The 69,873-nt window shown below is 37.5% G+C and overlaps 9 protein-coding genes across 11 annotated transcripts; 8 read left to right on the top strand and 1 right to left on the bottom strand.

Moving 5' to 3' along the window:
* The first annotated feature begins 3,921 nt into the window (after positions 1-3,921).
* LOC118455291 (uncharacterized) lies at positions 3,922-5,749 on the top strand. The gene is made up of 6 exons (XM_087852265.1): positions 3,922-3,964; positions 4,089-4,418; positions 4,668-5,000; positions 5,082-5,207; positions 5,477-5,532; positions 5,624-5,749. The coding sequence occupies exons 1-6, from the start codon at positions 3,922-3,924 to the stop codon at positions 5,747-5,749; spliced, it is 1,014 nt and encodes a 337-aa protein (XP_087708391.1).
* Positions 5,750-9,473: 3,724 nt separating this feature from the next.
* Positions 9,474-11,343, top strand: LOC102798822 (uncharacterized). The gene is made up of 6 exons (XM_087830186.1): positions 9,474-9,516; positions 9,645-9,965; positions 10,044-10,403; positions 10,721-10,837; positions 11,096-11,145; positions 11,227-11,343. The coding sequence occupies exons 1-6, from the start codon at positions 9,474-9,476 to the stop codon at positions 11,341-11,343; spliced, it is 1,008 nt and encodes a 335-aa protein (XP_087686312.1).
* Positions 11,344-15,642: 4,299 nt separating this feature from the next.
* Positions 15,643-18,169, top strand: LOC148106041 (signal-regulatory protein beta-2-like). Its single transcript, XM_087830180.1, has 5 exons — positions 15,643-15,685; positions 15,832-16,152; positions 16,231-16,590; positions 16,785-16,924; positions 18,023-18,169. Exons 1-5 carry the CDS (start codon positions 15,643-15,645, stop codon positions 18,167-18,169), a joined length of 1,011 nt encoding a protein of 336 aa, XP_087686306.1.
* Positions 18,170-25,378: 7,209 nt separating this feature from the next.
* On the top strand, positions 25,379-26,951 carry LOC118455845 (uncharacterized). Of its 2 annotated transcripts, none has more exons than XM_087852258.1 (6): positions 25,379-25,421; positions 25,523-25,852; positions 25,972-26,325; positions 26,454-26,585; positions 26,687-26,724; positions 26,826-26,951. In XM_087852258.1, exons 1-6 carry the CDS (start codon positions 25,379-25,381, stop codon positions 26,949-26,951), a joined length of 1,023 nt encoding a protein of 340 aa, XP_087708384.1. The 2 variants fall into 2 exon arrangements, with proteins under 2 accessions (XP_087708384.1, XP_087708379.1); XM_087852253.1 differs by having other exon boundaries at positions 26,817-26,951.
* Positions 26,952-35,575: 8,624 nt separating this feature from the next.
* LOC118455288 (signal-regulatory protein beta-2-like) lies at positions 35,576-37,372 on the top strand. Its single transcript, XM_035913764.2, has 6 exons — positions 35,576-35,618; positions 35,751-36,083; positions 36,335-36,688; positions 36,766-36,891; positions 37,097-37,152; positions 37,241-37,372. The coding sequence occupies exons 1-6, from the start codon at positions 35,576-35,578 to the stop codon at positions 37,370-37,372; spliced, it is 1,044 nt and encodes a 347-aa protein (XP_035769657.2).
* A 5,698-nt stretch (positions 37,373-43,070) lies between these two features.
* Positions 43,071-43,990, top strand: LOC118455843 (signal-regulatory protein beta-2-like). Its single transcript, XM_035915829.2, has 3 exons — positions 43,071-43,113; positions 43,204-43,527; positions 43,620-43,990. Exons 1-3 carry the CDS (start codon positions 43,071-43,073, stop codon positions 43,988-43,990), a joined length of 738 nt encoding a protein of 245 aa, XP_035771722.2.
* A 3,765-nt stretch (positions 43,991-47,755) lies between these two features.
* LOC148106040 (uncharacterized) lies at positions 47,756-50,891 on the bottom strand. The gene is made up of 6 exons (XM_087852240.1): positions 50,849-50,891; positions 50,356-50,688; positions 49,907-50,245; positions 49,006-49,122; positions 48,572-48,636; positions 47,756-47,893 (listed from the first exon to the last, which is right to left on the bottom strand). The coding sequence occupies exons 1-6, from the start codon at positions 50,889-50,891 to the stop codon at positions 47,756-47,758; spliced, it is 1,035 nt and encodes a 344-aa protein (XP_087708366.1).
* Positions 50,892-61,646: 10,755 nt separating this feature from the next.
* Positions 61,647-63,343, top strand: LOC148106039 (uncharacterized). 2 transcript variants are annotated; one of them, XM_087852205.1, is made up of 6 exons: positions 61,647-61,689; positions 61,828-62,136; positions 62,343-62,678; positions 62,850-62,990; positions 63,087-63,136; positions 63,215-63,343. In XM_087852205.1, exons 1-6 carry the CDS (start codon positions 61,647-61,649, stop codon positions 63,341-63,343), a joined length of 1,008 nt encoding a protein of 335 aa, XP_087708331.1. The 2 variants fall into 2 exon arrangements, with proteins under 2 accessions (XP_087708331.1, XP_087708327.1); XM_087852201.1 differs by having other exon boundaries at positions 63,081-63,136.
* A 4,212-nt stretch (positions 63,344-67,555) lies between these two features.
* LOC102780645 (uncharacterized) lies at positions 67,556-69,149 on the top strand. The gene is made up of 6 exons (XM_087852196.1): positions 67,556-67,598; positions 67,732-68,052; positions 68,130-68,489; positions 68,614-68,733; positions 68,823-68,866; positions 68,960-69,149. Exons 1-6 carry the CDS (start codon positions 67,556-67,558, stop codon positions 69,089-69,091), a joined length of 1,020 nt encoding a protein of 339 aa, XP_087708322.1. The 3' UTR covers positions 69,092-69,149.
* The last annotated feature ends 724 nt before the right edge of the window (positions 69,150-69,873 follow it).

Raw genomic sequence — 69,873 nt, 5'->3', positions numbered from 1 at the left:
CCTGGCAGACGAATGTGTTTGGGCCACCACAACTTTGCACACATGAGATATTTTTGAGTTTGATATTTAATGTGGTTAAAAAAGTTAATGTCATTGTTTAGAAATGTTTAAAAATATAAAATCAAATGAATAACATTTATTATCTATCTAAAAGCACTTTCTAAAGGCCCTCTGCATTGTTGTCTTGACAAGAAAACAAAACAAGCAAAGCCACATGCAACAACTACACTGACAGACAAAGGCTTTGGTGGGCCATTTCTCCACTCTTTGACCACCACTGAAGCTGTTTACTGAGAACAGAGCTCACTGTGCCCTTTAACAGGATATGATATGACAAAGCAGCTACAACACTCTTTTTATATAGACAAACCAAAAAGATTTAGTTTTACTTTAATGCCATGCAGAGCACAAATATTGTTTATTTTTTGTGATTTTAAGCAACAAGCATTTACAACCAACTATCACCAACTATACAAGTGAGGTGTGTAGGAAAATAAGACTTCAGAAGTATGGTTAATAATATAGCAAACATTTGAAGACATTGCCATGGATACCAGGAAGGGATAAATGATTAGCACCTCCCCTCTTCTGCCAGCAACTAAGAAAAACCACAGAAAAGGAAAAACTGTCACAGTGTGATGTGCACTTCCTGTTCCACAGCTCTTATAAGCTGTTCAGTTATACATATTATTACAACATTATATAGTTTTATTCCACTTGCCTCTTTAAAGTAGATAAAAAAAGTACTGCAAGACCAACTTCCTGATAATAAAGGAGAGAGTGAAACAGAAACAAAGCAGCTACAGTGGGATGCAAAAGTTTGGGAAACCTTTTTAATAGTCATTATTTTCCTGTTTAAATCGTTGGTTGTTACAATAAAAAATGTCAGTTAAATATATCATATAGGAGACACACACAGTGATTTTTGAGAAGTGAAATGAAGTTTATTGGATTTACAGAAAGTGTGCAATAATTGTTTAAACAAAATCAGGCAGGTTACTTAGTTTTTCTAAGTTAAGAAAACTCAAATAAATTGAGTTCATCAGCGTTTTTGCATAAAAAGTACTGGTAACTTATTTAAATCTAGTTCTAATAACAAATGGATAAAAATTGAGTTCAGCCTATTTAATATTTTTAATTAACCTCGTAAGACCCGAACTTTTCCACGGCATGCAATTTAATTTCTCTTTGATATTTGGGCCCGATGAATGCAAAAACAAAGAATTACCAGATTTTTTTTTTTTTTTACCTTATCTTTGTTTTTAAGAAAAATAAGAGCCATATATCAGGATATTTGTTTAAAATTTCAATAGAACAGTAGCAGTATAATGTCCTTGTAAGTGGATATCAAGCCATTTTACAGTGTGGAGAGATCTTAAACTTGCTGTTGGGAGAAGGCACCCTTCAAATCTGAGAGACCTTGAGTAGTTTGCAAAAAAGAATGGTCGAAAATTCCAGTTGAGACACGGAGCTTGTTGATGGTTATTGGAAGTGATTGATTGCAGTTATTTTTTTCCAAAGACCACCCAACCAAATATTAAGTTGAGGGTGCCAATAATTTTGTCCAGCCCAGTTTTTTAGTTTGTGTGTGAAATTGTGTTGATACACTGCACATAAAAGAAATAAAAATGTATATACGAAGACATTTGTAATTGTAACGATTTTCTGGCAGTAAAGGTGCATTTTCTAGAAAAATTCCTGGGTGTTGACAGTTTCAGCTATGACTAAATATCTGTGAGTACAATTATTTTACCAATCAGTAAAACTTCCTGTGGGGATCTTGCTGGCTTTCCCCATCATCATAGGCGTGCACCAAGGAACAGCCTGATTTTACCTACAGTTCTTTCTGCACATCAGTACAGCAATGGCTGACCTGCAGGTGCCCCACCCTTGTACTCTATAGTACTCTGATTACTTGCCATAAAAGTCATCACAAGGATGGATTATGTGAAGTTTGACAACCACACAAATGGTATGGTTTTTATGGACAGAATTTCTAGACGCAGCCAAGCGGCAGAAGGCTTTCACTTGGGTGGTCTCAGAATCTCATCTCTGCTTTTCCGGATGCTGTGATGATGGCTTCATCGGGTGATGGCCTCCAGCTCACCTTGGAACGGTTCGCAGCTGAGCGTGAAGGAATGAGAATCAGCACCTCCAAATCTGAGGCCATGGTCCTCAGCCGGATAAGGGTGGAGTGCTCACTCCGGGTTGGGGATGAGTTCTTGCCCCAAGTGGAGGAGTTTAAGCATCTTGGGGTCTTGTTCACGAGTGACGGGAGAAGAGAGTCGGAGATGGACAGACAGATTGGTGCTGTGGCTGCCATCATGCCGACGCTGTACTGGTCTGTTGTAGTGAAGAGAGAGCTGAGAGTAAAAGCAAAGCTCTCAATTTACCCTCCCTACCGTCACCCATCGTCACGAGCTGTGGGTAGTAAAAGAACGAGATCGCGGATAGAAGCAGCGGAAATGGGCTTCCTCCGAAGGGTGGCTGGCCTCCCCCTTAGAAATAGGGTGAGAAGTTCAGCCATCCGGGAGGGGCTCAGAGTAGAGCCACTGCTCCTCCACATCAAAAGGAGCCAGTTAAGGTGGTTCGGGCATCTGACAAGGATGCCTCCTGGGCGCCTCCTAGGTGAGGTGTTCTGGGCATGTCCCACCGGGAGGAGGTCCCGGGGGACATGCTGGAAAGATTATAACTCTCAGCTGGCCTGGAAACGCTTTGGTGTTCCCCCATTTTCTGTCCAGTTTATGGGTTATCAGTTCTGAGATGTGCATTTGTGACTTATACCAGTCAGGCTCTTCTGAATTGAGGTTCCCTTTTTTTCATAAAACCCACAGTTTCCAGAGTCCAATGTATCACAGAATCCAGGTTGATACACAAAAGTGCAAATCCAGACTCTGATGGTACAGACACGTGACAGTTAAAGAACTATAAGAAGCTGGAAGAACTGAAAATATAAGACTGGCTGAGAGGAAGTTGAAACGTGATTTTTTTTTAATCATTGGTTGAAAAGTTAAAACTTCTTTCAACAAAAAAAATTCAGACAAATTTAGTACAAATGTGACACAGCAAAAACCAAGCTAAATTCACAAAAGTTACATTTGTAACTTTATGTTTCCTAAAATGTTAAAGCATTTAGACTTACATGCAAGTATAATTTATTTTATTTATCTTTGCAAATGTAGTATAGAGATAGGGTGAGAAGTTCGGCCATCCGGGAGGGGCTCAGAGTAGAGCCGCTGCTGCTCCACATCGAAAGGAGCCAGTTGAGGTGGTTCAGGTATCTGACAAGGACGCCTCCTGGGCACCTCCTGGGTGAGGTGTTCCGGGCATGTCCCACCGGGAGGAGGCCCCGGGGCAGACCCAGGACACCTTGGGAATGCCTTCGTGTTCCCCCGGATAAGCTGGAGGAGGTGGCTGGGGAGAGGGAGGTCTGGGCCTCTTTGCTTAGGCTGCTAAGTTAATGCCCTCTCATGCCATTGTAAATATACATTGGGTCTTTGCTTTGAGATGGTGCAGGATGTGGAACACCTAATGACCTAGAAAGTGGAACTTTGTAAAATGTGTTTAAAGCATAAAATTTGTTTCAAAGACTCAAACTCCCATCCCTGGTGTAGTTATACATGTTTGTGCCACCATCCTACATTCACTTTCTAAAGTAAACATTTTTGCTCAATCTGGAAATTCAGGAGCATTTTAATGAATTGTTTCCAATAATGAAGAAGAAATGGGCGATGCATCAGCTTAGTTTGAGGACTTGTTGTGCAAGATCATTGTCACAGGAAGTGGCCTTCTGAGTCTATGTTTTGTGATAACCAATCAGATGTATGTGACAGTATGACATGGAGGGTCCATGTTACCTCCTCCACCTCCTACACACTCAATGAAATACTTATTAGATCCCTAACAGAGGACACTGTCAAAATGTTTTTGTTCTGGGTTACACTGATTCTTCTTCATCGAGTATGTAAGTGCTTTCTTACTCTATCAAGTATTTTTCTATATATGTAGGTTGGTCTTACATTTCTTTTTTCATTTTTTTTTTATTGTTATTGACTGTTTTAGATTTTATATTTTTTGTTTCATTTTAGCTGCACTCATTCCAATAACTACAGCTCAACTTGGGGGACCTGTCACCTTTACATGTGTTCTGCCCAAAATTGAGACCGGCCGAAGAGATATCCACTGGTACCATCAGAGAGCTGGTGACACACTGAAAATTATCTGGACACTGAAAGAATCTGCAACACCTAAGTTTGGACCTGCATTTGATAACTCAAGATGGGAAGCTAATTATGATAAAAATGTCAGCAACCTGACGATTCTGAGAACAAATCATGACGACGAGGGAATCTATCACTGTGGGTTTACAGAGTGGCTCCAAGATACTACATGGAGCGGAACATATTTGTTAGTAAAAGGTAATATTGTGATTTTTTTTCTCAGTACCTAAAACTCTCATGTAAATGTGAAAAAAAAAACAATTAAAATGTCAATAAGCATTTTTGGAAAACCTACTAAACTTTCAATTTATATTTAAGATGTTTGCAGTGATCTTAATGATTGTTTTAAGTGAAATATATTCTTAAGAATTTTATGACTAGCATGCATTACACCCATTTTTCTCAGGCTTTCAAAAGGTGCTTTATTGTCACATTTGTATTAAACAGGAAACACGCAGACAGCAAACTACACTGTTGTTCAGGAGAAGACAGTCCATGCAGGAAATTCAGTGACTCTTCACTGTTCACTATTTTCTGACGCTGAAAATAAGACATGTCCAGGAGGTCACCACGTGTTCTGGTTCAGAGAAGCATCTCATCCTGATATCATTTACACTGAAGGAAACAAACATCATGAATGTGAGAAAAAAACCGAGGCTCAGCGGAGCTGTGTTTTTCGCTCTTCTAAAAATGTCAGCTCCTCTAACGCTGCGACTTACTATTGTGCTGTGGCCACATGTGGGCTGATATTATTTGGAAATGGCACTAAACAAGAAATGGGTATGACTATGAAATATATCATATCAGATAAATATTAATCTCTTTTAGAATCACTGCTAAGATGTTTTCTTTGTTTTGCAGTGCAAACAGCAGGTTCTGCATTTATTGCACTGGTGATAGCAATAATCTGCTTGGTTATTTCTCTGATTCTTAATGTTATTTTCATCTGTTGCCGAACTCCAGGAGCACCATGTCAACAAATTAAAAGTAAGTCGTTTAAAATAAATGAAAAATCATAATAATGTCGCTCTTCTTAACATTAAAAGTAACTTTCAAAGAAATAGGATTAGTAAAAGTAAATTTACATATCTTGCTATACATTTTTATTATTAATATTGCTGACATCATGCACATCTCATTATATGTGACTCCATCAAGGTCAATAAGTTATTATTGACTTAGCCTGGTTAGAAACCTAATTTTATAAAATAAAAATCAAGAAGATAATATTCCGCTTTCATCACCGTTATGCACAGAAAACAGCTCGTCACAAGCAAGGCGAGATGACTTGAGCCAAGCTGTGGATGACAGTGTAAGTAATAATGTGGCATCATATTTTTTACTTCACTAAAATGATTTCTAACAACTTGATGTAATTATAAGAATTTTATGATTTCGCATAGATTGAAGGTGAACTGAACTATGCTGCACTGCAATTCTCTGGAAGGAAAACGACAAGAGGAAAGAAGAAGAAGGGTGAACTGGAAACTGAAGAAAGTGTGTACTCTCAAGTAAAATGCAGAATGTGAACGTGTGTCGGTTGGGTTGTAGTACTGATCTTTTATATTGAAAATAAACAAATACAAAGAATTTGTTAGTAATTTTACTAAAAACATGATGATTTACATTCATTGTACCTATTGTGTTTTCCTGTTCTTGCTTTCCAGGTTATTTATTTATAATATGATGAATTAAATCAAATGAATAGTAATACATTGTATTACATACATAGTATACATGAGAGGTGGGTCGAGTATCGAAAAATTGTACTCAAGTAAGAGTAGCATTACTTTAAAATATTATTACTCAAGTAAAAGTGAAATGTAGTCGTCAAAAAAGTTACTCAAGTAAGAGTAAAAAAGTACTTGGTGAAAAGACTACTCAAGTAGTGAGTAGCTGTTTGAAATGTCCAATTTATTTTTTAAATAAATGCTATCAGACAAACAAAAATAAATAAATGTACAAATTTTAGTATTTTCAACAGATATGTAAAAACATCAACAAAATAAGGCACAACAATCCTAATTTCCAGATTTCAGTTTTTCACAACATAAAGCTTTTTTCACCAAAACCTACAGTAAATAATATAAATATATAAACAGTGCAAACAATTTCCAGTGACAAGATATGCTGTAAACTTTATATTCATTTTTGCTCCAAATGGCACAGCAGCCTCAGAGAAAACATTAGAACGAGGCATCTTCAACACATGTACATAAGTTGTATGGGTGTGCATCTATTTCTGCATATTTAGCAAAAATGTGCCATTTCTTCACTCAGTGAGGTGATGGTTCAGCTTCAGCAGCAGTTTGCTCTCAAGGTTCTTTCTGTGAAGCTGTAACTGTTCAGCAGTGAACAGGAGTCCTGCATGACTGAGAAGTCCTTCACAAGCTCCAGATGCAGGAAGAGCTGTATTGACTTTGATCGACAGCTTCTTGATGTGAGGAACGCCATGCAATAGATCCACACCTCCAGTGAATGGACATGAAAGGTACCTCTCCAGCTCCCCTGCTTCCGGCTTTCCTGACCCCATGGATCCATCATCTTCATCGAATAGGCCGCTGTTTATGCCTCATCCAGCTCTGTGTCTAGGTGATGTCTGATGAAGTTGAGACCTATGTATGGTTTATATGATGTATGGTTTTCAAAAAAATTAGGTCTGGTCATTATAGTGCTGTTTACACTGCTAAGCTGCAAATGTTTGTTTGGAGCTGGCCTCCAAAAGCTGGGCATACACTGTGCGCTTTTTGGCCCATTTTGAGACGATTTTTCAGTCGCGCATGCATCGTGTAGTATACATGGGGTAACGAGCAGTTAACACCTCACGGCCAGCTCCCAATCATCAATCGTATGGTCGCAAGATAATCAAACCTGTTTGAAATCCTGTCGCCCCTCAACGCAGCCTCTCACACTGCGCACGCACAAACACAGAAATGAAAGAGAAAAGGTGGAGCAGCACGGCAGTGCAGCGTGTGATCTGGACACAAGAGATGGAGGCAGGATGAGGCAAGCTCATCCGAGTACGGAAGCACAGAGCTGCCACCCAGGCAAAAGAAAAATAGAGTTATATCACGTTATAACGTGAAAAGTTTATTGTTCTAACAATATACTTTTCACGTTTGAACAATAAAATATTTATATACATCTCTCATTATGTATATTGTACTAACATGATAGTATATTGTACAAACATTAAAAGTTTATTGTTAGACTCGTCACCAGGTACGTTTTTACACATGTTTTGGGACTGTCCTGTTGTATCCAATTTTTGGGTCTGGGGTGAACTCTGTTTTATCTGAGGTAATGGAAGTTTTTTATGTTCCCAATCCTGGTCTTTGTCTCCTTAATGATACCTCTGAAATCCCCTTAAAACAAATACAATGCAAAATGTTGTTCGCTGGATTCACATCCGCAAAGAAGACTATTACAAAGCCCTGGTTCAGTCCTGACATTTGTATGGAATCATTCTGGAGACGATGTCTTATCTGTGTTATTAATTTTGAACATACAACATACAAGTTGTTGTTTTGGCTCTCACTGAAGACACAGACGCTGAAGACATAGCTGTTCTTTTGTGCTGCTTTTAAGCAAAACATTCTTAGTATATGAGTCCGAGGGTGTTCATCCTCTTCAGCTCTAGCTGCCATGTTTTCATGTGTTTCTTCTTTCCGTGTGGTCGCTACTTTAAAACGCTTGGGCCGCTCTGCCCGCCAAAGTTTCAAACTGGTCATGCACTGCATGACCACATCTGATTGGTAAAAAGGTTACCGGAAACTGGCGGCATGTTATCTAATGTGTTAAACTAATTATTTTTTTAAAAAGTAACAAATCGAATTTTGCAAATGTAGCGGAGTAAAAGTACAGTTTCTTCTTCACAAATCTACTCAAGTAAAAGTAAAAAGTATCGTGCAAAAAATGTACTTTAAAAGTAATTTTTTTTTCAAAAACTTACTGAAGTAAATGTAACTCGTTCCTACCCACCTCTGGTATACATAGTATTACAGTAGTGCAATATTATCATGATGGTTTCATCACATGATTCAGTGATTTCAGCCAAATAGTTCAATCAGTCCCCCCACCTCAGCATTCGAATGCCTATAACATAGACTATAACAAGCCTGCCGTCTGCCTCGTGGATTTCAGCACCAATGTGGCGTAACTGTGACACGGCGGGACCACAGACTCGGTGTTAGAGCAATTTTATTTATTCTGGCTCCAGCTCTCAGCTGTTAGCCGCACCACAAAACTAACTCACAACAACCCCAATTCCCCTTATGTAGGTCGGCAGCGGCGATTGTGGACCACCACGCCTAAAGGGGGGCTACCAAGTGTGGGTGTTATGGAGAACAGTTTAAGAGTTTGATCTTTATTGCCTCACTAAAATGTGTTTGTCCTTTTGTGGCCACTGTGGCTTTGATTATGCACTTGAAATCATAGGAGTAAGAAAACAACATTCAATTCACTGCAGTCTATTGACATCTAGCGGTGAGATATTACACACTCTGCTTAAACGGCATTTCTCTTTTCTTTGTATTTAGAAATCTGAAAACAAAATTTCAATCTTTCATTTCACTGTGACTCAGATTTTAAAACGATGCATCAAATTTTTCAACAAGTCAGATAAAGAAGGCCTGTCTTGACCATTAAATATCCCCATTATCCCTGATTGGGATTTTAGGTTTTGCCAAGCTAGCGGATGCAAAGAAAGAATGTCTATTTCTAATTAGAAAGCAAATCGTGGCTAAAATTTTGTAGTTCGCCATCATTCTGGATTTACCTCTGGCTCCACGATGGAGTTGACATGTGTGATTTCTATTAACATATCTTATTAATGCTGATTAAATTTGCTACATAAAAATACCCATATTAATTCATTCTGATCTTCTTTGGGTAAGGGGCATTGGTTCAAGATGCTTTTGAGCTCTACAGGAGACAAAATGTAGAGTTCTGACTCTGAAATGCAAATTATGATGTATTTGAAGTATTAGTAACATAAGAGCCAATATAAAATCTTTTTTATTGACATAAATTGAGTGAAAAGTAAAAATTGAACAATCAATTGCAATAGAAGATGAAAGAGAGGTAATACATTTTACAAAGCACCGGAGGAGTTAAATGTGACAGGAAGTGTACATCTGAATGTGTTCTGGCTTAACCAATCAGAAACAATTTTCCATCTGACCTGAATCAATCATCTCACCTCCTTCACTCACAGAAATACCAGTAAGGTCCACGACAAGAAGCAGTGTCAGGATGATCGTCTTCTGGGTTACATTCTTTTGTCTTCATGAAGGATGTAAGTGTTTTTTTTTTAAATTTTATCTAAAAATTTATCTGTTAACAATTTACACACCAATAGATTTGCGATTGACAGTTACCATGTAAAGAAAAGTTTTACTTTTCCATCTCTTTTCCTTATTTCAGATTCTCTGGTTCCAGTTAAAACTGTTCAGCTTGGTGAACCAGCAACCTTAACATGTGCTATTCCCAAAGAGCTCAGCATTAGAGGAGTCAACTGGTACAAGCAGAGTGTCGGGGATACTCTTAAATTAATAGTTACACTGTATAAATCTAAAGCTGTTTACGGTCCTGGATTTTCGAGCTCAAGATTTGGAGTATACGATGGTAAGAATTTTACCAGCTTGACCATTTTAAAGACAGTTCAAGAGGATGAGGGACTCTATCACTGTGCAAACACAGAATGGATTGGAACTACGTGGAGTGGGACGTATTTGTTAGTAAAAGGTGAGAAGCCAACCTACCTTTACAAACTTTGAAAATTTGTCCAAGCATGTTTTGAAGAATGTCTTTGTAATTGCACAGGAAACACTCAGAGGACATCAAACTATACAGTCAGTCAGTTGCTGATAGAATCAAATCCAGTCCGTCCAGGAGACACAATGACGCTCCAGTGTTCAGTCTTCTCTGACTCTGACAACAAGACGTGTCCAGGAGGTCTTAATGTTCTCTGGTTCAGAGATGGATCAGATAAATCTCAACCAAACATCATCTACACTGACAGAGACAGAAGTAATGAATGTGAGAAAAGATCTGACAATCAGAAGACATGTGTTTATCGCTTCTCTAAGAACGTCAGCTCCTCTGATGCTGGGACTTACTACTGTGCTGTGGCCACATGTGGGGAGATATTATTTGGAAGTGGAGCTAAACTAGATATTCAAGGTAGCTCTATCAATCAATCCTAATTAACTATTACCAATTTTTAGTGAACGTTCACAGCAATGTCATTATTGGGTGACATTGCTGTTGAGTATTGGAAGTTATATGCCAAATATGTTGATAATGTAATGTGTAAATAATTGATAATGTTTTGTTAATTTTTGACACTTAGGAGATTTGTTTATTGTATATATTTTAAATTTTTCATTATTAGTTTATTCTTTGTATGTTTTGTTTATATTCTCTGTTAATAGTGTTTATTTGTCCCCTTTGTGTTCTGAAAATTGGCTGAAAATTATTTTTCTGTTTGTTTTTTGTAGTGTTCCCCACACAGTCAGCATTTATTCAGCTGACAATATTAACAGTATTTTTGGCAATTTCTGTCATTGGAAACGTGTTCCTCATCTGCAACCGAAGAGTATGTAAACAACTTCAAAGTAAGTGTTACGAGAAACTGAAAATATTTAAAAGATGAAACTTGTGCATTTTATATTTAAAAGATGAAAAGACTGATCCATTTTATATACAGAATCATGTAAAATATACTGTAAAAGGCCCGAGCAGTGCTTAAGTTCTGCAAATAACTTATTTCTTTAAGTTAGATTTTTATCAAAGACAAAAGGTTCTCAGGGACATGCAATAGTAAGTTAATTTCACTAATATATATATATATTTATTATTTTGTTTATCCTTAGGAAAAGAAAGTGCTCTAGCATCTGCACAAACTGACACCTCATGCCAACCAGTAAGTGATGAAAATTAGTGTTATTCACTTCAAATATGTCAGAAAATGTTCATAGATAACATGTTTTATGTTACCACACAGACTGTCGTTAATGAAGAACTAAACTACGCTGCGCTGAATTTCTCTGAAAGAAAAACAAGAGGAAGAAGGAAGCGAGAGTGTGCTGAAGACAGTGTCTACTCTCATGTTAAATGCTGATGTTAATAACAATGTTTAGCATCTCCAGAAATTAAAATTGATCCTGACATCTTGTTTTTGTTTGTTTTTTTATTAATATTTAAAGGTTGAAAGTTAATTTTCAATCTTGCTGAAAATACTTGGACTGCCAAAACCTGGACTGCATTTCTGGCATTCTTGAGTTTTAATTGTGTGAACTGTTTTGTAGTCATGGTTTCTGGAATAAATAAATATACATTTGCCTCAAAAGTGTATTTTATTTTTAAAGCAAGACAATGCAGGCAAAAAAGAACCCTAAAAGAATGTCATGATCCAAGCAGCCAGGAACACACAGGCACAAATGTCATCTTACAAAAAAAAGGGTTTTATTATACCCCCAAAAAGGACAAGAACAAAAATAAAGTTTTTAAGAACCAAGTGGGCCCATAAAAGAGGTTAACTTAACAGAAAGCTACTCAAAAGTCACTTAACAAAAACATAACCCAACAAACTGACCCCCCAAATGAGAAACAGCTCCAGTTATATAGCAAATGAATAAACCATTATATACACCAAAGGTGAAAACTAAAGAGATAACAGCTAACCATCATTCAAGAAGAACCCCATTCCCCCTGCATGATCACAATAGATGGTCCAGTCCACTTTATTGGCTTCTGCATTTAAACCAGCTGCACCCTCAGCCTCCTCTTTCAGCCAAACCAGGAAGGACTGGAGCGGAGGTCAGGTAACTCAGAAAGAGCAGAAATATAATCAATATAACATATACCTATATAAAATAACAAGAATAAAAAAAAATAAAAAAATAAAATAACAATAAGACAAAAGACCAAATGAATATTACCTAAGTATCTCAGTTGTGTGGTTGCATGCATCCATCACAAAGAACAAAAACAATCATTTCAGTACTCAGTATAAGTGGACAGGTTTAGCAGATACATGGAGTCATGAACATCCACTGCAGTGATGAAATGGAACCATTGGTTTGTAGGGCAAAGCCTCCAGTTCAGTTTTTGTCTGTCTTCTTTACTTGTTTTTTTTTTTTTTTTGGCTTCTTTGTTTGGTTTTTTTAACTGAGTGTAACAAATGATGGTTAAATCTGACTGAGAAGACACTGCATGCATGTAGCAACCACAACCTAAATAATTTACAAAATGAACATCAAACTGTCTTAAAAGTAGTGATCACGACCACAAATCAAGGGCACAATAATTACATTCCTGGACAAAGAAGACATGTGTAGCGTGCAATTTCCTGATCAAATTACTGTAATTCTTCAACCATTTGAGTAGAGCAATGCTTAACTGGTTCCGGTACGTATGTTTAGCTCATTAATTTGGATATTAATTTGTACAAGTTGTTATTATGCGCTATATTTATGTTTACAATGTACATGGCCTCTAATGTACATATAATTAAGCACATATGGAGACTAAACTTTTCGATGGGGCTGAGTGTGGAACACCTATTACATTAAAAAGTGAAAATGTAAGGTGTGTTTAAAGCATAAAAATTGTATCAAAAAAGTCCTGCAAATGTTCTCTAAAATGCAGAGTGTGACTGTGGTGTTAGCTGTCTGCTTGCTTAAGGTTTGAGGGCAAAAATAACAATCACTTAGAGACGGATAAAATTGTAGTTCATAATTTGGACAATTGCAAGAGAAGATGAAATTGAAGTGAAAGGTTTTACAAAGCCCAGGAAGAAGAATTTTGAATCTATCATCCCCCCATCCATCTTCTGCTCCTTATCTTATATAACCCAATCTTCTCCCCAACCACCTCATCTTGGAAGAGACTGGTCAAGGGGAGAGGCACAGGTGTGCCCTGATGCCTGAAATACCTCTCCCAGGAAGCATCCTAATCAAATGCCTGAACCACCTCAACTGGCTCCTCATGGCTCTACCCTTTAGAGGAAGCTCATTTCAGGTGCTTGTATCCACAACCTTAAGCATCTATTCTGTGTTAGCCAATCACATGCATTTTACTGTCTTAGGTAATACAATAATTTCACCTCTTTTAATCACTAAAATACAAGCGAGATCACCAACAACAAGCAGTCTTAATGATTTTCTTCATCAAGGATGTAAGTGCTCTTTAAATATGTTGTCAAAAAATAGGTATAAGCAGAAAACATGTCATGTGAAGATAATATAAAATAATTTTGCATTAGACTGTTTCCATATCATATGTGTTTGATTCTATGGCCTTTCTTATCTGAAATTTGGTCCCGATTTGAAGAGGCAAAGAAAGAGAAATGGACCCAAGAGCAGGCACTGGTTACTGTGAGTGAGTTTATTTATAAGTGTGGGGATACAAACAGAAGGGGGGATGGCATGAACAACAAGGAAAACCTAAACTGGGAAAACTAAGAAACAAGAAACCAAACCTGAAACGCGAGGAGACTGAGGGCAGAGGTAACACAGGGCACAACAAACAGACGCTCTGACACAGAACAGAGGTAAACACACACTAAATATACATTAATACATTAAACATTAAATAGACTAAATATACACATACGAGGAGGAAATGGCCCACGGGAGGGAGATAAAGCTGAACCTAATTATTCGAGACTGGGAGTAAGCAAATCAGAAAATATGAACATAGAACCAAAAAAACTAAACACATCACAAGAAAGGCACAGAGAACAGTTAAACACTGGGATAACAAGTAACCCAAAACTAACAAAACCACTGAATATTAATAGACATAAAACATAAACACGGAGTCCACAGACTCACACCATGATCGCTGTTTCCTGTGAAAACCAGCTTGGTAAAACGTGCTCTTTGTCTTATCTCCTTCACATCACCCTTAACTGGTTACGGCAGATGGCTGCTCCTCTTTGAGACTAGATTTGCAGGTTTCTTTCTATTAAAAGGAAGTTTTTTCTTCCCACTGTCACAGAAGGGTTTACTCAAAGGGGGTCTTATTATAGTTGGGGTTTCTCTGTATGAAGCGCCTTTAGGCAACTGTTGTTGTAATTTGGCACCATATAAATACAATTGAATTGAATAAGATTGTGTTTGCCTGTTATTGTGTTCCTGTTTGTGTGATGTTGTAGTTTATGCAATTAACAGCATCACTCATAATATCATTATGATGTCACAGTTTACCTAATAAAGAGTTCAGCAGTAGGGGAGTAGTACGGGAAGCATCTGCAGTGATGAGATGATCCTGCAGTGACCCTGTGTTAGTAGTTTTTGGTAATTAGAGAGTTGGCCGTGAAAGTAAAACTGTGGATTCTGGCTTATCTAAAATCTTGGCCTTTATTTATTGGCACAAATTTTGGGCAATGACTAAAACGGTTAGATCACAGATATAGAGAGCAGAAAAGAGCTCCCAGAGCAAATCAGAACTCAATCCTAGAACCTTTCTCCATCATAAGGAGCAGAGGTGTTTCGGAGATCCGGTATTCATCTGGGATTCAGTAAGACACTTCCTTGTCTTACTGACCAATTACTCACCTAAAAATGAACAGCAGGTATTGACAATAAACTGAGTGAAAAATTGAGATTTACTGATATATAATTACTATTTTAATATTTCTCTTTCTCTCCATGAGTTGAAATATATTTTTAAACTAATCTTTCATTGGTCTGCATTGGTCTCAGTTCATGAAATAGATGGGATGTTTTTAATAGGTCAGGAAAAAAGGCTGTCTTGACCAATAAAGAGTTGATATTATCTCATTATAATACCCATTATTGGGTTCATAGGTTTTGTCAAGCCAGCTGATGCAAAGAAAACATGCATATTCTAATTTAAAAAAGGCTAAAATCCTGTAGCTTATGCTCAGCATCATTCTGGATTTACCTCTAGCTCCACCGTGGGGTTATCGAGTGAGACTTCTCTTGACATATCTCATTAATGCTAATTAAATTCGCTACAAAAATGACCAATTGGTTATTATTTTTTATAGGAGCTTAAACCATCTCCTTAGCCCAAGAAACATTGGTTCACCCTGCTCTTCAGCACTTCGGGGTGTCATGACCTCTGAACTATAAAATACCCAACCTGCACATTTCCTCTGAAATGCAGAGTGTGAAGTGTTTGAGGTATTTTTTTACATCAGATCCAAGAACAAGAATAAACATCAAATAAACAGCGTTCAAAAGTAGTCAAAAGTAAAAACTGAATAATCTGGAAAATTGCAATAGAACATGAAAGAGAGGTGGTGTTACAAAGCGCAGGAGGAGGTACTTTAAGTGTACGTTTGAATCTATTCTCTCAGCCAATCAGATACATTTAGTCATCTGAATACATCTCACCGCCTTCACTCACTAAAATACCAGTAAGGTCCCCAACAAGAAACACTGTCAAAATGCTTGTCCTATGGATTACATTATTTTGTCTTCACAAAGGATGTAAGTGCCTTTTTAAAAAAATTGTCTAAAAATGTTCTCAGTTAAGAATTTATATGTCAAATACATTTGCACAGACTAAACCAGCTTTACAATGGAAAGTTACCACAGCAAACAAAGTTTATTTTTTCTGTTTTCTCTTATTTCAGATTCTCTGGTTCCAGTTGAAACTGTTCAGCTTGGTGAACCAGCAACCTTGACATGTGCTATTCCCAAAGAGCTCAGCATTAGAGGAGTCAAATGGTACAAGCAGAGCGTCGGGGATACTCTTAAATTAATAGTTACTCTGATTCAGTCTAAAGCTGATTTTAGTCCTGGATTTTCGAGCTCAAGATTTCGGATAAATAATGATGCAAATTTTAGCAGCCTGATCATTTTGGAGACAGTTCAAGAGGATGAGGGTCACTATCATTGTACAAACACAGAATGGATTGGAACTACATGGAGTGGGACGTATTTGTTAGTAAAAGGTAAGAAGCCAACCTACCTTTACAAACTTTGAAAATTTGTCCAAGCATGTTTTGAAGAATGTGATTTGCATTACACAGGAAACACTCAGAGGACATCAAACTTTGCAGTCAGTCAGTTGCTGATAGAATCAAATCCAGTCCGTCCAGGAGACACAATGACGCTCCAGTGTTCAGTCTTCTCTGACTCTGACATCAAGACGTGTCCAGGAGATCTCAATGTTCTCTGGTTCAGAGATGGATCAGATAAATCTCAACCAAACATCATCTACACTGACAGAAACAGAAGTAATGAATGTGATGAAAGATCTGACCATCAGAAGACATGTGTTTATCACTTCTCTAAGAACGTCAGCTCCTCTGATGCTGGGACTTACTACTGTGCTGTGGCCACATGTGGGGAGATATTATTTGGAAGTGGAACTACGCTGGTTATTCAAGGTAAGTTTATGATTTATAAATTAATTGGAAAAATGTGAGTTTCAGTTTTAAACAGCCAGTCAGAATTATTAGTAATTTTATGTGTTATTACGTGACATTACTGTCCAATTCTTTAGTTATAGAACCAATAATATCGGCAATGATAATATTTTTTTTGGTTTTTTTTAAGAATTCATTTTCTTTGTTTTTTGCAGAGTCATTCACAAAATCAGCATTTATTCACCTGGGAGTATTAATTGTTTGTTTGGGCATTTCTGTCATTGGAAATGTTTTTCTCATGTGCAACCGAACAGCAGGTAAACAATTTAAAGGTAAGAAATGTAAGAAACTACAAATATTTGAAAGGCTAAGTGTATTTCAGTTACACTCCCATATGGAAAAGAAATAGTAAAAACTTATAAAAGACTTGCATAAGATGTGGCCTACTTCATATAGTGAATCATATCAGGTTTATATGATTTACTCATGAAAGTGGCCACTTTCTCATTACTTTCATATATTGTTTTAGTATCCAAAACATACAAGTTTCATTTATATAATTTTTCAAGGGATCTTATATCTGTTTTCACTCTTGTATGCTTTTCATACAAGTTTCACACAAGACAGATACAAACGTTATAAGATCTTTTCCATATGGGCTTAAATGATGGAAATACTAAATATGTATTTATTATATATAGATAATCATATTACAAGAACTACTGTAACCATTGTACACATCATAAATTGTCATGGTCCTGAGTCTGAGGACTCGGTGTTTTGTGTTTCTTTATATTCTTCTATATTCTTGTTTATTCTGCCTTGTCTTTTGTTTTGGTTTGCTATGTGTCAGTGTGTTTGTTGCATGCCTGCCTGTGTTCCCTCTGTCTGTCCATGCTTCTCTGTGTCTGTTAGTTTCCTGTTTTATTCTGAAAGTTCATGTCTCATGTCAATGTGTTCAGTTTTACCTTTCTCCTGTCTCGTTAGCCTGATTTCTCCCTTCTGTTGTCCATTTCCTAATTACTCCCCTGTGTATTTAAGCCCTGTGTTTTCCTGTGCTCCCTGTCGCGTCGAACCCTCAACTTGCTGTGTGTTCATGATTTCCAGTCCTCCTGCACCTCAGTTTAGAGTTTTGTTTGCTTTTGTGAGTTTTATTTTATGTTAAAGTTTTGTTCCAGCAATAAAGCTGCATTTTCCTGAGTCCTGCATGTTGGATCCACCCACACAGCCAACCATGACATAAATAATTCTTGCAATAATGATTTTTTGTAGCCTCCATTAGTCAATAAATATTAAGTTCTGAAAATATTTCGTATTTGTCTTTATTATTTATCTTGTTCTTAGGAAAAGAAAATATATCAGATGCACAAACTGCCGCCTCACGCCAACCAGTAAGTGATGAAAATTCATCATTATTCACTTAAAATATGTCAGAATATATCTGTATAGCTACATAGATAACATTTTTTTAATTACTACCCAGACCGTCGTTGATGAAGAACTAAACTACGCTGCGCTGAATTTCTCTGAAAGAAAAACGAGAGGAAGAAAGAAGAGAGAGTGTGCTGAAGACAGTGTCTACTCTCAAGTTAAATGCTGACGTCAAGGATAATTTTAAGCATCTCCTCAAATTTAAATTGATCCTGATTTTTTCCTTGTTAAACATGCTGTATATTGGACACTTTGGTCTTTTCTTTGTTTTTGTGTGTCTTAATTAATATTTACAGTCAACAGACACCATCACTGGCAATGTTTCAGGGCTCTCATAGCGACATACTTGTGTTGTATTACATCCTTGATTTTTAACTGTATTAACTGTTTGTTCTCCTTTCTGCAATAAAAATCTGTCATTGTACTAGTGTATTGTACCAAAATTGCACCGATTTATTTGACTTTATTAGTGACTATCTTAGACATATATAAAAGGTACTGGTGGAGTTGGTACTAAAACACACTTGGGTAAACACGTTTTAAAAAAAATTCTGCTCGTGTTAAGCTAAGCTCAGACATAGACTGTATTTAAAAGATGGAAAACATAGCGTAAGATCAGCAATTGTTTTGTGAAGTCTTGTTGTGAATTGATGAAGTGTCTTAGGTTTTACCATGTTGATGTAACCAGACATGATAAGTGAGTGGTGGAGCTGGCAGAAAAACCAAAGGATACTGGAAACCCATATGATTATAACATGTCAATTACAAAGTAACCAGACCCTAAAGCACAATTTCCTTTTTGTTATTTTTGACTGTAATAGGGATCAGAAGTGTATAGGAATTTCTTTTACTTATGTATTAATCACATTATTTTATTGTATAATGCCTTGGTGCCACTGGATTTTAGCATGTTCACTCTCATACATTAAGACAAATGGTGGGGGTCTAGTAAGGAAGTTGGGGGAAGCAGACATTCCACAGGAAGAAACTTTTGTCTCTTCGAGGACTCTGGGAGGTAGCAAGGGAGTGTGAACCTTAAGGTGTGAAACAGCTGTGTACTGCCTTTTGTTCCTGGAGAAAGTATTTAACTGAGAGCCATGCTAGGCTCAGGGAGACTCTGCTGACCGTCTGCCCCGCGATCATGCAGGCTCTCCACCAAGCTTGGGTTTTCTGTTCTTTGTGATTTGATTAAAGAATTAACACAAAGATACAAAATAGGAGAGACCAAAACCAAAGGCTGACTCTAAACTGGGAAAAACTAAACTAACAGCAAAGCGCAGGGAACATGGAAAAACTACGGACCGAGAACATGGGGGAGACGAACAGACGACCTGCGAACGAACCAAGGAAAACAGAAGACTTAAATCCATAGAAGGACAGTGAAGGAAGTGGAAACACATGGGGAACAAAACTGATACAAATGGATGTGATGCCACAGGGGAACTGAACATACTGAACATGGACCACGAAACTATTAAAATAAAACAGGAAACACAGAGTCGTAGAGTGACACATGAGCTTGACACAGGAGGAAATGCAGATGGGAGAGGGAGCAAGCGATCACGAGAGAGAGAGGACAAGAGAGCACCAGAGAGAGAGACATGATGGGCTGGGGAATTATGGAATAAACATGACCGACAGGGGAGACATGGAATGACACACAGGAAGGGGAGACGAGACGTCTCGACAAGACACCAGGGAAACGGAAATATAACTAAACAATAGAGAGAACTCAGTACTCAAAAAATAGAAAAACAACCTAAACAACACCAAGAGCACAGTTTTGTTTTACAGTGGATATTACAAAACACATAAAAGCGCCATAAACTCAAAAGGCTGGTTCAAATGGCCCAGAACATTGACACAATAAGGCTTGAAACAGGTAAATCTAGTCATCAACTCAACATAAAAATGTTGAGTCACCCCCAGATTGTCAAAGGAAATATTTTGGGTCTAAGGTACTCGTTCATTAGCTTTAATTTTCTGGATCAGAAGCTACATTGATTGTTTTATATACACTCTATGACCTAAGTTCAAATCTTTATGCATAGTTGTGCCCCACCCCCACCAAAAAAAAGAGCCATATCTCACACTCAGCAGACATCGGTCTCGATATTAATGTTTGTGATAGGTCAATTATTAAAACACTAATCAAGTATGGTTTGTTTGAAAGCACCTCATACCAAACTTTCAAGCATGATGGTGAAATGAATGAATTAGGCTGTTTTTGCAGTCACAGGCTTCGTCACCTTTCCATCATTTAATCAACCATGAAATCCTCTTAATATCAAAGTATTATAGTGTAAAGTTTGAAGCCATCTGTAAGACAGCTGAAGTGTGAACAAAAGTGAGACAGCCTACAGGACAATGATCTCGTGCACACCAGCAGTAAAGGTGCTGCAATGCCCCAGGCACACAAACTTGCTGGATAGCGTAGTGGTTAGACTACACGCCTTTGGAGCAGAGGATCGCAAGTTTGATTCCTGCCTAGCCTTAGGACCCTTACTGTATCCAGTAAGGGTCCTAAGGCTAGACCCTCTATGCTAAGCGGGCCTACCGCAGACATGAGCGAGACAGATAAATATGAAGGTATGCCGGCTCGGACGTCGCCCGGATCAACAAGGTCCGCGTCAGGTGTTGAGGAACCAGGGCACCCTGACGAGAAATGGGCTACTGGAACAAGAAGGCATCGGTGGGCAAGAGACGAAAACAAGGCGTTGTTGGAATGCTACTACGCAAGTAACCCTGGCGGAATAGGATGAGGGACCTTTGGATTCTTCGGTACCCAACATCCACAATGACGGCGAAACAACTAGTAGCTCAGTGTTCCAACATTCGAAAGAAGGGACTGCTCTCACAGCTAGAGATTGACGAGGTACAACATAAATGCTACGGCAAGGGGGAGCCAGGACGCCAGGTCAGGGGGGAGATGTCATCACCCCCACCCGAGATGTACAAAGCCCCCAAGTGCGATCGTTGAGTGCGAGAGGAACCAAACTAAAGTGACCTGAAAGATAGGATCATGGCCAAGCTTGAGACCTTTATATTACGTGAAGTACCCTCAGAAGGTCTGCTAGATGATGTTAATGCAGCACAGTGCTAGGGGGCGTCTCTCAAAATGGGAGACGCCCCCTAGTCTCCCATCCCAAAATGGGAGACACCCCCTAGTCTCCCAGTTTGGGTGGTGGAGAATGACCAAGCTAAGATCCTGTGGCACTTCCAGATACAGACGGACAAAATGGTGGTGGACAAACAGAAGAAGACGGCCGTAGTAAACGATGTAGTGGTCCCGGATGACAGCAACATCAGAAAGAAGGAACACGAGAAGCTGGAGAAATACCAAGGGCTCAGAGAAGAGCTATCTATCTATCTATCTATCTACATATATATGTATATGTATAGATATAGATAAAGGTATATAAAGCAATATATACCTTTCAGCAGTAATGGTGACTTAACAGATGTGCAGGGTGCTGATTCCATAGGCACTAATGCTTCTTTGTAACATCATGCAGTCTTTTAAACAAGCTGGATGGTCCTGCACCTCTGTAGTCCAGAGGATTTTGGGTTCATGTTTTCCCAAAACACTGACCACCGAACAGTTCTCCACTTTGTCTCAGTCCATTTTAATTGAGCTTTCTCCCAGAGAAGATGGCAGCATTTCAATTCAATTCAATTCAATTCAATTTTATTTATATAGCGCCAAATCACAACAAAAGTCGCCTCAAGGCGCTTCATAGATACAGAGAAAAACCCAACAATCATATGACCCCCTATGAGCAGCACTTTGGCGACAGTGGGAAGGAAAAACTCCCTTTTAACAGGAAGAAACCTCCGGCAGAACCAGGCTCAGGGAGGGGCGGCCATCTGTTGTGACCGGTTGGGGTGAGAGAAGGAAGACAGGATAAAAGACATGCTGTGGAAGAGAGACAGAGGTTAATAACAGATATGATTCAACACAGAGAGGTCTATTAATACATAGAGAGCGAGAAAGGTGACTGGAAAGGAAAAACTCAATGCATCATGGGAATCCCCCGGCAGCCTACATCTATTGCAGCATAACTAAGGGAGGATTCAGGGTCACCTGGTCCAGCCCTAACTATATGCTTTAGCAAAAAGGAAAGTTTTAAGCCTAATCTGAAAAGTAGAGATAGTGTCTGTCTCCCGAATCCAAACTGGAAGCTGGTTCCACAGAAGAGGGGCCTGAAAACTGAAGGCTCTCCCTCCCATTCTACTTTTAAATACTCTAGGAACAACAAGTAGGCCTGCAGAGCGGGAGCGAAGTGCTCTAATAGGGTGATATGGTACCACAAGGTCATTAAGATAAGATGGGGCCTGATTATTTAAGACCTTGTATGTGAGGAGCAGGATTTTGAATTCAATTCTGGATTTAACAGGAAGCCAAAACAGGAGAAATCTGCTCTCTCTTTCTAGTCCCTGTCAGTACTCTTGCTGCAGCATTTTGGATTAGCTGAAGGCTTTTCAGTGAGTTTTTTGGACATCCTGATAATAATGAATTGCAGTAGTCCAGCCTGGAAGTAATAAATGCATGAACTAATTTTTCAGCGTCACTCTGAGACAGGATATTTCTAATTTTAGAGATGTTGCGCAAATGGAAGAACGCAGTCTTACAAATTTGTTTAATATGTGCGTTGAAGGACATATCCTGATCAAAAATGACTCCAAGGTTCCTCACAGTGTTACTGGAGGCCAAGGTAATGCCGTCCAGAGTAAGAATCTGGTTAGATACCATATTTCTAAGCTTTTCAGCGCCGAGTACAATGACCTCAGTTTTATCTGAGTTAAGAAGCAGAAAGTTATCGGCCATCCAAGTCTTTATGTCTTTAAGACATTCCTGCAGTTTAACTAATTGGTGTGTGTTATCTGGCTTCATGGACAGATAGAGCTGGGTGTCATCTGCATAGCAGTGAAAATGTATGCTATGTCTTCTAATGATGCTGCCTAGGGGAAGCATGTATAATGTAAACAGAATTGGTCCTAGCACTGAACCCTGTGGAACTCCATAATTAACCTCAGTGTGTGAAGAGGACTCTCCATTTACATGCACAAACTGGAGTCTATTAGATAGATATGATACAAACCACTGCGGTGCAATACCTGTAATACCTACAGCATGTTCTAATCGCTCTAATAGGATATTATGGTCAACAGTATCGAATGCTGCACTAAGGTCAAGAAGGACAAGCACAGAGATGAGTCCACTGTCAGAGGCCATAAGAAGATCATTTGTAACCTTCACTAAAGCTGTTTCTGTGCTGTGATGAACTCTGAAACCTGACTGAAACTCTTCAAATAAACCATTCCTCTGCAGATGATCTGTTAGCTGTTTGACAACTACTCTTTCAAGGATTTTTGATATGAAAGGAAGGTTGGAGATTGGCCTATAATTAGCTAAGACTGCTGGGTCTAGAGATGCTTTTTGAGTAAAGGTTTAACTGCAGCCACCTTGAAGGCCTGTGGTACATAGCCGATTATTAGAGATAGGTTGATCATATATAAGATCGAAGAATTAATCAATGGCAGGACTTCTTTGAGCAGTTTTGTAGGAATGGGGTCTAAAAGACACGTTGATGGTTTGGAGGAAGTAATTATTGAAGATAACTCAGAAAGATCGATTGGAGAAAAAGAGTCTAACTTAACATCAATGGTACTAAGAGTAGCTGTAGATAATATTACATCTGTGGGATGATTATTGGTAATTTTTTCTCTAATGATAAAAATTTTATTTGTGAAGAAGTTCATGAAGTCATCACTAGTTAACGTTAAAGGGATGGTTGGCTCAAAAGAGCTCTGACTTTTTGTCAGCCTGGCTACAGTGCTGAAGAGAAACCTGGGGTTGTTCTTATTTTCTTCAATCAGTGATGAGTAGTAAGCTGTTCTGGCTTTGTGGAGGGCTTTCTTATAAAGCAACAAACTATTTCTCCAGGCTAAATGATGATCCTCTAAATTTGTGACACGCCATTTCCTCTCCAGATTACGAGTCATCTGCTTTAGGGTACGTGTTTGAGAATTATACCACGGGGTCAGGTACTTCTGATTAGAGACCTTAGTTTTCACTGGAGCTACAGTATCCAGAGTCGTACGTAGTGAGGAGGTGAAATTATTAACAAGATAATCGACCTCTGTTGGGGTAGCGTTCAGATAGCTGCTCTGCTCTGTGTTGGTACAGGGCATTGAGGATGACAACAGTGGCTGGATTATATTCTTAAACTTAGTTACAGCGCTTTCAGAAAGACATCTACTTTGATAAAGTCCACTCTCCACTGCTGCATAATCAATTATTGTAAATGTAAATGTTATCAAGAAATGATCAGACAGGAGAGGGTTTTCAGGAAACACTGTTAAATGTTCAGTTTCTATGCCATATGTTAAAACAAGATCTAGAGTGTGATTAAAGTGGTGGGTGGGTTCTTTTACATTTTGAGAGAAACCAATTGAGTCTAACAACAGATTAAATGCCATGTTGAGGCTGTCATTTTTAGCATCAATTTCTGGATCATGATCACATATGGCATATGGCTCTTTGAATGATAGAACTGCATTAGTGGATGGCACAGTGCACTCTGGTCTCTCTTTCTTCTCCCTCTCCCTCGCTCCTTTCTGCCTGGGTGGAGCTCATTACAGGCCCTCGCTCTTGGCCCACGCACCTATGTGACTGCCACCACCTGCTGCTGATCTGGCTGAGTCCTCAGCTACTATTTAAGTCAGTGGCACAACTTCCTGCTTCCACACAGCCAGCATATGACAATGGTTGAGATGCATTATGGAAAATATGGAATCTATATTTTGGAGTAATTAAATATTTTGAGATTTTTTATTATCTGTTATCACTGAATTGCTGGAATCACCTATCAGCAGATATGTTTCTAATCGTTAGATTGCCATTAGAGTCTCTCTGTAACCTTGAGTATTCTAAGCTTAACCAGAATCCTTACACAACTCAGTGTTAATGGTTTGAAGTTTAGAATATTGTCACCCAATTTATGTTATTGTAGTTGATAAAGATGTTTGTATGATGCATAAACAGCACGACCAGTTAGCATAAAGACAATTATGGAAATTTAAAGGTGTTTTTGTGAGAGTGTTTTGGTTTACCGTAACGCCTCTTTTGTTTACTTTCTGTGTGTTAAAGAAACCCACTGTAAAACAACACTGTGCTCTTGGTGTTGTTTCGGTTGTTTAGGCCGGAAGGATGATTGATATTATTTCCATTGTGGTAGTAGAACGGAGCACCAACATAACAAACAGCCAATCAGATTGTTCTGAAATTGTTCCCTCCCACTTGATGTGATTATATTAAGGAGCATCATCTTAGTATGCCTAAATGTAAATGAGTCACAAGTAAATCCATCAGAAAATGCTGATTGTATTTTATATGCTGCTGGGCTTCAGAGCTGGTCGTAAGTTTAGAGTCGGCTTTTTTCCATATATATATTTCTCCAATTTAACATGTGTAATATAGAACTCTATATCTAACTACTCTGCTTAATTTGACTTTCAGGATGCACTGACTATGTGTTTTTTGGAACGAAGACTATTGGTGTTGGAGAAAATGTGACCCTGACATGTGAACGCCCAACATCTGAATATGAAGCAACCTTGTATTGGATCAGGATTGTTTCTGGAAGCTGGCCTGAATTCTTGGGAGGAACATTTACCTTTGATTATGACGGTGTTAAAACCACTCCTCACATTACAGCAAAGCAAGAACCTGGAACCTTTATTCTGGAAATAAGTCAAACTAGGCTAAGTGACACTGGTCTTTATTACTGCATAAAAGTGGACCAACTGGACATGGAATTTTTAAATGCAACATTTTTAAAAATTAAAGGTAAACAGAACTGATTATTTCTTACCCATGTTTACAAATCAATATCTTACTAAAATGAGTAAAACATGACTTTATTGATTTATGTATTTACATTAACAGTTACTTAATTATTTTCTAAGGGCCAGAGACGGCTATCACTGACATCATTCAGGTGCCTCAATCTGGTCCCCTCCATCCGGGAAACCCAGTGACTCTGCAGTGTTCAGTCCTCTCTAACCCAGACAACAGTGCATGTCCTGGAAATGACAGTGTGTTTTGGTTCAGCAGTAGATCTGATAACTCTCACCCCAACTTGATTTATGCTGATGGAAACAGTGATGAATGTGAGAGGAGTCCAGAGGCTTCCTCCACACAGAAATGTGTCTACAGCTTCTCCAAGAACGTCAGCTCCTCTGATGCCGGGTCGTACTACTGCGCTGTGGCCACATGTGGACATATAATCTTTGGAAATGGAATAAAACTGGACGTTAAAGGTAAATTTGAAGAATGCTATAATAATTTAGAATAGGCTAGTTTAACATCAGCATAAAAGGTTTTTTTTTTTCCAGTTTATAATGTCACTAAAAGTAATAATTATTACTGGGTGCTTTTATTTTTCCAGGACTCAACATGTGGGACTTGCAAAAGGCTAATACAGTTCTATTTCTATTATGTGCTGCTTTGGCTACAAGTCTGATTGTTATAGCCTTCCTGATTTATACCATCAAGAAGAAAACATCCAGTTGTTGGTGTGGTAATAAAAGTTATACTCACATTAGTATATCTATTAGCTTTGGTGCAAATTAACCATGAAGAAAGCATCTTTCACAGTAAATTTCTCTGTCTTTCAAACAGATGGCATGCCAGGAAGGGGTGATCAGCAGAGTCAGCAGGTAAGGTAAATTTAATAAAGAAAAATATAAAGTCAATGGTACATTAAGCTCTTGCATGTTTTTTTTAATTTAAATTAATTTAATTTCATCAGACAGTTGAGAACCCATTGATTTACTCTGCACCAAACATCACCAGGAGGAAAAGCGGCAAATTACCACAAAGGAGTGAGAAAGCAGCAGAGGGGGGGACAGTCTACACTGATGTCAGTGCTTTTGTGGTCGAGTAACTACTGTTATTAGGGTTTACTATTATTATTATTTTTTATGACAAACTGTGTGAAATGCATGTCAAGCTTCATTGTGGCTTTTATTTTAACTCTGAAACAAAAGACCTATACGGTTATATGATATTTACTGAAATAATAAATAACATATTATAATAAAATTATATATTTTAATATTATCATGTTCTGTTGTTTGCCCCGTATCTGTTATATGGGGCGATCGTGGCTCAAGAGTTGGCAGTTCGTGTTGTAATCGGAAGGTTGCTGGTTCGAGCCCCGGCTTGGACAGTCTCGGTCGTTGTGTCCTTGGGCAAGACACTTCACCTACCGCCTACTGGTGGTGGTCAGAGGGCCCGGTGGCGCCAGTGTCCGGCAGCCTCGCCTCTGTCAGTGCGCCCCAGGGTGGCTGTGGCTACAATGTAGCTGCCATCACCAGTGTGTGAATGTGTGTGTGAATGGGTGGATGACTGAATGTGTAAAGCGCTTTGGGGACCATAGGGACTAGTAAAGCGCTATATAAATACAGGCCATTTACCATTTACCATGTTATTTTCCAATTTCTGTGTTTTTTGTTTTTTTGTTGTTGTTTTTTGTTTTTTTTAGAAAAGGTAGAAGGTCATGCATATTAGACAGTCAACCACATGTACACAGTCAAAAATTAAAGTCTAAAATTGTCTAATTGAGGAAATTGTGTGATTACTTGACTCAACATTATGTGAGAGAAGGAAGGGAGCAGACAAGACAGCAAGTGTTGTCGTACAGCCCATGTACACAGAGATGATGAAGTAGATTCAAATGCAAGCGTGTGAGGAAAAAGTGGAGATAAGAGCAAAAAAGCAAAATGAGCAGCATCTGGCTGCATTTCAGTGACACTGGAGCCTCCAAAGCTGAGTCCATAATTTATAAAATTAGAAGCTGGCTAAAGTGATACCCGTTCTAATTTTCAACCATTTTCCCTTGTGGTGGACAAAAGGTTTCAAACCTCATGGAGGTTTTCTCTAGTAGAAAATGCATAAAAATAATGCTTTTATGAAAACAGTGAAAAAAATTGCTTTCTTGAAAAGACTAAATTTAGAGTTCAGTATTGAATATTACATAAAATAATAAGGAAAGCGTCTTTGAATGGCAATTTTTTAACTTGCTTGATCTGATGCTCACCAAAAACAAGCACAAGTATCACTTTTGAACTTTTAACTGCATTTTTTTATAAGTTTTATAGCTTTTCCTATTGAAAAGCCCCCTTATGGCCATTCATACAACACAAAGTAAAACAGATGCATCCCCAGATCTGTTTTCATACATAGACATGTGTGGAAACTAGTGAAACGTCAGAATCTCAGCTAAAACTCACAAAACCATTTCAACAACCACCAAACTGCTAAAACAACAAACGATAAAGCGCAGGCAGACAGCTTCCACATAAACATGTAAACACAAAGCAGCAAATCCTGTTCACCTGACAGTATGTACACAAATATGCCGTTGGATGCTGAAAACAGACATCTCAAAGAGTCAGAAACTGAAGGTTTTGTCACGCTCTGACCAACATTCACTGAACCAACAGCAAAAGAAGACCAAAACTGCACGTCACATTTAACAAAAACATAGTAATGAATTCCTACTGGTCTGCCTTACTTCCACCACGACTATCTCTCATTATGCTTCAAGACCAGTTTTGCATCAAAACTCTATTTTCTGCCTTATTTGCTCGCTTATCATGCAGCTGTCTACTGTAGAGCACCATGTTGTCACCCGCTTATTTAGTTTCCCCCCCAAAAAATGACTGCTGACACAAAAGCCTACTTTTTGTTGTTCAATACCAAAGAAATGTCAACTTTCACAGATTATGCAGAATTATGTCAAAATGCAATGTCTCTAATAAACCCTAGTGTGCAACTTTTATACTCCAGAAATGCCAGTTTTTTTACAACTACATTTCTAAAATGAGTGTGACACCCCTGCCTTAGACAGACTTTTGTCAGTTGAGATACTTCCTCAGTGTCTGAGCCAGAGCTTATGGACTGGATGGGCAACTTGACAGGGAGGCATTTGTCTCACCTCTTACCTCCTATTTATTTATTTATTTTTTTTAAATGAGGAAGTTTTTTTAATACTCATATATAGTTGAGAAAATATGTCAATAGAATTTAGCTCAGTAGGCACCTTTTTGGATGGGACTGGACCCCCAAAGGCTCCATAAAGGCAACAGTGTACTCATCCAGCTGAACGAGGAAGTAGCTGGATGAACAACTGCTGACCAAGCATTGCTATGTGACATTTGACCCATCTGTTCCAGTCCAAGGACATATCTGCTGAGTCATCATTGAATCATTCAGTCTTTTGTGCAATCAACCAATCACCTCCCACTAACACCACCTAGATGAGTCATCGATGCACTCCAAGAGATCCAAGGGTCGGCCAGATCTTCAGACTGCCTGTTTTTTACATGAAAACAAGACACGTGTTATAATCATAACTAACCCAAAAGTAAAACCCAGTAATTTACTGGGTATCTACAGTCATTTCTCTATGAAAAGTCAACCTGGAAAAAAAAATAATAGTCTTAACACTTTTTAGTCCTTTATAAAGCATACAAAGAACAGGGGAAGGATTACTACAATTGCTAATGAAATAAGAAAAATCTGTGTTTAACCAGGTTCTTGTCTTTGGTTTTATGCAAATGGAGACAGAAAGTGAGTAAGACAAACTTGCAGAGAGGCAAGTTTGCAGAGCAGTTTGCTAGAATGGTCTGTATTTGTCTACCAAACCTTTCCACAACTATAGATAGCATTTTATACTGTTAAAACAATGTCTTTGTTTAAAAATATGCAATAATATTTATACATATGATAAAAACTTTCTTTATACTCTCAAATGACTTTGAAAGGGCCTTCTGCATTTTAGTCATGAGAACAACAAGCAAAGCCACAAGCAACAACTATACTGACAAACTAAAGTTGTGGTGGGCCATTTCTCCACCCCTTGACCAACTACTGAAGCTGTTTACTCAGAACAGAACTCACTGTGTGCTTTAACAGGATATGAAGTGAGCAGAGACGTCAGCAAGCGTCTACAACTTTATGCATCTCTCATAAAGTGTTACATGTATGCAATATTCATACAACTGTATTTAAATGTATACTTAATTTGATCTTTCAAATTAAAGTACTTATCCATCACTGTGCTAAGAGAGGCACATATGAACACACTTTACCAAGGTTTCAAAACTATAGTCAATAATTTGCCATTAAATAATTTCACTGCCACAAAGGACAGGGAGGGACAATTGATTAGCACCTCCCCTCTTCTGAAAGCAGCTATAAAAACATAGAAAAGTGTAGAATAAAAAAAATAGTCTAGTTTGTTTCCTTGTTGCTGTACCCTTCAAATACTCTTTTAAATGTGTTCTGTTATTATTTTTACTTATATATAGTGTCAATCTGCTTGATGGAAAAAACAAAACGAGAGCAGCTTCCTGAAACTGAAGTATAGAGTGAAACAGGAAGAAAAGCTGCTTTGCATTTACACCTTTCTTTGAAAGCCCAACCACAGAAATGCTTAAGTTTCCATGCACTGTTTGTTTGTCAGCGATGACTGTGACTTTAGGTTTGTCTTTGTGTGCAGACATTAAGAAAAGGCAGAATATGCAAAGTAAAACAACTTTTTAAGAAAAAGCTTTTCATGTTCGCCCTTTAAACTTCACATTTACTTCTTAAATGCTTACCTATGGTATATTGTTATGTGTAAATCATCATGCACATTATTAATGTGAAGAATTTTTTTAAAATTATTATTATTGTAAGCAGTGAAGTGGCAGAACTGAAAGTGGTCTCAGACGGGAGGCTGTCATGTAACACAGATCTCTAGCTTGACCAAAACTGAGATTGTGGTTTCGTGCTACTATAGATTTTTCTGCCAGGAACAGACACACGTGATTTGGTAATGACTTGATTCAAGCACAGTCCACTGCTTTTTAGGGCCAGATTTTAATGTAGGTGCTTTCATTTTCCTGACATACAATATAACAGGCTTTAGAGCAGGACTGTGACTGCAGAGGGTGTGAATGTCTTCCTAGTTACTGTTTTGGTTACACATACCAATGAAAACTGGATCTGTTTTCAGTTTTATGCATGTATCAGTGTTTGTGTTTTGATGGGTGGAGTTTAGTAACTTGTTAGCAGACAGGTTGCAGCCTAATTAACCCCCACACTTCTCTACTTGTAATGACTGACACTGTTCCAAAAAATAGTAATGTCAAAGTATCTTACTGTATATTTTACAGTGTTGTACTGTCTTTCTAGAATATCATTAAATCTACATAAGTAGACTGTGATTTTACATGTCAAAGGTAAAATAACATAACATCACTGTAAATATAGTAAAACACAATTTACTTGTTTTTTAAATATATATTTTTTGTACATATGCATATTTAGATTGTAAAAATACATTCAGAAATGTATCATAATTTCACAAATATTTGTCTGTTATGTGAGAGAATGATCTGTTAAATTCAAATGTAATACTATGGAAAAATATATAAAATGATCGAAAATTAATGAGAATAATCAATAATTAAAGGAGTATTTGAATTATAATTGTGCTGAAAATTACATGTCATCTATGTCTGATTCAATAATTCAGAGGTAACAAGTGAAAATATAATTAATAGGAATAAAAACTAAAAAAAAACATATAAAACATTGCACGGCCACGCTGTGCTAATTATATATTTTAAAAAATAAATGTAGAGGTAGGAATTGCAATTAATATGAATCTCAAAGTATTCACAACATTGAACAGAAACAGGCCTCTGCACCAGGGGTGAGGGCGTGGCCATGAAAACAATGTGACATGGCATTGGATGTTGGGACACATAATAACATGACGCTAAGCATCGGCCAATGAATGTGAACTAACAACCACAAGGTCGCGGGTATGGCTGCACTGTAGGAAAACATCCTAATATAAAAGTATTTTACTGCATTTTACAGTTTTGCTCTGTTCTTCTAGAACATCATTAAAGTTGCATAAATAGACTGATTTCACATTTCAAATGTAAATTAACGTTAAATCACTGTAATGTAATGAAACATAATTTTCATGATTATTAAATGTATCTGTCTGTACATGAGCATATTTAGATTGTTAAAATAATTCACAAATGTATCCTGATTTCACAAATATCTGTCCATTATTTGAAAGATCGAACTGTTGAATTCAAATGTAATGCTCTGGAAAAGTATATAACATGATTCCTATAAGCTTGTGTTACATCACATAAGTATTATGTGCCGGTTCGAGCCCCGACTCGGACACTCGCGGTGTTGTGTCCGTGGTCAAGGCTCTTCACCTACCACCTACTGGTGATGGCCAGAGGGGCCGATGGTGCGATAGGGCAGCCTCGCCTCTGTCAGTCTGTCCCAGGGCATGCAATCCATTATTATTTAAACCAACTGTTAACTGTATATTTCTGTACATTTACGTATTATGATTCATATTGCCACATTCATTGACCTTGTCATTGACACAGAGGGTTAACGAGGGAAGTGGGAGCACACTGGGAACACAGCTGACTCAGATAATCATAACAAGACACAGCAGTAGTAAACACAACACTGACGGGAGACTGTCAAAGTAAAACCGGAAGTACAGAGGTGCAGACAGGAGGAGAGAGAGAGCACAGGCATAGCAGGCCGGGGAAACATGGAATAAAACACAAGGAGGGGAGACGAGGGCTCACAGATACACAGAGGGGCACACAGGGGGCAAAGTCACAAGGGGAAATCAAAATAAGGAACAACTTAACAGAGCAACCCAGGAACCATGGCCTAAATAAAGAACAAAATACAAAATACAAAAATGCTGGGCCAACATGGCCCAGGATCATGACACGTAGGAATCAAAACACTTGTGATATTATCTAGCAACTAGTCAGAGTTTACCATTAAACTGTTTACTGTTAGGTTTAGTTCTTCAATTTATACCAATGGATGTTAATGACATAACTGACATGAGATGATGACATGAGATAAAATATCCACCCATCCATTCTCTTTCACTTACCAGGGTTGTAAGGCACCGTAGAGCCAGAGGCCATTTAGCCCCTGGACAGGTCACCAGTCTTTCACAGAGAGTCAGATATCCATTTGCACTCACATTCACACCTTTGGCTAATTTAGAATCACCAATTAACCTAAACCCACTAACTGCATTTCTATGGACTATGGGAGGGAGAGAACCCACACAAACATGGGGAGAACATGCAAACGCCACAGAGAAAGACAACAGCCTGGATTGTGGAGTCAAACTCAGGCCTTCTTGCTGTGAGGCGACGGTTTTAACCCCCATACTACTATGATAAAATGTGTGTTTCACAACTATTGAAAATGTTAAAACACTGAACAAACCTCCTGGTGTTCAGTGGCATAGCAGTAGTCCCTGCCATAGCATCCTGTCATTATGAGCTGTTTACAATGGTTACAGTCATTATCTAGGCTTATGCAAAGACAGTCTTGTTTAACTTTGACGATGCCTTAACCAGACTGAAACACATGGTTTTTGCAGCGTTCAGTGATCAATAAGATTTTAACTTTTAAACAATTAAAATGAATTAAATATCACTTAAATATCACTTAAATAACCATACATGTAACTAGAATTACAATTTTAAATTGTAGTTCTTCTTTTAAATCATTAAGGGTTAATTGTTTACAATGGCTCGATAACTGTCATATTGGCATTAATATAAAATGTGCTTCAGCTTTGTTGTGTTCTTGTTTCTAACTTTCAGTTTGAGAAACTCACAAGAATCAAATATGAGATGACAGGACTTACATTTGGTGTTGTTTCATGTGCTTTAGTTGGAACAATGGTTGATACTGTTTCCGCTCCAGTAATGGAGCGATACACCAACATAACAAGTAGCCAATCAGACTGCTCTGAAATAGTTCCCTCCCACTACCAATATTTATATCTGGATGATTCTTTTATATTAAGTTATTTTACAACAGTATCAGGAAGGTAATACAACAAACAAACAAACAAAAACAAAATCCAGAAATGGTTGTATTTTATTTGTTGCTGACGCTCAGTTTTGGATGTAAGTATTTGTAGAGACATCAGATTTACAGCTGATAAATATATTTCAATTATTGCCATTTCAATTGTGGATTATTTAAGTGCAATTATGACTATTTAAGTTTTAGACTTAAGCAACCTCTATTGGACATACAGATAAACAAATAAAAGACTTTGTGGACTGGTGCCAGCTGAACTACCTCCAGATCAACGCCAGTAAAACCACGGAGCTGGTGGTAGACTTCCACAGGCACAAGCACTCTCCACTGCAACCACTGAACATCCAAGGTATGGACATTGAGGCTGTGGACAGCTACAGGTACCTTGGTGTTCATCTGAACAACAGACTGGACTCATAACTCAGACGCCCTCTACAGGAAAGGACAGAGCAGGCTGTACCTGCTGCGGAGACTCAGGTCGTTTGGAGTGGAGGGCCCACTCTTGAAGACCTTCTATGACTCTGTGGTGGCCTCTGCTATCTTTTATGGTGTGGTCTGCTGGTATGGCAGCATCTCTGCTGGGGACATGAAGAGACTGAACAGGCTGATCCGAAGGGCCAGCTCTGTTCTGGGATGCCCTCTGGACCCAGTGGAGGTGGTGAGTGACAGGAGAATGGCGGCTAAGCTGTCGTCCCTGTTGGACAACATCTCCCATCCCATGCAGGAGACTGTATTTTTACTCAGTTGTATAAAGCATTTGTATTCTATTTTTTTCCTATTGTATATTTTATTCTATTTTATTCTACTGTATATAGTATTTTATTTTATTCTATTCTGTACAGTTGGGTACTGTATTTATTCTTATTGTATTCTAATTTTTGCTTCATAACTTTTGCACTGTCCACTTCCTGCTGTGACAAAACAAATTTCCCACATGTGGGACTAATAAAGGTTATCTTATCTTATCTTATCTTAAATGCATGTAAAATTTATGCTGGGGTCTTCACTCTTAGATAGGACAGAGCACCGTAAATCAGATAACACTCGAGATCTAACCTAGATGTATTGCCTAAACCTAACCAGGAAAATGATAATAATCAATGACTGAAAGGAAAGTTTAAACATGGTCCCAGACAGGACTTAAACCCCTAACACACCTATATCATTACATTAACATTTTATTTTATTTTTTTACATTTTAAAGATGAACATTTTAAACTGGTAAGGATCCATCATGTCTATTGAGAAACACTGAACACTTAAAAGGGTTGTTTGAAATGATATGAACAACTGACCAATACAATCACTTTGTAGAAGAACCTGCTGACACACAATGAGGACAGAGAGTAAATATTCAAAAGCAAAGATGAAACAACTACAAGATGAACCCCTGACATTAATTAGAAAATGAATTTACCTTATAATTAAAATGGCTAAATATATAAGGAAGAGATGACCTGCCCTGGACAACAGAAATGTGTGACAGGAAGTGCATTTGAGCCTTTATTCTGTGGTAACCAATCAGATTCATTTGACAGTGTGACATGCTGTAATACCTCCTACAGTCAATGAAACACCTTCAAGCTCAAAGAAAGACACACTGTCAAGATGATCGTGTTATTGGTTACACTGCTTTACCTCCATCAAGGATGTAAGTATTTTCTTTATTTTATTTTGTATTCCGTGTATTCTGTATTCATGTTCATATTCATATTGTTTTCATGGTTTTCAATAATCACTGTGACTTAATATTGTAGACTTTCTATGTTTTCTTTGAATTTAGATACACTTATCCCGATAACTTCAGTTCAACTTGGTGAAACTGTAACCTTCACATGTGATCTGCGTAAGAATTCACAGTTCAGCCGTAGAGAAGTCGACTGGTACAAGCAGAGTACCGGGGACTCCCTAAAATTAATATGGACACTGAAGGAATCTGCACAACCTGAGTTTTCTGCTGAGTTTAATCAATCGAGATGGAAGGTTAATTACAATGAAAATTCCACCAACCTGACCATTTTGAGGGCAAACCAAGAGGACGAGGGAATCTACCACTGTGGAATCACCGAGTGGTTCAAGAATACTGAATGGAGCGGCTCATATTTGTTAGTCAAAGGTAATAACGCAATCTAATTACAAGTTTTCCCTAACTTTAACCTGTAAAGCAGCAGTGTTAAGGAAAAGTAACATCATCAATAAACATGCTGTGAAAACTGACATAATAATTTACATTTCATAAAATCTAAGATACATTTTATCTATTTTTTTAACTAATTTTAGTGATTTCATAAGATATTCCAAGTGAAATATTTCAATGCAAGGTACACAACTGTGTAACATTTGCTAACACTGTTTTATTTAATCCAGGACGCACTCAAAGGACATCAGACTATACTGTTGTTCAGACACCGCTGAGAACAGTCCAGGAACCAGGAAACTCGGTGACTTTTCAGTGCTCAGTCTTCTCTGACTCGGACAAAAAGACATGTCCCGGAGATCTCACCGTGCTCTGGTTCAGAGCTGGATCACATAAAAGTTATCCAAAATTAATCTACACTGACAGAAACAAAAGTAAAGAATGTGATAAGAGATCTGACCCCCAGAAGAGCTGCAATTATACTTTTTCTAAAATCGTCAGCTCGTCTGATGAAGGGACTTACTACTGTGCTGTGGCCACGTGTTGGGAATTATTCTTTGGAAATGGAACTAAACTTCAAATAGGTAGGACTTTGAATAATATGACAGCTAGTTTTCTGTGTCTTTCAGAATCATTAATCATTTCTGTCCTTTTTTTCTAGAGCAAACGGCAGGTTCTGAATTTATTGTGCTGGTTATCGCAATAATCTGCTTGTTTATTTCTGTGATTCTTAATGTTGTTTGCATCTGTTGCCGAACTCCAAGAGCAGCATGTAAACAATTTAAAGGTAAGTGTTATTCACTGACTCTAAATCATTTTCAATAAATTGTATTTGGTACATATGTTATATACACTTTTACACTTGATATTAGCTGCTGAGTGCACACCCTGTTACATTTGAACACATCAAAGTCAAAAACATAATTTTAATTTTTAAAAAATTGCATGAGGTAATGTGGATTTTTATTGTTTTAAATCAACATTATGCCCAGAAAACAGCTCTCCACAAGCAAGACAAGATGCCTTGAGCCAAACAATGAATGAACATGTAAGTGATAAGACTAAATCATATTTGTTAATTCAGGGAAACGATTTACTGTAGCTTTATATAACAGTATGAATTTTATTTTGCATAGACTGAAAGTGGACATGATCTAAACTATGCTGCACTGCATTTCTCTGGAAATAAAAGTGCAAGAGGAAGGAAGAAGAAGAATGAAGTGGAAACTGAGGAAACGGTGTATTCTCATATCAAAAGCAGAGTGTGAAAGTGTGTCTATACAAAACTTTTAACACTGATTTGTTTAATTGGAAATAGAAAATACAAAGAACTTATTCCTGATTTTGCTGAAAACACGATGTTTTGCTTATACTGTTATTTACATATTATTGTGTTTGCCTGTTCTTGTTTTCCTGTTTCTGTGTGATGTTACAAATGATTAAATTAACAACATGACTCACAATATCAATATTGTCTCACAGTGTTAATCGTGACTAGCTTAAGTCAGTTCAGTCTGTCTGCATCCACCTTCAAACTCATTGAGATTGGAGATATTTTTCACTCTAAGTTTAATTATTCTGACTTCAGTCTTGCACCAACATGATTTGTCATTAAATTTGCGACATAAAATACATGTTATTCTTGGCTTTGGAAATGGCTAAAGAATCAAACAAGGTTGCAAGGGGCACTTGTCCAGATTGCTCTTTGACTTTTTTGGGCGGAAAAAATATCACGCATTCCTACATAGGAGACACTATGGTGGGGAATCTACAATTGGATGAGAGATGACCTGACCTGCAATTCCCAAAAGGTTGATTCTGTTTATCTGGACGTAGCGTTTTCAGTGGGAGAAACATTTCGTCACTCATCCATCATTAGCATATAGACTTAAAAAATAACTTCTAACCCAATGCATAAAATAAAACTGAAAGACTCTTTTGTCACATAACCAAAATAAATTGTGAACTCCTTCACAGAATTCTACAAAAACATTATATAGAAATACAGACTGGATGATAAGATCAAGAAGCTCAAGATTGTAAAATGCTCAGAGAAACTGCAAAACCCCCAAGAGCTACATCCAAGAGTCACCAGGTCTCAGCATGACAAAAGTTAAAGTTCATGACAGCATAATCAGAAAAAGATCACACTGCCTTTTGGTACTGGCAGAACAGCATCAAACAAACCATAAGACTTCTGGAATAATTACTTTTGGACAGACAAGGCCAAAGTGGAGATGTCTGACCAGAATGCACAGTGCCTTGTTTGGAGAAAAACAGACACACAGCATATTAGCACCAACACCTCACACTAACTGTCAAGCACAGTGGTGAAAATATAATGGTTTGGGTTTGTCTAACAGCTTGAGCTTGGCCAAAACATGCGAGTCGGCAACAACGATCACCACTCAAACAAATCTACAGTATAACAGCTGGATTTACCTGCTGCAAATAAACTTACCTACAAAATACCTACCTGGCCTCTCTCTACAATTATGTTGTAACTATGGGAATCCAGCCTGCCTGCTAACAGCCACTCCAAAGCTCTGATTCAAGGACACAACAAGTGAGATTTCACACTGCTATCATGAATCTAGTAAAGATTTAGCAGCCCTTCCTTGCCCATTGCTGACATCCTTTCTATGCTTTAACATAAACTCTAGTCACAGCCCAGTAGAGATAATGCCCATGTACCAGTTGTCCACTGAAAGACTGAAAGACCAAAATATAACCAGATTCTTTAAAGAATATGTTGACGTATTCTTAAGATTGTCCAATAAAATGTAACCAAATAAATGTTTTAACATACCAGAATTAGATCTCCTTCCACTTGGCTATTAGTGCTATTTGACTGAAGTATCTGCTTTGAATTACTCTAAAATTTCAACAGCACAAAATGCTGTGAATTTCAAAGAATAATAAATAAATATTTCACCACAGTAAATTCTTACATATCAGATTATATTACATTTAATGACTGACTTCATCTGAAGGGCATCAACTTCAGAAAAGGAAAAGGAAGAAACTTAAAATTACTGCGATTAGCAGCAGGGTATCGACAATGAGAGTTAATAAATATGTGAAAAATGACTGAGCTCTGTGCAGACTGAACTGTAAATAAAAATAGCATACAATGATTTGCAAATCTCAGAAACGCACATTGTGCGGAAAATGAATTGAGTAGGACATTATCATACAGATTAGTCAACATCTGTAGTGATGCAGACGCTGTCCTTGTCTGTTGTGTTGAGTTGAAGGGAACAGCTGGGATTCACTTGTCTTGTGCCTTTACTATAATGACCATGAGGTGTAAGTGATGACTAAAAGATAAAGACCTAGATTAAAGGTCGAAGAAATGTTTCCTCTCAAGACTGTTAGTAACCAGGTTAAGAGCACAGTCATTCAGTAGGGGATCAGAGTAGAGCTACTACTTCTGCTTTTGCAACATCAAAAGGTGGTGTGAGTATCTTAGTTGGATGCCTGTTTGAAACCTTCTATTTGGAGTGTGTCTAGCATGTCCTACCCCAGTGCATGCATTCCACTCAAAAGACTACCCGACGGAAGCCTTAAAAAAATTGTGGTTTTGTGCAAACTGTGCAAAAAAGGAGTTTGCATACCACTGAAGCACTTCAACCTTACGCTACCATCTAAATGCAAAACATGTTGCAGCGAGCAGAGAAACTGTGGGAGCTGTTAGCGCGAGCAGTTTGAGTACCAACAAAAGATGTCAGCAGCCCAAACTTGATAAAATGACTGGCTTCAGGACCAAAATTATTAGGTCAACATCGGACAAACTTACAAATTCTCCTGCAAATGGATTGCTCTGGACTGTAGACCACTATCAGTGGTAGAAGATAGGGGGTTAGAAAATGTGCTACAGATTCAGATGAGCATACCATACCATTTTACTTAAAGTACTTAAAATAATACTTTATTTTTAAGTCTTCCCAAATTTTGGCCAGGGATATTATTTTTCTCTGTTTTGCATTGAAATGCAGTTTAAATGCCCCCCTCCATAAATTAAAAGAGCCTGAGTTTACAATATTCATCTCCATGTCTAATATTTAATCTGTCACCCACTAAAACCCTTTAAAGTTTAAAAAATAATAATAATTGAGCATTGGGGCAAATTTTCTTGTGGGAATAAATGCAGTTAATCGAGATTGATTAATTAATTACAAAGCCTTTAATTAATCATATATATATATGTGTATATATATATATGCAATCTTCATGAATGACACATTTCTATACAATTTCTGCTTTTTGTTCTTTTTTGGCATTTTTTAAATAGCTTTATTTGTATTTATGACATGTCTTCTGCACTGGAATGGTCATGACAGTTTGCAGTTTTCACCAGTGGTGCTAGTTTCAGTTATTTCAGAAACGCTGCATTGAGATGAACAGAATTAAATTTTTGGGATTATGATCTTTCCCTTGTTTGCAAATGCACAAAAGAAAACAAAAAAAAAATTTGTTGTCTGGGAAGGGGTGAGAATTTACATTCTCTTCTATCTGAAGTTGCTGGAAGCTCACTAAATAGCTGTGCAGCAAAAATGTTCCACACATCACAAATGACCCCATAGGTGCGCTTTGCAACCTTCACTTATGGTCATTTAAGTTTTAGACTTGAGCAAACTCTATCGGACATATGGATCCATTGATCAATGTAAAATAATGCATGTTATATGCTTTTTCACACTTTATACTGGCTACTCAATACTGGTTATACTGGTTACATTTATACATTTGAAAGTCAAAAATTTAATTTTAACCTAAAGAAAAGTAAAATTGTCAAGCAAAGAATTGTCAATGAACATGTAAGTGATAAGACTAAATCATATTTGTTAATTCAGGGAAAAGATTTACAGTAGCTTTATATAACAGTATGATTTTTACTATTTTGCATACACTGAAGGTGGAAGGTGGACATTAGCTGAACTATGCTGCACTGCATTTGTCAGGAAGTAAAACTACAGGAGGAAGGAAGAAATTAGAACGCACTGGAAACTAAAAGTGTGTCTTTTAACACTTATTTCTTTCATTGAAAATGGAAAAATATAAAGAACGTATTCCCAATTTTCCTGAAAACTGTCAACTTCTCTCAAAAGTTCTTAAAAGACACAGAATTAGCTTAACAAAATGTACATTTTTTCTGGCTCATGAAGGGGCTAATGTAGCTCACTTTGTGAAGGGCAGTCATTCAGACTGCTCTTTGACACCTTTGAAGGAGAAAATATCACACACCCAGACAAATAACAGGTTCAACCTGTAAGTTTACTCTGTAATGTGAATGTTAATTATTTCTTGCAGTACATACCACAACTAGTAGTTACTAGACTACTAGTAACTAGCCACCTAGACATAGGAAATACTGTACTTTTGCACTATTTGATGTTCCAATCATAAGTGTCTTTCACAGCTTTCAGATAACCACAGATTTCACAGATTTCAAATAACCACATCAATCAATAAGCAGCTAAGGATTACATTGCCTTTTCTTCTCCTAGGATATCATTTCAAATAGATGTGAAATAATAGCTAATAATTTTTCAGGAAACTGTTTAAAACAGTTACAATTACAAATTACAATATAACACATGTCGATATTTGCATAAAAGACTTAATGTCATGGAGGGTAACCTGGACGGTTGTGTTGTGTTGAAGAGACAGCTGAGATTCACCTTTTTAAATTTGTTCCTTTATTTATGACCATGACATCCTAGTAGTGAATAAAAAATAAATGAAAACATCTCAAGACTTTTAAACTTAGTTTTAGTGACTGTGTGAAGTGAATTATTCAATAGGGGATCAGAGTAGAGGTACAATTTCTGCTTTTGCGACATTAGACGGAGTCAACAAGGTTGTGTGCGGGTATCTGACGTGGACGCCTGTTTGACACCTTCTATTTGGGGTGTTTCATGCATGTTTTACCCCCGAGTGGACTCCAGCCTAGGCAACACAGTCCCAGAAAAAGGCTAAGAAAATATAATTAAGTACATTTTTTATTTAAATATATATATATATATATAAAAAAAAAAACCACCCAGCACGCCCCTGCGGGCGGTTTATCCTTCAAGCTCGGGTCCTCTACCAGAGGCCTGGGAGCTTGAGGGTCCTGCGCAGTATCTTAGCTGTTCCCAGGACTGCGCTCTTCTGGACAGAGATCTCCGATGTTATTCCCGGGATCTGTTGGAGCCACTCGCCTAGCTTGGGAGTCACCGCACCTAGTGCTCCGATTACCACGGGGACCACCGATACCTTCACCCTCCACATCCTCTCGAGCTCTTCTCTGAGCCCTTGGTATTTCCACACACACACACATATATATATATATATATATATATATATATATATGTGTGTGTGTGTGTGTGTGTGTGTGTGTGTGTGTGTGTGTGTGTGTGTGTGTTTTAAGTATTTAAATAACTACTAAGCTCTTTACTATGTAATTGGCTCCCAAAAATGCCCATAAGCTTTGGTTTTTGAAAAGGCTAAATCATTTGCTTCAATGAAGCAACATGAGTTCAGGCCTTTTTGTTGGCTCTTTGAAGGTACGAAATGCAAAGATAAGTCAATATGAACAATAAACTTACCAACTTTCCTTTGAAATGCAAAATGTGATGTTTTTCTGAGGTATTTCTTGCAGTAAATACTACAAACAGCAGTTGGGACTGTGCTGATTACACTTTTAGGGCTTAAGTTTTATCAAGAATAGTTTAGAACAAGCATAACTATAACATGTAGGGAACAGTGTTCGAGTTAACAAAATAGGCAGTTACAATACAAGATGAAAGAAAATGAGAGCTTTTGCAAAGCCCAGGAGGAGGAAAATGTGACAGGAAGTCTACATTTGAATCTATTCTGTACTGACCAATCAGCAGCATTTCACTGTCTTACTGAATACAGTGATTTCACCGCCTTCATTCTGTGAAATACCAACAGTCCTCAACAAGGAGCAGTGTCACGATGGTCATGTTACGGATTATATTGCTTTTACTTCATCAAGGATGTAAGTGAGCATTTTACTTTACTAAAAATGTTCTAAATTGAGAATTTATTGTCAAATAGAAAACCTTGACTTTTCTATATTCTAATTCAGACGCTCTAGTTCCAGTGAAAACTGTTCAGCTTGGTGAACCAGCGAACATAACATGTGCTTTGCCCAGTGGGGTCAGCATTGGAGGAGTCCACTGGTACAAGCAGAGTGTTGGAGATACTCTCAAATTAATAGTGTCACTGTTAAAAACTGCAACACCCGAGTATGGTCAAGAAACATTTAAATCAAGATTTCAAGCAAATTATGATAAGAAATTTAGCAACCTGACTATTTTGAAAGCAGTCCAAGACGATGAGGGAATCTATCACTGTGGAATGATAGAGTGGATTAATCCTGAATGGACTGGAACATATTTGTTAGTAAAAGGTAAGTTAGTCATACACTGTCCTACTTTTATAAACTTTAAAAGTGTTTTAGGTCATGTTATAAAGAATGTATTTGTGTTTTGTATTTTACAGGAAATAATGAGACAGCGTCAGATTATACTGTTGTTCAATGGCCAACAGTGTTGAATCCACTGCGCTCAGGAAATTCAATGACTCTCCAGTGTTCAGTCTATTCTGACTCTGACAAGATGTGTCCCAGAGATTATAATGTGTTCTGGTTCAGAGCTGGATCAGATCCATTACACCCAAGCATCATCTACACTGATGGAAACAGACACAGTGAAAGTGAGATAATGTCAGACTCAGAGGAGAGGTGTCTTTATCGCTTCTCTAAGAACGTCAGCTCCTCTGATGCTGGGACTTACTACTGTGCTGTGGCCACATGTGGGGAGATATTATTTGGAAATGGAACTAAACTGGACATTGAAGGTATTTGGTCTTAAGTACTACTTTAACCTCATAGGACCTGGCGTCCACATATGTGGACATCGCATTTTGGGTTATTTAGACCAAAATACTCAGTTTTGCTCTACAAGGGCCTGATATCCACTTACGAGGACATTATGAGGACTGCCACTGTTCTATCAAAATTTTAAAAGAATATCCTCATATGTGGCTATCATTTTTCTTAGAAACAAAAATCTGAAAAAAAAAAATTGATAATTCTTTGTTTTTGTATTCATCGGATCCCAATCAGCCCAAATATCAAAGAGAAATTAAAAATGCATGCCGTGGAAGAGTTCGGGTCTTAGGAGGTTAATCTATACTATATATTCCAAGCTGATAACAGTTTTTGAGAATTGATTTTTGGTTTGTTTTTTGTAGTGCAGCCAACACAATCAGGACTTATTTTAACGGCAATATTAATAGTTTGCTTGGCCATTTCTCTCTTCGGAAATGTTGTCCTGATCTGCAACCGAAGAGTATGTAAACCATTTCAAGGTAAGTGTTATAAAAAGCTGAAATTATTAAAAAGGCTAAAATTATTTTAGTCACATTTTCAAGACCTAAAATCTATGGATTATACAAACATGACAGACTGTAAAACTATAAAGAGTCAGTTACTGTACATGTTTTCAATGACGATTGAGGTGTAGCATTGTGATTTGTGTTCCTTTGCTTCATTTATACAAACAAATTTATGTAAATAATTAATTTTTGTCAGTGATCATTGACAATTTGTGAGTTAAATGCCACATTAGACTCTCTTCACTACTCTATTTTTTTGTTGTTTATGTAATGAATGTAATTTGTTTTGCTATATCAGATACTGCAAACAAGACCTCAAACCAATCAGTACATGATTGTGTAAGTAATTAAAATTATTGGTATTCAGTTAATATTTGTCAAGAATGCCTTGATATCACTTGGTATATGTTTTGATATATGTTTCACTTTTTAAAATAATACACAGAGTGAAGCTGATGAAGAACTAAACTATGCTGCGTTGCATTTCTCTGAAAGAAAAACAAGGGGAAAGAGGAAGACTGAGTTTGCTGAGGATAGTGTTTACTCTCAGGTTAAACACTGATGCCAATGACAATGTTTAAGATTTCATGAAATTTAAATTGAACCTGACATAAGACCCTGTATTTGTGATTCTTTTATGTTGTTATTTTTTCTTACGAAATATTCCTTGTGAACAGTTAAATTGTTTCATCAGTGACAGTATATGGCCTCTAAAGACCGGAAATTTAGATTTTTTTTTTTCATTTCTGCTTTGCATATGTGATTGTTGACTGTAATAGTTAGTCATGCTTTCTGTGATTAAAATAATATGTTGATTGATGCAGGTGTTTTTGTCTGTGTATCTGTGTTTGTTTAAGTTGGGCCACTACAGGCAAGGAATTAATTTCTATGTGAGTTTTGAGACTTTTTTGCTTACATTTTATTTCAGCCTAACAGAAAGTAAATGTCCAGCACATATTGTCATGCACTGTGATACATGCTCAATCATCCAGGTAAAAAAAATCCAGGAAGTTGATTCTGTTCATTAAAATGTAACATTTTCAATGGGAGAAACATTTCAGGAAGACAGGGTTCCTCTGGGTTAAGCAGAAAGTCAGAGTCCATTAACATCAAATAGCAATGAACAACTCTGAACTGAGGAGGAGGCCCCAGGGTACAGCTTTCACTATCTTACAATGCTGTGACTGTAGCCATTCACCAGCACTCAGGGCAATTGATCAATTATAATGACAACTTGCATATTAACGGTCTTCATCGTTAATCATTGATGCTACTTTCTGTCACTATGCAAAAGTACTGTTCATAGGGTTGGGGAATCCTGCAGGCAAGTCAACAAAAGGAGAGGGGGAGAAAAAAAAGAGCAGACGAAGGATAGAAGAAACACTGAGAATCTGCTTCAACACATGCTGAAAATATAGCAGAGAAACCCAAACAACAACCTATCACAACTAACAGTAAATAATGATAAATGTTACTGAACACCACACAGTACTTATAATACCAGATATATTTAGAGGCTGCAGCAGACCAAGATAATGTGTGTCTGTGAGTATCTGTTTGTACACCTGTGTGGGTAAGCACAGTTGTGAGTCCTTGTCCCTTGTTCATAAGGTTTCTCCATGGTGGAGAACTACAGATGTAACAAGGCGAGCAGCCTGCTTTTCTCCTGCCTGGTCACGTGTTTTGACGGGAAGGATGACATTCCTCATGATTTACAAGCTTGGAGAGACATCACATCAGGAGATTTCACCTTGGAGAGTATAGTGTGTATAATAGTGTGTGTGGGGATCCACAGCCCTGCCCCCAAAGGTATAAAACAGGCATGGAGGAGACCTGGGCCACAGGCATCCAGAGGCCCCTCAGAGCACAAGAGCCTCAGGAGGACCAGCACAGGGACAATCACGGCAGAGGGGAGCCCCAGAAGTCCTCTTATTGATTTGTGCACCTACAGAAGCAGTGATAGGAATTAGGACAGGAGCTTCAGGAGTTTAGTGCTGGTGGTGGAGATGAACCTAGGGGCTTGGATTGAGCCTAAGCAATATGGGAGAGGCAGAGAAAGGAAGGAGATGGGTTGCATAAAGCCATCTGCAAGGGAGAATGACAGAGGAGCAGTGAGATTTAACTATGTGGAGTGGAGACTGACTGACCTGAAGAAGGCGGGCAGAAAGATGATTGGACAAGACCAGTGATGTCAGCAATGAGCTATAAAAGTGATGTCAATTCTAGATACATTTGTCTGCCCGAGACATATGTGTGACTATAGATTTCCCTTATTGAACTTACGCACAAGCTTCATTTAGAATATACAAAAAATGCAAATAGTGAAGCTGTGCACACATGCACACATGTCAAGACCAGCTCTGAACTACAACATTCAAGAAAGAACGAAGGAGGAGAGAAATCCTCTAAAAATAAAAAAATAAATACAAAATCATAATAATCAGATTGGAAATGAACATTACTGAAATACCACCATTACAAAATAATGGCAAGGTTGGATTTTTACCTCATGAGGGCCTTCAGCAGGTCAGTCTTTCTTCTGCTTCTTCATATTTCCCGTTTCTTCAACATAATTCTTCATGAAATTAAAAGTCAATCAAACTGATTATTGTTGTTGTAAAAGTGAATATTGAACTTATTCTTTCTCAAATGCATTTGTTTCACTTCTGAGTAAAAGACTGATTCATATGGTGATACTGACCAAAGGTCTGGGGAAAAACTACTGTATTCAAAATTAAATGGTAATGGTAAATGGACTGTTTCTTATATAGCGCTTTTCTACTCATCTGAGCACTCAAAGCGCTTTACAAATAACAGGCTAATGCAAATGTTTTGATGTATTTAACGAAGGGAACCCCATATCAAAGAAGTTAACTCATTTAAAGATAAAAAACAATGATTTTGATCAGAAAAAAGATAATTTCAGAATCATAGAAATCCAATGAACACTTTAATGTGGATTTGGAATGGAATTTATTTAGTTTGATATTTTTACACAATTATTTGGGTATACCAAATGTGAATTATACAACATGTTTTGTTGGGCCCAAAAATACTACCATAGCTTATGTTGCAGTCAATAAAAGTAACCAGAGGTTGTGTTTCCAAAGAATCAGCTGAACAACATGTTTGTTTGTTTTTTAGAAAAAAACCCCACTTTTATTGGAACTGTTTATTTTAACACATATTAGAAAGGCCACAGCGTCTATTAAAGGACTACAACTCCTGCCCTTCTTGGCTTATGCTGATGGTTGCCACTGAGTGTGGGAATCTTGTCTAACAGCAGCATACACACAGTCTTGTGTTGACTCTCTCCTCTTCCTGTTCCCTCTGTTTACTCTCACTGAGGAGTAATGGACTGTAGCATCAGTCATCATCTGAAATTACAGGTATTTTAGAATTTATGTCATCAACTTCAACTCAAGTAAGATTATTGGAATAGTCAGAAATTACATATGTGCAATATATCTACTATTTTTTTTTAAAAAAAAAACTTGTAAGATAATTCTAATATTTTGCAATATATCTTAGAATTTTTAATCAGCATTTCTATGTGGTTGAGTCGATAGGTTTTTGCGCAATGAAATTTTTCAGTAATTTTACTTCCATCAAAGTAAGTGCATATTTTCAGCTTTGATTAAAATCTCAGAAGTAAAGATGGGCAGTTTCACCAATCTGCAAAAGAAATAGGTCTACAAATTGTGGAATAATTTCCAAATAATGTTTCTCAATGTAAAGGGACAAGTCAGAAAATCAATATTGGAGGCTGGTGATTTTCAGGTCTTCACTAGATTACAAATACAGTCAACACAGTTAAGATGTTCAGTTCTAAAGCCTCCATCTCTAATGGTACGAGTTTGGTTTGTTCTATTAATAATTCTACAATTTCATTTGTAAAACTAACTGTATGTGCACCAATTAACTTTATTCCAACACTTTGTATTGTAACAAATTTAACAAGACATTGTGATATCTTTATTATATGTTGTGGGTATGAAATTGCTAATCTCTTTTCTAAAGCCATGCTGCAGAATATATAGTAAAAGCATATTTACCAAATCATTTGATTGGCCCACATTTGACACGTCACATCCAGCATGATTGGTTCCACGTATTTCCCCTAAAGAAATAAGATTTGGGGAAATGATTGGAATAATACTGTGGTAACATTAAAACAGAAGTTTTAAGTGATGGATCTTTAGTATTTATTTTTGCAATACAATGTTGTGATATGACAACTTTTGCTTTTCAAACACACATCTACTACTACAGGGAAGAAGATGACTATAAGTGTTCCACTGAGTGTTTAATCACACAAGAATTGTGTAACAAGGTTATATAAATGCAGTGATTTATTTTTATTGTAATCCTGTGTTCTTGTTGTTGTCCTGGTATGATAAAGTGAAACAAATATTTGAATCTTAAACATAATTTTAGTTTAAAAATCTATCTTTACACACACGCACACACACAGTTATGATAAACCCACCTTTGCAATGCTGACAAACATTTGTCCCTCTGGGGTACAAAAGAAGAAGCACAATCACAGAAATGCAACAACCGAGCAGAACTCCAAGAATAAGGACAACAGGGCCTAATCCTGGTCCTACATTAGTTAAAAGAGAGAGAGAGAGACTGTTTAATTTAATATGTGATCATGGAATTTATCAGTTGTTGCAGAAATGTTCTTATAATGAACAGTATTCTGTTTTTTAGAGCTAGAGACAGCTTACGATGAATATTTGTATTCATAGCACAGTATTTGTGCTGCTGCTAATGCTTGCGGAAGTTTGGAACATCTATTGAGTCTGCAAAGCATTGGTGACTTTTATGCACTATGCACTATGCTTCTCAACACTCAACAACCCCACACTGTAACTTCATGTGGTTTGCCACTTTGAGGCTTTGTTCCTTCCACTGCAATAAAAAACATTTATACTGGAGCATGTAGGAGGAAAGAAATTTCACAAACTGCTGTCACTGTGCGTCCTGTTACAGTACCATGCTTGAATTCAACAAGTTTGTAAGAACAATCTGGTGTTTCACAAATGTTTGTGAAGGCAGACTGCATGGAGTGTGCTTTGTTTTTTTGTTTTATGTACCTGTGGCGATTAAAGTGAAATGATAACTATTAAGATTAAACTATTAATCTTAGATAACTCTGATTAGAGGTCTGGAAGGCTAGATGAAACGAGCAGTGGCGCATTACATTTGTCTGTACTATGTAACTTGAATAAAGTGTGATATTTAGAGACTATCCCAAGCATTGTGCTGCATGGAATTAATAACATTGCACTACAGTACTTAGTCTGATGTTTTTTGTACCATCTCTTAGTAAGTGTTTTATACTTTAACGCAAGATAATTTAAGATTTAAAGACAGATACATACGTGTCTCCACCTTCGTTCCTTCACCAAGCAGGATCTCCCCACATGTCACAACAGCACAGTAGTAAGTCCCGACATCGGAGGAGTTCTGTATGGTTTTGGTCAGGCTGTAGACACATCGTCTCTTAAGAGCTTCATCACTGTTGTTCACGAGAGGGTAAATGATGTTTGGAGCAAAACCTTCAGATCCAGCTCTGAACCAGTACGCTCTGTGGTCATCTGGACATTGGAGTGCTTTTTCTTTGTTCTTGGAGAGAACTGAACATCCGAGTGTCACAGAGCCTCCCAGAAGAACAGACTCTTTCTCTGGATTTTGTTTCACGTAGACAGATTTCTGATGATCTGTGAATTAAGGCAGATTTGTAATATAAACTTTTTGTAATTGATTAAACTGATTTGCGTCAGTATCACTGAACTGTTCAGACATTGGTACAAAAAGGGAAACATTTTACCTTTCACAGCCAAGAATGTGCCACTGCTGAACATCTGTGAATATGTGGTCCACGTTTGACAGAAATATGTTGCTTCATCCTCTTTGCTGACATTTCTGATAGTAAATATATCTTTGTTCAATGTGAAACGTGAATCTTTAAATGCACCATATAAAGTTATTTTGTCCAGAATAACAGAAGCAACACTTTGGGGCAAGTGTCCCAGAGACTGTTTATACCAGTGTAAGGATTTGAACTCCTTCTCAGAGACCTCACAGCCAAAAGTAACATTGTCACCAAGGTCAGCAACAGTCAAAGAGATCAACTGAGGAACATCTGAAGTTTGAATCTCAGCTGAAGAAGAAAGACAAATAACAACAGAGTTACAACACAAATGGACAAAATCAATGCTGTTACATTAGAAAGGTTGTTACATAGCCATCACTGAGATGCACGATGGGTTTCACGAACAGTGCAGTGCAAGCAGATGTTTCCCATCATATTTTGCACTTACCTGCTGCGCAAAGAAGAATCAAAGCTGTTATTCTCACAATCATCGTGGTGCAGCACTCTAGTCTCACGCTACTGATCTCTTCTTGCCCATATGGAAGGTTTAGTCACAAGGTTATAAAGGTTTCCAAAGCAGAAATCAGTGATTGGCTGAAATGTAGGAAATTACCCCTCCCCCATTCAGCAAACCTTTGATCAATTTTCATTTGATAAAAGACGTCTTATAAAAGTATGTCTTTCTTAGTACCTTCTGGTAGCAGTGTGTTATCAGTTCTCAGTCTTTATTAAGGCCACTTATGACTGAAGTTATTGTTTCTGTTATTATTAGTTGATTATTGTTAGTCACAAGCTCTGTAAATCTTTAACATCAGAAGATACTACTTTGCCACTTTGTATTAGTATTTAAATGATGGTTTATGTTGTGTCTACCAGCACAAATATAAGGATACAAAGATGCAAAAGTTTCACAAAATCATTTTCACTTCTTTAATTTCACGATTTTTCTATAAAAATCATGAATATACTTGCAGTTGATGTAGGTGTAAACTGTTTATGATCACTTAAAAATACATAACAAAAACGATAATTAGAATTAGTTCACGGTGAGTTTTCTTACTTTAGTTTCACTTCTTAAGGTAGACACAACCCTGTTGTACCTGTGTTAAGCCCTAAACAGGAAGCTTTCTGACTATATTTGCTCAGTTAGGCCAGATATCCACCAGTGATCAAACAATTTTATTAGACACCACAAACTGAGATACAGTAGGGCAGGGGTGTCAAACTCAAATACACAGTGGGCCAAAATTCAAAACTGGATCAAAGTTGCGGGCTAACATTAATATTCATTGAAAAAAAATCTTCCTCCAAATATAAGAATGAATCTTTTCTTATGGACTCAAACAAGTTTTGCTGAAAAACTGAATATGGAAGAAGCAAAGCTTAATACTGAACAATATATATAACTTATATAAACGTATATATAACTTAATATTGCACACATGCAAAATCAAAATTCCAATTAAATAACACATCAGTGGAATTGATTTCTTAAATAAAAAAATGTATTTGCAGCCTTCTGAATTAAATTTTATAATTTTATCATTTATCAAATTTTCATCATGTTCTCCCACCTGTCCAGAAAGCTCCTGTTTTCTGCCTTTCTTTTTTCCATTTTGGGATAGGTAGCATGGCAGTATTTGCATGGTTGCTATGACTATGGTCAACAGAGGAGAGGGTGCTAATGGGTCCTGTCATGACTGACGCGCCAAAACACCAACAGAGCATTCTGGGAATTGTAGTATTAGCAGTACATGCACTGTATAATACTGGCAGGCCAGCTCTAATAGTAATTTTGTATGGCTTCGCGGGCCAAATGTAATTAGGCTGCGGGCCAAATTTGGCCAGAGTTCGACACCTATGCAGTAGGGTGAAAAAAGTGCTTGTCACCCTTCCGGATTTCCAATTTTTTGTATGTTTGTCAAACGTATATGTTTCAGATCTGTAAAACAAATTGAAATATTCAACGATATTAAACACAAAATGCAGTTTCTAAATGAAGGCGTTTATTATTAAAGTGGGGAAAAATCGAAACCTACTTGGCCCTATGTGAATAAGTGAGGAGCAACCACTTTTTCACAGTATGCTTGCTTCTCTAAACAAAACGTCACTGATTTCTCAGTCATTCGCTCTAGCAGGTAAAGGAAACAGTGGTGAGCAGTAACGCTTTCTCCTGTATGTTTCTATTATAGAGTAACTATGGTGATCACTTCTTTTTCTTCTTTTTGGACTGGTTTTCAACTTTGCTTTGTGTTCTTAGTTTCTTGTTCCTACATAAACACTAAAATAAACATTCTATCTATGTCCCTATGAGGTATTCCTCGCCCTATTGGTGCTGTTAATGGGTGGGACTGTGTCATATACATCAGCGGTCCTTTTTGCGGCACCGATCCGGTTTAATGATAATAATAGGGGGTCATATGATTGTTGGGTTTTTCTCTGTATCTATGAAGCGCCTTGAGGCAACTTTTGTTGTGATTTGGCGCTATATAAATAAAATTGAAGTGAATTGAATTGAATTAATGACAGTGTGGAGGTAAGCATCGATGACACAGAGCTCTCAGTTCTCACTCCTTCTTTATTCGTCTCCAACATCAACTGCACATAAACACAGGAACACACTTCCTCAACACTGGGTGTGAGTGGAGCCCTCTAGTGGTCCACCATAACAAACAGTATTTTCATGGACTGGCCTTTAAGGTGTCATGGATAAATACAACAAAAAAAAAAAAATGATACAACCAAGACAAAAACTGTGGTATTTTGTAAATATTATAATAAACACAGATTCACTCTGCAAAACCTTTTTAAAATGTTGCGCCAACAACATTGAGAGTTGGCACATTTCAGGAGAAGCATTTCCTCTCTGTTTCTTAATGCTCTCTGGTCACCATGGTAACACGTAAACATTCCTTTCAAAATAAGACACACAACTACAGCACATGAAAAGACCCAGGTAAACCCAGGTAAACCCAGTTAACGATAAAAAGCCTGAAAACCATAAATTTCACACCCGAGCCTCAACTGTCGCGGCCCGGTACCAAACGACACATCTGTAGCCGGGGGTTGGGAACCCCTGATATACATGTTATGGTGTAACACAAAAGTAATGTGTAATGAATAGCATTCTTAGATATTATGTTAGATATTAAATAAAGTACTGCATTACTTTTAATAAAAGTAACAATTAATATACAATTCATTACTTTATTTTGAGTATGACCCCAACAGATGGATCAAACTACTGTAACATTAGCGTTTTGATTGTTTAAGTTTCATTAAAATTCTATGAATGGAGTGTTATTGCTGCCAGCAGTTTGGTGTTTTTAAACACACCTAAACGGTAGTTATTTACCAGTTACAGAGGTAACCACAGCGTAAATAATGCTTTATGGTTTTCTTGGAATATAATAAGTGAGTATTTACTTAAATCATAGATCAACCATAGAGTAATTTTGCCTGACTTTTAAACAAAGTAATTTCTTTAATTTCTTAATTTTGCAATTAATTCTGCTAACTATTAGAAAAAAATGCTGGATCTAATACTCTTCTGCTCTTTCTCATATTTAAAAAAGCACATATAAAAGTGTTATTAGTCACTGAGCTTCATATGTACATACCAGAACTTTTTTCTCACATCCTCATTATTTTCTGAAATGTCAAATCTTAAGGTAACCGCTAAAAAGAAATTCATGCAGAGACACAACGTCCCCTTGCTAATTTGTCAGGAAATTCAAGAGCATGGCACATTTTCAGCTTTTAACTACCCATATGGAAAAGATATATATAAATCTTATAAAGTTTGTATCTGTCTTGTATGAAACTTGTATGAAAAGCATACAAGAGTGAAAACACATATAAGATCCCTTGAAAAATTATATAATGAAACTTGTATGTATTGGATACTTACTAAGAAAATATATGAAAGTAATGAGAAAGTGGCCATTTTCATGAGTAAATCATATATGTTTTTACTATTTCTTTTCCATATGGGTATAATTAATGTTAAAGACTAATTTGTTTTAAGTCTGAATTTCTTTGTGACAATATTTTCCAGCTATGGCTTCAGTGAGTGTTTTCCCACAAGTCAAGACAACAAAAAGCAAAGTAACATTCAACAGCTTCACTGACAAAAACGACACTTGTGGTCGGCCATTTCTGCAGTGGCCAATCACTGAAGCTGTTCACCCAGCACAGATCTCTCTATGAGCCACTATGAGACATAACGTGAGAGAAGAGCTACAAAGCACTTAAGCAGGGCTGGTTTTATGTTATGTTAGTTTAAACTTGTTATCTTGCCTGAAAAACTGTGTCTGTCTTTCTAATGATTAAACAAAATCAAAACCAGCACCTGCTGTATCTGCAATAAACTAATATATAGATTTTAATACAAATTTTATTCATGTAATATAACTGTTTCAGTATTTGTTAATTTAGACAGGCTGAACGTCCATCACTGTGTTACGTGATGGGCACTGGTACATTTGTAAGGATGTCAAACTTCCTTTTTTGTTTTTAATTTATCAAATCATTTGAAAAGTCTGCTCTGGGACCAGTGACTGATGAGCGCCTCTCCTCACGTCTTTATAACTGCCAATGAAAAACACCCTACCACAGTTAGATCACAGAATGACCAAGCAGATCTGAGTGTGTGCACGTGTCCCTTCATCTCATCACATCTGACAGCTCCTGTTTTGATATGAATATGAGTCATACATAGTGTACTGTTATGGCAGCTTCCTAAAATAGACAAAGCAGCTACCCAAGTAGCTGGAAGGAAAGCCCCTTTGCATTCATGACCTTGTTTGAAAGCCCAACCACAGCAGTGCTTAAGTTTCCACGTATAACATCTACTTGTCTTAGCTAACAAAACAAAATAATTGATTATTGGTGCTATGCTTTAAAATATGTGAAAGTTGTTTTTTTTCTGTATGCAGCTACACACGATGTGACCACATGCTGACAGGAAAATTACAGTAAACTAATTGACTGAATTGCATGGAGTATTTATGTGTCAAAGGTCTAAACATCAGCAGACTTAAGACCAGCTGTCTTATTTATTGTTAGGTTTGTTTGTTCTTTTCACCCAAGTTCATATAACATTTATGTGTTACACTGGCACATGTGCCTCACTTGAGTCAAAAGTTCTCATCACTTTCAGTAAACGTAGTTTTGTAACACTGAGAACAGTGTTGTGAAGTGAGTAGATGGAGACCACAACCACCTCCCCAACTCTGTACGTTGCTGCATGTGTTTCTTCCTGCTTAAGCAGACTGGGTCGGTTATCATTGCTAATATGACGTTTGTAACTGTTCTTTGACAATAACATTGAATCTAATCTTCTGAATTGGCTCCTTTATCCTTATGCATCTCTGAAATGTTGCAAACACAACACTTTCTGTATTTCTTATCCTACACACATGTTTCCTAGGACAGTATATTTACTTATATTAGCATAAATTAAATCCTGAAGAGGTTAAAGAGGTTTCCGACGATGAAGCAAGGTGGACAGCTGGCAGCAGAAACCCTTTTGTGGCCAGCAATGAATGATGCAGGGCCTCTCTGGAGGTTAGACAGGAGACCAGCAGATACAGAGCTCCACTAGCAGACTGGAAGCCAGTTTCGGGGGTGACTAGCTCATGCAAAAGAGGCAGTAACCAAGAAGGTAGGCTCAGGCAGAGGAACAGACGTCTCTGGGGAGTGCTTGACATTGGTTGACTCAGGAGCTGATTGGTGCCTTGACAACAAGACCTCTGATAGGCCTGATGGCTGCTACTCTGAATCTACTTCACCCTTTTCTTTTACTAGGAGAAATCAACTATGAATTCATAAAAGACGTTTGACATACAAAGAAAAACCTTTTAAATTATTATTATTATTATTATTATTATTAAGATTTTAAACATAAAATTGCATAATTTTGAGATTTTCCTCTGCTCACTCCTCCACTTGCAACCCTATCCTGCTATCACTTCTTTCTGTTACGGTATACCTGTCATGGTCCGGGTACGGAAAGTGAAAATTCGAGTAAAATTCCATAAAAATTCCAACAATAACTTTACCTCGTCAGTGAATGTGTATACTTGCTTCTCTCTTTTTACAAAGTGGTGCTGATCTTTTTGTGTCGTCCATTGTTAGACTATAAGGAAAATAAAGACTGGGTCTTTGTAACACCTGCCTCACCAGTATTATGAAAATAACCTTTTTATTTTTGGTTTCTTGCCATATGCAAATGAAAAGAGACAGATTTTGTCATAATGTTATGTATGTGTCCACCAAAACCTTCTAAAAACTGGAAATAAAAGCGCAGTATTATACATTGTTGGAGCAATCCAGTTGTTCTCGTTGGTCTAATAGCATAAAGATAGAAAGCCTTCGTATTTCTCATGAGAAGAGCAAGCAAAGCAAAGCTCCACCCAACAGCTGCACTGATAAAGGTTGTGGTGGGCCATTTCTCCGCCCTTTGACCAACCTGAAGCTGTTCACTCAGAACAATCCTCACTGTGAGTTTCAACAGGATGTGAAGTGAGAGAAGAGCTGCAGGGCTTCAGCAGCGTACTCTTAGCTTAAACATCTGACTTGATTTGATTTTCTTTCTTGCCTTTTAAATCGCAAACATTGTTTGTGCTTTAAAACCACACGCAATAGCAAACGTATGCATTTATCATAAAATACAATCTATGTGCACTGTTCATACAACTGCATTTAAATGTTTAACTAACTTCATTCATCATTCATTTGAACAAGCTGTCATCTATGCGTGTAGTACACACTTATACACACTTTACACACGTTTACATAATTTCCTCTGGGATTAATAAATTATTCTGATTCTGATGATGTACCAAGGGTTTCAACCTATAGGTAATGATTTGCGAAACATTTAAAAAGTCCTGCCCTTGCCATAAAGGGCAGGGACAATTCATTATCACCTCCCATCTTTCATTAATAGCCTTAAGAAACAGACAAAAATGTGATTAGAGCAGTCATAGTTTGACCAGGTAAGTGTGTGTCCTTTCCTCTTTAACTCTTCCAACAAGAGCTGCTTTTGTTATACATCAAATTGATAAAACAGCGCTGCAAGACCAAGAGAGTGACACAGGAAGAAAAGCCCCTTCGCATTCACACCTGTCTTTGAAAGCCCGACCACAGAAATGCTCAAGTTTCCATGCTTTGTTTGTTTGTCATGACTGTGACTGTGTGTGCAAACACAAAGACAAACACCAGGCAGGTTATGCAAAGAGCGACAAAACATTTCTAGAGAAAAAAACAGCTATTTAACTTTAAAAGGTTATATTTACTTCTCAAATCCTTACCCTTTAGCATATACACGTGCATATATCACATGTACAGCTGGGCACAGCATTGTTTCAGGGAATTACTCATTTATTGCTTGACAAAACTCCAGCGCTGTTTGCACTGTGCAGTTTTTTTCTCGTTGCAGGCATGAACAGTGAACAACAGACAGGAAATGTGGCCTCAGAGAGGGGCTGTGACATGCAACACATTGATCTCTAGCCCAGGCTGAACTTGAGCCAGTGACATTGTGGTTTTGTGCTACCATATTAAGAACATCTTTGTCAGACCAACATGTTTTGGCTTGTGGTCCACAAACGTTGACCCTGATTAGACCACTAACAGACCAGAACACTGAGCACAATATCCTACTCTGACAGAGACTGCAGCGATTTTGACTTTTTTTGTCACTAGGTGTACAGTAGTTCTGCTTGAAACTGACACACAATTTGGGTCATTTTAATGCTATTTTAGTGGACTGCTTTTCAGTGGGAGTTTTAACCCTATTGCTTTAATTTCTCTGACACATTAAAGAGAAGGTAAGACAGACTACAGTGGGTTCAGGTGTCTTACTATTTTTATTTTTGGTTTAACACACAAGCGACTTGTGTTAAAGTCTCTGTAATCAGAGTTGTTAGCCAGTGCAACATCAGTCTATTTTCAGTTAAAAACAAAAGGTTGAATTCAATATGTTTCAGTATTACTCATATTAGCTGACCCCAAGCAGCCAAGTCAGTAGTAGCTTGTTTTATGCACAAAATGTAATTCATGTAATGTCTTGAAATATTGCTTTGCCACAGCTGTCATATTTGTCATTTTGTGTAACAGGTGTTTCCCTTCCTTTACGCAAAGACCTGTATAGTAAGAGAAGTAAAATGTGCAGCTGCCCAGCTGTGATTGGTGTTGTCAATCTTTTTTTTTTTTTTTGCCAAGTTTATCATCACAGTCTTGCCGTATTGGTCCTTTTGATTGACCTTTGTTATTATTATTTGTTTATTTTATTTTATTTTCAGTTGTTACAGACGGGCCAGACATGACTGGGGTATAGGAAAGGGAGAAAGAAAGACAGAGGGAAAGAGGGACAGTGCGAAGCACTTACCAAAAAAATCACCTGGATCAGCTGTTGAGAGAAGAACAAAAAAAGAGAAAACAAGCAAAAAAGAGAGCAACATAATAAACACAAAACCATTGCAATAATCTAGCTAAGGGTAAATAACAGTAAATACTAAATATTGAACATTTTTGTGCAGCATGCAAGACCAACAGCGCACAATGTGCTTTGAGATAGCAGCCAAGAAAGGTGTAGTTTGTGTTTGTGAACACCTGTGTGCACACCTGTGTGGATGAGCGTGCTTGCATTCAAAAGGTTTCTTCGGGTAATGATCTGAGGGTGTGGGGAGTAATGGCCTTGTCCCCCAGGGCATGAAGCAGGTATGGAGGAGCCCCAGACATTCAGAACCCCAGAGTGCAAGAACCCAAGGACAACCATCGGAGGGGCAACCGTGACACCCTGTTGGGAAGAGCTGAGGAGAGCCCAGACGATGGGTCAGCCAGCAGCCATGGAGCAGAAGCCTGAGGGGACTGCAGTGATGTGCCCACAGGCTCTGCTGGCAGCCGGCTGTGCCAGAGTGGACTGACCAAGCAACAGGTGCCAGGCCCTGCCAAGCAGCCACCAGGAGTGAGCCAGTACATACCTGAGCGCCCACCCCAGACACCGAGAACCACCAACACAGGGAGTGTGGTGAGGGGAGATCTAGGAGTCCAAGACCTGACCAGACATACAGACACAGACAAGCAGACACACACGTTCATTCCCACCCTCATGCACACATATACAAACACTCGGCACTTACCCTACGTAGAGACAGACACAAATGGACACTGTACACAAAATCACACTCCCCAAACTTACTCTAGACCCCAGGTCCAGGCACGGCCACCCCCAGACCTAGACCGAGGAGTTGTTACCCTTTTCCCTGGGGTGGAGACCAGATAGTAGCACGAAGGCCCTGCATCCCAGACCCCAATCGGATGGCCAACTCCTCCTCCCAGCCCCTCCACCCCAATAGCTAACAGAGAACGGGGGTGTGTGAAGATGTGTGGTCAATCTACAACTTGCAGATTATTAAAAGGCTCCTTATGTAGGGTGTAGCCTGAAGACCATACCCTACATAAGGAGCCACGATTGAAAACCCCAGTTGGAGATAATATATATCTCTAACAGAGAATCTATATCTTGTTTAAAACATGCTGTAAATAAACAGGAAAATTAATGAAAATGTGGTACGTCCAGCCAATGTGAATCAAAACGTGTAACATAACCATAAAATATAGATATTTTTGTTGCAAAGAAAACTTTGACTTCAAGCTTGGCACAGCTCACTAGGCCATTTCTTGTAAAGTATCTTATTTTTTATATCAGTAGACAGCCTTGTTTGTAAGTTTGGCCTTAGTTCACTCTAACATTAAGCTAAATGCCTGTGTTTTTAAATCTGTTGAATAATAAATATAACATGAATTCATTGTTGATAAGTTGGTTCTATTACTGCCTAAAACTTGGGGAAAATTGATGCTTTTTCATGGGTCACAACCCCCTAGATGAGACGTAACACCACTTATATCCTGTCATCATCGTGGGGGGTGTGGTCTTATTGGTTGGCTCACACATCAGGAAGGCGGGGTTGGAGCCTTCCTGATGTGGGAAGGCAATGTCATCAAGGACAAGAAAACCTAATGTGTTCTTTCTGTAGTTCACACATTACAATAAACTGTGAACTTTGATGATCAGGATGCAGATGAGATTCTGTGTCACTGATTCTGGTTATGCTGTTCAATAATAGTTGAAAACATAAAGTTATATTTCTTAATGTTTTTTCCATTACAACAATGGAAAGAACTTTTTTTGTTCTGAAAATTAAAACAAGCTTATCAACAACTCTTTTCAGTAGTTTTTTAAACTTTAAATAGGTGTTTAAAATGTTCATTAGATCTGTCTTTTCTTTGGGAGTTCTCAGGAATTTGTAGTTTCCCTTTTTAAGTGTCATTTTTCATATGATTAAAAATTACACTAATGCAGTATTTCAAATATTTTAAATTTAAATGAGAAATGTTTCTCCCACTGAAAACATGTCCTTCACTACCACTTCCTTAACTGGATGACTGAGCCTGCATCATGAAATTATTTTCCATGTTATTTATGTGATATTTCAATTTCTTTATGCAGCAGGTATGCACCTCTCAAACAATCTAGCAAGTAGACTAAACCGTTTTCTGTAATTTGTTTTCTTCTGTTGGTTTCTTAAATAACATGTGAATGTTAATTACCACAACAATCAGGTGCGATATTGATCAAATTCCAATGGATCACAACTTTATTTGGTTGTTTAGCTAGGCATAATCAATATGTATTGTTAACCTTAATTAGACTAGAAAACATGTTTTTTGCAGACAACTTCAATCTGCAAAACCTGTAATCAATAATCAAACGATAACTTTTATTAATGATTTAAAATGTTAGTTTTTAGTCTTTGGGTCTTAAATTTGTATCTCTTAAAATGTTCATGTGTTTCACTTGGAAATATAATTTGGGCTCTTTAGTTTCAATATCAATGTGAATTTCAATATGAAAGTTATAAAAAAATGTTTTTGCACATTTCTTTCCAGCTGAGAGTCAAAATTATTCTTTCATGTATTCTTTCTGTAACTTTCATTTTGAGAAACCCACAACAAGTCTTAAATATGAAATGGCACAACCTACATTTGGTGTTGTTTCATGCGCTTAGGTTGGAAAGATGGTTCATATTGTTTCCACTACGGTAATGCAGTGAAAAACCAACGAAACGAGAAGCCAATCAGACTGCTCTGAAAGTGTTTCCTCCCACTTCATATGATTATATTTAGATGGATCATTTACGTTTTTATTACAGCAGTATCAAGTCAAAACACCAGAAATGAGGGTTTTGTTTTATTTACTCCTGATGCTCAATATTGGTTGTAAGTATATGGAAAGATAATGTTTACTGCAGATTTATATTTAAAGTAATGAAATTTAAGAAATTTAAAAGGACAAACAAAATTCATGATGACTGACTGGACTGATTTTTTCCCTTTTTGTTTTTTGTTTTTGGTCAGGTGGCTCAGATGAACAGACGTTCGAGACAAAGACTGTTTACGTTGGGGAGAATATTAACCTGACGTGCCCCCGTAGAGATGTAGGAACGTTGTTTTGGATCAAGCTTGTTTCTGGAGACTTTCCTAAAATCTTAGGAAGATCATTTAGCTCTCAGAGTGCTGATCAGCGCATTAGAACTGTAACAGATCCTGGAATATTTGATCTGTATATTACAAAAGCACAGCAGAGTGATACAGGAGTTTACATCTGTATGAAAACAGCAAATCGAGATCTAACATTTTTGAATGGAACCTACTTAAAAGTTGAAGGTAAGTTGACAAAAACCTGAAGAATTTTTGTAGATTCCTGTAAAATTTGTAAATTTACATTGATTGTTTGCTCATTTGTGCATGGAGGTATGTATAGGCGTACCGCCATGCGAATACCAAATAGTTAATATAAAAACAAAAGCAACGCTTTTTATTGAATTTTGCTTTTAAAATAACAAGTGATGCACATTCTTTTTATTACTTAGGACCTGAGCCTCCTTTCACTACAACTCCTCCACCTGATCCTGTCCATCAGGAACACACAGTGACTCTCCAGTGTTTGGTCCTCCATGACTTCCAGAATAAAACATGTCCAGTAGATGACAACGTGTTCTGTTTGAGCGCAGAACCACATCAATCTAATCATACTCATGTGAATGGTGGAGATGAATATGAAAGGAACTCAGAGGCACTCTCCACAAAAACATGTTTCTACAGCTACTTCAGAAACTTCAGCTCTTCTGATTCTCCGACGTATTACTGTGCTGTGGCCACATGTGTGGAGTCTTTTTCTCGAAATAAAACAACAGGCGATGCTGAAGGTAATTGAGTAGTATTTTTATATAATGGGGCAATTAGAGGATTTGTGCATTTTGTTACATTTTAGTTTTTTATCTATTCTGTAATGCGTAATCAAATAATTGAAAAATACTTTTGTTAACACTTTTAATTACTGTGAACTTTCATTATTTCTTTTTTTTTTTTTATGTCAGCAGTCAAGAGAAGCTGTTCAAAGAAGGACGATACATTTCTCTATCTGTTATGTGTCGCTTTGGCTGTAAGCCTGATTGTTATAGCCTGTCTAGTTTATTCAATCAAGAAGCTAAAGAAGAATTCATATGTATATTCTAATGGTAAGCAAAGTCACTCCCATCACATCAAGCAATCAATACTAGGAAAATATAACCTAATTTTACTGCTTTACTTTTTAAATGACAATACAGATGCAGTTGTCCTGCAAACAAATGTAATTTCAAGTGGTGACCAGGAAAGTCAGCAGGTAATTATAAGGACAAACAGAGCCATAAGCTTCCAGCATGTTTACCTGTGTAAATATTAATATGTGCTGCTTCCTCAGACAGATGAGGACTTGTTGGTTTATTCGGCACCAACTTTTAAAAAAGCGAGCAAATCAGGGACAAAGGATACAAAACCTGCAGAGGAAGAGAGCATCTACACTGATGTCAAGGCTCTTGGGCTGGATTAAGCTCTACTAGCATCATGGATGTGGATATATATTTAGCTTTTGTTGTTTGTTAGAAATGTAATTATTTGTATATTTTTGACACTGTATTTCCAGTTTATGTGCAAAGACTAAAAAGTATATTATTAAGCTATTTTAGAGATGTAAACAGTATGAATCCCATCTATGAATGGTTTTAGTCTGTGTTGTTGTGTTCTTTAATATTATTTAGTATATTGATGTGTTTCTCTGTAATCCACATGAATACATTATTTTCACATTGTTTTAATGAAAGTAAAAAGTGGTTACAGTGGATATACAGTTTAATGTTTGATAGTAAATAAAGTTTAATACAACAATATAACACAAAATATCAACAGTACAAGAAAGTCACTAATTATTTAATTAAATTTCTTAAAACAGAGTCAGTGTGGCATTTTTCTTGTATGTGTATGTTTTTAGCTATGAACTTAAATTTAATTTAATAAACTTAAATTTTGACAATAACTCAGTTAGTCTAGGCTACTCTGAAATAAGTAAAAACTTGCTGACTTTCCTTACTCCAGAGGTAAGGCCCAGTGGCTTCATAGTATAATAATTCAAAAAAAACAAAAACGCTTCATGGGTCATAAGCTAGTGCCTTTCTGCTTGTTCTAAACCCTGATAAATGGGAGCATTTTGTCAGGAAGGGTATCCAATATAAAAACTATGTAAAATCAAGCGTGTGACCCATCTGTGCTGGATGCTGTGGCTGTACCTTGGAAAAAAAGGCAGCAGCTAGACGTAGCTAAGTCAGAGGTGTGGTCTGATGGTTTTATTTTGGTTTCTGTCAGTCATTATGGTTATACCCGATTTTAAAATCACAGTAATCAGACTTCGACAACAGTCAAAATAACTGGAATTCCATAAAGTGATATAAACCAAGTTTTGTTACATAGTGACAAAAAGGAAAGAATGAGTCCCAGTCTGGGGCTTGTTGAGCCTTGATCTTTGTGGGAGATGGTCACCACTCTCCACTGGACAGTCCTACCCCTTCCTGGGATGCAGGTACTTGTTGGTTCTGGGTCATGTGGTTATTTTGACTTCTGCTCAGCAATCTATACTCTACAGAGCAAAACGCTAATGATGTATGTCTTTTGGTTTTCCAGTAATGCCACCCATTACCCCACCTTTGCAAATACAATACTTACTCATAAGCAATAAAATACTATTTTGATGAATCAATTTTAAATTGTGTCTTTAGACATTTTGTTACTAGCAGTCTGTCTCAAAAACACATAATTTGTTTCCATTTTTTTAGATTAATCAGCATCTATCCATCCATCTGTCTTCTTTCGCTTATCCGGGGCCGGGTCGCAGGGGCAGCAGCCTCTCCCCAGCCACCTCCCCCAGCTTGTCCGGGGGGACACCAAGGCATTTCCAGGCCAGCTGAGAGATATAATCTCTCCAGCGTGTCCTGGGTCTGCCCTGGGACCTCTCCCGATGGGACATGCCTGGAACACCTCACCCAGGAGGTGCCCAGCAGGCATCCTTGTCAAATGCCCGAACCACCTCAACCTTGTGAATCTGCATGACTTCATCAAATTGTATTAGTAATAGTAATATTAAGATTAAGAATGAATAATATTTATTTTAATAATATTTAATTAATCTGATCACCTCCTTATCCCGACAAACTGCTCTGAGTTTTCATTGTACTGAGGAGAAGATCACCCAGTAGAGTTCACCTATTTGAAAGCACAGCCTGACTACTTCGTTTATTTCAGAAGCACTTTAGAACTGAACCTTACTGGTTACTGACATGATGGTTTTATAGTCCTGTCTGACCAGAATCCTGTGATTCTGTGGTCTGGACTCGAGCAGAGAGGGAACACTTTTCATAGGTTTTAACACTCAGTTTCACTTCTCTCCTTGTTATAATTTTGCTCTTCTCTGTGGTTTTGCTGACTTACCAGCAAAACCACAGAGAAGAGTAGCCACAGACCAGTTGTATCATATACTCTGTAGACTGACTCCATCTGACAACAGAACTCACTGCAGGACAACAAATGTCGTACCTCTGCTTGGTCATAAAGCCACGTTCATCTTACTAAAGCTACCTAACAGACGACAAATGAGAGGAAAGTTGAACCTCATGAATGAACTAACATTTATTTCCTCCATTATCATTTAAATATGGGAACTTTGTTTATGGCATTTGCAGTTATTTAAGAAGATCTTTGAAATGTTCACTATTGTTTTGTGATAACATTGATATTTTATTATAAATGAAGAAGCTGCCGTACATTTAAGTGAAGCTACTCTGTGGCTCCACTTGCTCAGTGTATTGTTCTCTCTTAACCTCTTAAAGACTTCGACTCTGGTCCTACCTACATTTAATAATTTGCAAACCTGAGATGGGTCATGTTTGCATCTGGAAATAAATTTTTGTGTCATTTTTCTGATGTGAAGATGGCTGAGGCTTTTTTTTTTATTTATAAATGCTTCATAAGGCAAAAAATTCTTATCACTTTGGTGAGGTCACATAAAATACTAACAACTGAATTAAACATGAATTACAATATGAAATATGTATTTTTAAACCCTCTATTAACACACTTACAAACATATATATATATAAAACAATTACCCTCTCACTCCTGTGGGTGGTCTTGCCCTTTGACTCCTCTACCAGAGGCCCGGGAGCTTGAGGGTCCTGCAGTATCTTTGTGTTCCTAGGACTGCGCTCTTCTGGACAAAGATTTTGGACGGTGTTCGTAGAATCTGCTGGAGCCACTTGCCTAGCTTGGGGGATCACTGCGCAAGTACTCAGATTACCACTGGGACCACTGTTACCTTTACCCTCCACATCTTCTGGAGTTCTCCTCCCAACTCTTAGTACTTCTTGTGTTCCTTCTTCCCGATGTCTGCTGTCATTCGGTGCAGCTACAGCTATCACTACGGCCGTGTTCCTCTGTCTGTCCACCACTCCTGTTCCAGTTGGTTAGCCATCAACAGCTTGACTGTCTTTAACTGGAAGTCCCACAGAACCCTAGCTTGGTCATTATCAGCCATCCTGGGGGGCATGTCCCATTTTGACCTCTGGACTTCCAGACTGTATTGTTCCTGCCATTTTATTATGGCTTGGTTTTTGTTAAACAACCAATGCCTGGTCTGTGTGAAAGACCAGGACTTTCATTACAAGAAATAAATAACTTCAAGACTAGTTTCAGTTAGGATTTGGACTCGGCTGCTATTTGTCAATTATTCTGTTCATAACCTGTAAGGACAAAATTTCACGTTACAGCTAAATGATAGAAGGTTTCAAGGTTAGTGGCCTTTAATCTTTGCAAACCTAGTATTGAAGCCAAGGGTCATTGGGTATGAATGAAAATTACCAGTGGTGGTTCTACACTGAAAAGGGATAAGGTGTCCATTCTCTGTTTTAGGATAAGTTGCTTCGTGTGTCTTTATTTTAAATTGGGGAGGAGTGGAGCAGCACACATACAGATGGATTACTACAGTGTCTGGAGTGATGCTGAGAGCAGAACTGTATATTCTGTGCTTTATGAATGTGTGGTTAAAAGTGTGTTGGTCAGTAAGCTGAGAAAAGTGGTATATCATTTCAAATACATTAATAACAAACAACAACAACAAAAAACAGATGTTGTCAATACAGAGTAAAAACTATAAGCGCATTTAATATATCTAATATTTTATGATTGACAAATTTCAGGGCCATTTGTGTTGTTGTATTTTTAATATATTTAATTTCTCTGGAGGACTTATTGTCTGTTTGTTGAGCTTCTTCGTGGTGGTGTGTAACTTTTATTCAAATATGTGAATAATCCTGGATTGTTTCTCATGAAATCTGCTACAAAAATGGCCAAATATTCTGTTTTTTGAAGACTATAAACTATCTCCATTGTTCAGCCTGCTCTTTAGCTCTACAGGTGGCAAAATTTTCCCTGAAATGTACATGTAATGTGACACATTATAGGTATTTCTTACATTAAAAGATCGAAGGACACGAATAGTTACCATGTTGGCAGTGTTAAAAACCAGAGTCCAACACAATAGAAGATGAAAGAGAGGTGATACTTTTTACAAAGCACAGAGGTAAATGTAACAGGAAATGATCTTTTGAATCTATTCTGTGTTAGCCAATCAGGTGCATTTTACTGACCTAAAACATTCATTCCTCCTCCTTCACTCATTGAAATACCAGCAGGGTCCCCAACAAAAAGCAGTGCCACGATGATCGTCTTTTGGGTTACATTGTTTTTTTTTCACCAAGGATGTAAGTGCATTTTTATTTTGTCTAAAAATGTTCTTAGTTAAGGATTTTCATGTCAAATAGACATATACAGAATAAAAGAGTTTTACACTGGAAAGTTACAACGTCAAACAAAATTTTATTTCTCTTATTTCAGATTCTCTGGTTCCAGTTGAAACTGTTCAGCTTGGTGAACCAGCAACCTTGACATGTGCTATTCCCAAAGAGCTCAGCATTAGGGGACTCAAATGGTACAAGCAGAGCGTCGGGGATACTCTTAAATTAATAGTTACTCTGATTCAGTCTAAAGCTGATTTTAGTCCTGGATTTTCGAGCTCAAGATTTTGGATAAATATTGATGCAAATTTTAGCAGCCTGATCATTTTGGAGACAGTTCAAGAGGATGAGGGTCACTATCACTGTACAAACACAGAATGGATTGGAACTACATGGGGTGGAATATATTTGTTAGTTACAGGTAATAAGCCAATCTACTTTTACAAATGTTCACATTTTTCTGTGCATGTTTGGAAGAATGTGATTTGTATTACACAGGAAACACTGAGAGGACATCAAACTATGCAGTCAGTCAGTTGCTGATAGAATCAAATCCAGTCCGTCCAGGAGACACAATGACTCTCCAGTGTTCAGTCTTCTCTGACTCTGACATCAAGACGTGTCCAGGAGGTCTCAATATTCTCTGGTTCAGAGAGGGATCAGATAAATCTCTTCCAAACATCATCTACACTGACAGAAACAGAAGTAATATATGTGAGAAAAGATCTGACCATCAGAAGACATGTGTTTATCACTTCTCTAAGAACGTCAGCTCCTCTGATGCTGGGACTTACTACTGTGCTGTGGCCACATGTGGGGAGATATTATTGGGAAGTGGAACTACACTGGTTATTCAAGGTAACGTTATCATTACTCTATTAATTAGAAAAGATGTCACTTAACTAGTCATTTTTAGTTGTTTTTTTTTATTGCACTTTGGCTTTCATCTCATCTTTTCCTTTTCTTTTTAATATGATTGCAGAAAGCAGCGTGTGGTCACAGACAGTTGTTTTCTTACTTTGCGCTGTCGTGGTTATGAGTCTGATTGTTATTGCTGTCCTCATTTACACAATCAAGATAAACAACAGTGATCATCCCAAAGGTAATTTAAATTAATCATAATTCTCTTTTTAATAAAAGCATATAAATCTTGAGTTTTATACATTGTTATCTGTATTTTCCACAATCAAGCTGCTGTCCTGCAGAAAATCTTTAGTGATGAGAAAAAACAGCAGGTAAAGCAATTAAAGCTAAGAATATTTTTATAATTGTTTTTCTTTTTTAAGTTTTTATGTTTCTAATATTTTTTATGCACTGCATTTTCCCAGAATAAGGACACGTGGATGTTTTCTGCTGTTGTCTTTACCACGCTGAAAGTTGACAGAAGTATAACAAAGAGTGCAAATGCAGTGACGAGGCAGCAGATCTATATGGCTGCCAAGACTTTTGGGCTGGATTAGGTCTATGTATGATGTCTTGGTATGAAATTATCTTCTTTATGTTTGCTTAGAGCTAATTGTTTCTTTTATATTGTGGCTTTGTGTACAAATTATTATCAGCATGTTTAAATGCACTTTGATTGATTGCAACTTAATAATGAAAATGTACATGTTTGTATACATGTCACGATCCGAACAGCAGCATTCCTGGTTTAGTCTGGAATGTATGAGGTTCAGATAGTTAGGGTGCATACCAAATAAGCGCATACCCATTAAAATAAAACAAACAGACATTTGTGAAAGCAAGGGATTATCATTCTTGGTAATTATGTAATAAATATACAAATTAAATCTGTACCAACTGCATTTTTTAAATTTCTTTTTTATGATGTATGATGATAAAATCTTGGAGAAGTAAGTAAAGGGTGAATACGTAAATAAGAAAATTACTGTAGCTGAAACTAAAGACTAACAGGAAGGTGCTGATGTATTCAAACAGGGAAACCACACATGAGAGAAGTTTACAGATTTCAAGATAAGAAAAAAAGGTGATTTTGATCAGTACATGGTGTTGATTTGTGTCCCAGAAGAAAGAAATGCAGAACAATGAGGGTTAAAGGAAAGTATCATAGTACATCATTGTCTTTACCATTTTGCAGTCTTGTTGTAATGAATTGTCCTAAAATCATATTCTCAATGTTACTGTGTTTGTCAACATTAATCTTCCAAATTATGAAATTAAATAAAACACCTTCTATCAAATCTTGTTATTGTTCAACTTCGCTTTGCATGATTTCTGTCAG

This window comes from Neolamprologus brichardi, chromosome 2 (genome assembly GCF_056152115.1).
Source record: "Neolamprologus brichardi isolate AB-2024 chromosome 2, ASM5615211v1, whole genome shotgun sequence".
NCBI classification, from domain to species: Eukaryota; Metazoa; Chordata; class Actinopteri; order Cichliformes; family Cichlidae; genus Neolamprologus; species Neolamprologus brichardi.
Note: the sequence above shows the minus strand (reverse complement) of the source record. Positions and strands in the feature narration are given on the sequence as shown.

Coding starts and splice junctions, on each gene's coding strand:
- LOC118455291 (XM_087852265.1), top strand. CDS start 3,922: ATGTTTTTGTTCTGGGTTACACTGATTCTTCTTCATCGAGTAT. Junction 4,419..4,667: donor AACATATTTGTTAGTAAAAG/GTAATATTGTGA, acceptor TGTATTAAACAG/GAAACACGCAGACAGCAAAC. Junction 5,208..5,476: donor ACCATGTCAACAAATTAAAA/GTAAGTCGTTTA, acceptor CGTTATGCACAG/AAAACAGCTCGTCACAAGCA.
- LOC102798822 (XM_087830186.1), top strand. CDS start 9,474: ATGATCGTCTTCTGGGTTACATTCTTTTGTCTTCATGAAGGAT. Junction 9,517..9,644: donor CTTTTGTCTTCATGAAGGAT/GTAAGTGTTTTT, acceptor TCCTTATTTCAG/ATTCTCTGGTTCCAGTTAAA. Junction 10,404..10,720: donor AGCTAAACTAGATATTCAAG/GTAGCTCTATCA, acceptor TGTTTTTTGTAG/TGTTCCCCACACAGTCAGCA.
- LOC148106041 (XM_087830180.1), top strand. CDS start 15,643: ATGCTTGTCCTATGGATTACATTATTTTGTCTTCACAAAGGAT. Junction 15,686..15,831: donor ATTTTGTCTTCACAAAGGAT/GTAAGTGCCTTT, acceptor CTCTTATTTCAG/ATTCTCTGGTTCCAGTTGAA. Junction 16,153..16,230: donor GACGTATTTGTTAGTAAAAG/GTAAGAAGCCAA, acceptor TGCATTACACAG/GAAACACTCAGAGGACATCA.
- LOC118455845 (XM_087852253.1), top strand. CDS start 25,379: ATGCTGATTGTATTTTATATGCTGCTGGGCTTCAGAGCTGGTC. Junction 25,853..25,971: donor AACATTTTTAAAAATTAAAG/GTAAACAGAACT, acceptor TTATTTTCTAAG/GGCCAGAGACGGCTATCACT. Junction 26,586..26,686: donor AACATCCAGTTGTTGGTGTG/GTAATAAAAGTT, acceptor TCTTTCAAACAG/ATGGCATGCCAGGAAGGGGT.
- LOC118455288 (XM_035913764.2), top strand. CDS start 35,576: ATGATCGTGTTATTGGTTACACTGCTTTACCTCCATCAAGGAT. Junction 36,084..36,334: donor CTCATATTTGTTAGTCAAAG/GTAATAACGCAA, acceptor TATTTAATCCAG/GACGCACTCAAAGGACATCA. Junction 36,892..37,096: donor AGCATGTAAACAATTTAAAG/GTAAGTGTTATT, acceptor CATTATGCCCAG/AAAACAGCTCTCCACAAGCA.
- LOC118455843 (XM_035915829.2), top strand. CDS start 43,071: ATGGTCATGTTACGGATTATATTGCTTTTACTTCATCAAGGAT. Junction 43,114..43,203: donor GCTTTTACTTCATCAAGGAT/GTAAGTGAGCAT, acceptor ATTCTAATTCAG/ACGCTCTAGTTCCAGTGAAA. Junction 43,528..43,619: donor AACATATTTGTTAGTAAAAG/GTAAGTTAGTCA, acceptor TGTATTTTACAG/GAAATAATGAGACAGCGTCA.
- LOC148106040 (XM_087852240.1), bottom strand. CDS start 50,891: ATGATTGTGAGAATAACAGCTTTGATTCTTCTTTGCGCAGCAG. Junction 50,246..50,355: donor CACATTCTTGGCTGTGAAAG/GTAAAATGTTTC, acceptor CTTAATTCACAG/ATCATCAGAAATCTGTCTAC. Junction 47,894..48,571: donor TGGGCCAATCAAATGATTTG/GTAAATATGCTT, acceptor CTGTAATTTCAG/ATGATGACTGATGCTACAGT.
- LOC148106039 (XM_087852201.1), top strand. CDS start 61,647: ATGAGGGTTTTGTTTTATTTACTCCTGATGCTCAATATTGGTT. Junction 62,679..62,849: donor AACAACAGGCGATGCTGAAG/GTAATTGAGTAG, acceptor TTTTTATGTCAG/CAGTCAAGAGAAGCTGTTCA. Junction 62,991..63,080: donor TTCATATGTATATTCTAATG/GTAAGCAAAGTC, acceptor ATGACAATACAG/ATGCAGTTGTCCTGCAAACA.
- LOC102780645 (XM_087852196.1), top strand. CDS start 67,556: ATGATCGTCTTTTGGGTTACATTGTTTTTTTTTCACCAAGGAT. Junction 68,053..68,129: donor AATATATTTGTTAGTTACAG/GTAATAAGCCAA, acceptor TGTATTACACAG/GAAACACTGAGAGGACATCA. Junction 68,734..68,822: donor CAACAGTGATCATCCCAAAG/GTAATTTAAATT, acceptor TCCACAATCAAG/CTGCTGTCCTGCAGAAAATC.